This window comes from Epinephelus moara, chromosome 22, assembly GCF_006386435.1.
Source record: "Epinephelus moara isolate mb chromosome 22, YSFRI_EMoa_1.0, whole genome shotgun sequence".
Classification (NCBI taxonomy): Eukaryota; Metazoa; Chordata; class Actinopteri; order Perciformes; family Serranidae; genus Epinephelus; species Epinephelus moara.
This window is the reverse complement of record NC_065527.1, coordinates 29,037,238-29,109,326: the sequence shown is the minus strand read 5'-3', so window position 1 is coordinate 29,109,326 and position 72,089 is coordinate 29,037,238. Positions and strand designations below refer to the sequence as shown.

General features: G+C 41.1%; 2 protein-coding genes across 3 annotated transcripts; one reads left to right on the top strand and one right to left on the bottom strand.

The window, feature by feature from the left end:
- The first annotated feature begins 17,517 nt into the window (after nucleotides 1-17,517).
- Nucleotides 17,518-54,536, top strand: chd4a (chromodomain helicase DNA binding protein 4a). Of its 2 annotated transcripts, none has more exons than XM_050033939.1 (41): nucleotides 17,518-17,745; nucleotides 18,238-18,394; nucleotides 23,627-23,736; nucleotides 24,221-24,463; nucleotides 29,233-29,351; nucleotides 29,634-29,899; nucleotides 30,097-30,227; nucleotides 30,339-30,477; nucleotides 32,436-32,602; nucleotides 34,645-34,878; nucleotides 36,602-36,805; nucleotides 36,892-37,100; nucleotides 38,239-38,370; nucleotides 38,463-38,562; nucleotides 38,935-39,126; nucleotides 40,134-40,334; nucleotides 40,433-40,570; nucleotides 41,003-41,124; nucleotides 42,186-42,359; nucleotides 42,471-42,612; nucleotides 42,777-42,908; nucleotides 43,298-43,415; nucleotides 43,656-43,780; nucleotides 44,101-44,193; nucleotides 44,479-44,623; nucleotides 44,713-44,882; nucleotides 45,058-45,235; nucleotides 45,860-45,949; nucleotides 46,877-46,968; nucleotides 47,094-47,227; nucleotides 48,038-48,182; nucleotides 48,516-48,669; nucleotides 48,760-48,869; nucleotides 49,037-49,319; nucleotides 50,678-50,746; nucleotides 51,719-51,910; nucleotides 52,013-52,121; nucleotides 52,242-52,374; nucleotides 53,271-53,466; nucleotides 53,920-54,095; nucleotides 54,217-54,536. In XM_050033939.1, exons 2-41 carry the CDS (start codon nucleotides 18,334-18,336, stop codon nucleotides 54,229-54,231), a joined length of 5,943 nt encoding a protein of 1,980 aa, XP_049889896.1. In that variant the 5' UTR covers nucleotides 17,518-17,745; nucleotides 18,238-18,333; the 3' UTR covers nucleotides 54,232-54,536. The 2 variants fall into 2 exon arrangements, with proteins under 2 accessions (XP_049889896.1, XP_049889895.1); XM_050033938.1 differs by having other exon boundaries at nucleotides 32,433-32,602.
- A 2,733-nt stretch (nucleotides 54,537-57,269) lies between these two features.
- On the bottom strand, nucleotides 57,270-71,082 carry vamp1a (vesicle associated membrane protein 1a). The gene is made up of 5 exons (XM_050034455.1): nucleotides 70,899-71,082; nucleotides 67,465-67,582; nucleotides 67,161-67,319; nucleotides 61,848-61,899; nucleotides 57,270-59,356 (listed from the first exon to the last, which is right to left on the bottom strand). Coding segments are annotated over exons 1-5 (348 nt in total). The 5' UTR covers nucleotides 70,901-71,082; the 3' UTR covers nucleotides 57,270-59,339.
- Nucleotides 71,083-72,089: the final 1,007 nt, after the last annotated feature.

Genomic DNA, 72,089 nt, shown 5'->3' with positions numbered 1-72,089 from the left:
TAATCTGAGCCGAGAACCAGAAGGCAAAAACTGAAACTTGGAGAATAAGGGGTGGGAGCTGTCGGAAAGGATGGCTTTAGCCTTCCTTCTTATCTGTTTGTGAAACAGGACAGATAACGTACAGTGCTGAACTCCCAAGATCTTGCTACTCATTTTCATTACACTACTTAGTGCGTTTTTGGAGTTGATGTGGAGATTCTGAACCAGCAGAGAAGAGAGAAGGTCAAGACAGACTCAGTATAAGATTTGTAAAATAGCACCATAAGAGACTGGTAGACGTGAAACCAAGACAGTTACATGTCTTTGCGTTTTGTTCATATTTTTTACCTTGTGTAGGCCTATGTGTTTTTAAGTATGTACTTTTGTGTCTCCATAATTGTGTCTTTTTGTTTTATGTGTGTCCACCTTCTGTCTGCGTGTAATGTTTTGATATTTTTTCAAGTGTGCACTTTTCTGTCTACGTGGTGTCTTCATTCATATCTTTTGTGTCTGTGTTGATATGTTTAATCTTGTGCTGGTGCCCTTTTTTAACATTTTGTGTCTCTGTCACCATCTGTTTTGATTTTTTGTGTGTGTTCTGTACTTCTTCATGTGTGTCATTATTTATGTGGACGTCTTTTACATCTACATGTCCTCATTAAGTTCAGCGCTCAAGTTTGAAGTTTGTCATTCAAACTAAAAACAAATCTGATACTATTAAATATTATTTTTGGAGAACTAGAGTAGCCTATAAAACAAACAAAAATAGATTACAAATAAAACTTTATTTTTCAATAGTTTTTTTAATTAATTGTTTATAAATTGTGAGATACTACTGACAAATATCCAGTGGAGGACAAAGTATTCAGACCTTTTACTTCAGTAAAAGTAGAATTATCATTCTGTAAAAATATTCTGATACAAGTAAAGGTCCTGAACTCAAAACTCAAGTTATAGTAAAGCAGCATTAGCAACAAAAAATTCCTGTAAGTATGTATTTTGTTTCTGAAAAGTTTTACATCTACATGTCCTCATTCATATCTTTACGGTCTCTTTTTGGAAGTTAGAGCTTGTGTTTGTGCTTTTTTTTTAATGTTTTGTGTCTCTTTTTGTTTCCGTCTGTTTAGATTTCATGTATGTGAGTGTTCTGTTCTTGTTACATGGATGTGTACTTTTATGTGTACATGTTGTCTTTCGTTTGTACCTCAAATTTTGTGTTGTATTTGTGCTTTTTAATTTTTGTCTTTTGTTAGTTTCATCCTTTTATTTCTTTGTCTTGTGTACTTGTCTCTGCCTCAGTGAACTTTATGTATGTAATTATTTATATGGATGTGTACTTGTATGTCTACATGTTGTGTCTAAATCATATATTTGGTGTCTGTGTTCGTCCATTCAGTCTTGTGTTAGTGGTCTTCTGTGTTTGTGTCCGATTGATTTTTTTTGTGTGTGTTCTTGTTGATGTTTGTCATTATTAAATAGAAGTGTACTTTTGTTTGTACGTCAAATTGTGTTTTTGCTCCTTCTTAATTTCTCCGTCTTTTGTTAGCATCGGTCTGTGTATTTCTTTGTGTTGTGTACTTCCCTCTGCCGCAATGTTCATTATTTATATGGACATGTACTTTTATGTGTGTGTTTCTGGGTGTGTATACATGTGGCTGCATGCACTCTTGTGTTTTAGTGTGTGTGTCTGGATGTATACCCGTTAGCCTGTAATTTGGTGCGTCTGTGTATGTTCTCGTGTGTGTGGGAGGTGTGTATATATGTGGGTTTGTGCAATGTTTGTGTGTATCCTCGGTGTGTACGTGTGTGTGTGTGTGTGTGTGTGTTTATTTATGTATGAAGTGAGCATTATCTGCAGCTGTATGAATGTGTGTGAGTGTGCTCATATATACAGTGAACACACACACACACACACACACACACACACACACACACACACACACACACAGTGCCTTCATCTCTGACATAACTGGTTACCATGCATACTGTGCCTGACTATTATGGGGTGTTCTTTGTTTTGTCACGATGTGCCCTGGTATGGAATGGGAGGGGGGAGGGGGAGGGGAACAGGGCGTGTGTGTGCATGTGTGTGCATTAGCGTGCGCGAATGTGTGTGCGTGGAGTTAGGGGGGTGCCTACGTGTGTGAGGGGGAGGTATGTGTGTTTTGGTGTGTGTGTGTGTAGCAGGGAAAAGGGTGTGTGTGTGTTTGCATGGCGAGTTGAGGATTGGGTGGGGGTTGGGTGTGCGTGTCTGTGCGGACGTGCGAGCATATAATGTGTGCATGAGAGAGAGTGAGCGGGTGCATGCATGTGTTTTGGAGAAGGTAAGAGGGTAAGATAAAATGGCGGCTGGTGTGTGCGTACATGCAGGCCTCTCAGGTGGAATTTCAAAGTTGAAGAAAAAAACTGTCTCTTCTACTTATGCTCACATCGTCGTCTCTTCATAAACCATTTATACAGCATGTGTTTTTATTCGTCACACGTTCAAGAGATTGGATGTCGTATTTGCTCTTCACATTTAGCCTGACCACAGCCTGAGACGAGACATGAAGAGGAATTAGTCGATTAATTATGGCAAAAACTGCTAGAACATCTGAAGACATCACTTCCTGTAACTTTAGTCAGAGGTTAAAGTGATTCCTCGAATGTGCAATTCCTGTAAAGAACCATTCCTCTGAATTTGCATGTTTCAGACCATAACCAAATAAAATGAACACCATGCTACCAGTAATTTTGCAACCAGTGTTGTGGTGTTCAAGATTTTTTAAATGTAATGCCCTTTGTTTTTGTCATTGGTGTCTGTTCACTACTGTGTAGTATAAAAAGCCTTGTTACAGACTCTCGACACTTGGTCTAGTTGTATGAACCACCAAAATCTATCAAATCAGTCTGTATTAAAGTTACAGTTGGTAACTTTTATAAAAAATAATAATCATCTTTGCTGAAATTGTCACTATATTCACACAGCACTAAATGAGATAGATAATCTGTGAAAAAATAATCATACTACTCTGCTACTTTATTGCCTTGTAGCACTTCTAATAGCCTTACCGCACGAGAACGAAACCAGTCAGAGCCCAGTCTCTAATGCAGCTGTCAATCATGTTAATCACTACTTGTGAGCTGCTGTAAAACTAGGCAGCATGAATCAAGATTCTGTCACTGCATTGTCTATTTCTCACCTCAAAGATTTTCAGAAAAAAAGTATTGTTTAGCTGCAAGATTAGAAACTTCTTAACCTGACCACCATGTATAAGATAGTTGAACCGAAACAAAGCACTGCTGAATGGCTGGAGCAAACTTTCTCATTTTACAGCTGGTAGTAGTTGAAATTTTCCCCTATGAAATGAGACAACCCTTCAAAACCCTGACACTTCGTCAGTAGTCATAGATGGCATTTATAAAACATAAACAGATGCCACTTTGGCAATAATGGAATTTTAACAGTTACATTTGCCATTTTTCTGGTGGAGACAGAAAAGCATGGACGTTCACAATTTGTTCACAACTTAAAGTTTCATGCTAAAAGTTGATCATACAAGTCAACCAACAAAAAAGAACACTGCTTCATTACCAGACCACTGGTGGTGCTCTGTAGGCTAATGTTAGCAACCTGTGCTCCCACACTGCCAGTCGCAGTCTACAAGACTGAGAAAATATAATTTAATTCACTAGGCCAACTGCCGGTAACGTTTAAGATGGACATTTACTTGAAATGTACTCAATGCATAAGTGGATGACGTGCGACCCTGTTCTGCGGACAATAAACGAGGTGCAGCGTTCACTCTGCATCACAGATGAAGAGGAAATACAGCGAGTGCTGGATGGATCTGTGAGTGACAACAACCCCACCCAAATTTAAGAGTACTGTCTGCAGTGAAAACATTAACCTCATTTAGGGTCTGGGTGCATGTCCGTAAGGGTTACTTTTGGTTCTAAAGGTACTATATACTATACTATCCCCTGGCAGACTGGGCCTGTATCAGTCTAACTAGGGGCTGGTTCAAACCAGCCTGAGCCAGCCCCAACTATAAGCTTTATCAAAGAGGAAGTCTTAAGATTAGTCTTAAATGTGGGGACAGTGTCTGCTTCCCGCATCGAAACTGGAAGATGGAGCCACAAAAGAGGAGCCTGATAGCTGAAGGCTCTGGCTCCCATTCTACTTTTTCACACTCAAGGAACCACGAATAACCCTGCATTCTCGGAGTGCAGTGATCCGATGGGAACATATGCTACTATGAGCCCTCAAAGCTCTGTTGTAAAGAAAAAGAGCATCTTACATTGAAACAACATTAATATTAAACTAAGATAATGGTTATTGGAATTTTCAAATCTTTATTAATAAAGAAAATACATTAGTGTTTTTTTGTTGTTGTTTATGCAACCATAATGCTGAGAATTTCTCATAACACTCAGTTTGAAGTGTGCCTCTGGAAAACCTCCATTTGGAGGGCCAAGTAGCCCATAAGCCTGCTATACATTGTGCAATTTCGGGCTCTAAAATAGTGGCCCTACATCTAGAGGTTCAAGGATGGCCGTTGTCACAGTCTTGTGATCAATGACAGCCTGGGATAAAGTCTGACAGTGTCAGAAATTTGGGATGACCATCTAATTGTATGACTGCTGTTACGACCTACGTCTGCTAACCAACCAAAAGAAATGCAGCGTGAAATGACGCACAAAGCAGCAGAAGCCTTGCCTGTATGATGTGTTCTCCAGCTCTTCCCATGATCACAAAAAGAAGGATGAAGCATGTAAGGAAAGAGCAACCTAGCAGCTAGCAAACACACACACACACACACACACACACAGACACACTGCAGTATATAGTGCCCACAAAACTTAAGGTTATGTTGTGCGTCACAGTTGGAGACCCATGCAGCATCCTTGCGCACTAAGTATGGGAAGCTGTTGCATTGTATGCTGTAGCCTACAATTCAGTAAGTGTTGTCATTGTACAGTCTGCATACATCAAAGTCAATGTCATACCCAAGTTTATTAGATCCATGTCGCACGGTGTAGCTTACACTAAACTTATAAGATTGCTAAAGTCTCACAGTCTGTAGGAGGCTTAACACTTCGCCATACCCATCTATTCCAACAAGAATAAGGACACCCGTGTAAATGTGCAAAACGGAGGGGTAGTGTAAGTGTGTAAAACCTTCCTAGTTAAACCAAGACAAATCTGTCCATTAAATAAGACAGAAATCCATTGTTTAGTTTTTGAGTCAACCTGTTAACACAGACAAACATATGAGTCAAAATGTGACTTTCTTCTTTCTATAATGGAAAAGAAGGAAATAATAAGTTTAAGAGTCAGAGACAGAGTTTAAAAATGACAAACCATGCTTAATCAAATCAGTGTCCATCTTGTAAATTAATACATGCTATTTCCAAAACTACAATAGTTTAAGACTTCGCAATGAGATAACATTTGGGTTTAACATAGACGAAGCCCAGAGAGCCTAAAGAGGACGAAGAAAAGAAAACATGATCCCTGAATGACATTTTGTATGATACACAGCTCAGTACAATGTCTCATAGATGACAAGCTGTTGTATGTAAAACACTGCAGATTGGACGGGGACATACGGCTGTGACAAACCAATAAAACTAACACTCAGTCTGACTGAAAGTCTGTAAAAATATAACAAAATAACTTCTCCGTATGACAACACACTTGACTCAGGAGACCTCACAGATTGAGAGGCTTCATCAAACACTGGCCTCTCCCTCAGCTGCTGCACAGCGTCACTGCTCCATATCCAACAGACATCCCATCAGCCACTCTGCCATTGATTTCTTTAGTGATCAGTATGTACAGCTCCGTACGTCCTTGCACCATGACTTTGACTTTTTGATGCGGCTGTAAACACATGATTAAGTCACGGTGACTGCACCTGAAGGATATATGTAGTTCTAATTATGATTAAATATCAGGTGGAGTGACAGATGTCATAAATATTGCTCTGTTTCTAGAAAGATCTTCACTGATAGAGGAGTCTCTGAGGAGAGTTAAGAGTCACGGATTTGTTCGTCTCTATAGGTATACAAAGACTGTAAGGAAAAATACTCATTAATACCTCACTAAAAATGGAGATCATTTCTGTTTCTGTTAATACATGTTTGGAGCAGCTTATTGGAACTGTGGAGCTTTTACTCTTTTAATTTGGCCATATGACAATAATATAAAACAAAACCAAATCCAAAAATACATACCAGGGGCTTTCTCCAAAGCCAAGGTCCTGCTGTCTATACAAGCGTGCCAAAAATTGTGGACATATTGGTACCCGAACAGTAACCATGGCTGTGGCCAGGACTTTTAAAATATTCACAATACAGAATTTGACACAGTAAATGGCCTCAGGATTAGCTGTTCAAAAAAAAAAGTTGACAAACAAGTTGCACAGCATGCACACAGCACATTTACAAGTAAAAGGTTCACTTAGAAATATAATCACATAACATGTACTCAGACCAGAATATTATTCCATTATAATTTAGGTTACATGCAGTGCCACTTGTAACTTTTAAACCAAAAGGCATTAGAAAAAAACAGTGACTTCAGTTTTCTAAACCAGTGGTTCCCAACTGGTGGGTCATGGTCCAAAATGGGTTGGTTCATTCTGACCATAAGTGACTCACAAATGTGTCAAGTTTGTAAAAAAACTGTAGAGTGACTAACAGACAGCTACTTAACAGAGACAGCAAACTAGCTGGACAAGATGGCCAAATGCAAGTATGAAGCTAAGTATATTAAACTGTGTGGACTAATGACTAAGAACAAATCTGGACCCCATAGCTGACCCAGGTGGGAACCACTGTTCACTGTTCTAAAAAAAAAAAAAGTCAACGGCCAGGCGACTGCTGATGTGTGCCTGCACGACAATTGACATATCAGGGTATATTTGTGTCCAGTGTGAAAATGGCGTAAGGTACAGAGACACACACACACACACATATAGAGATGGATGCTTAAAAACACAGTCGTAAGTGCTAATATCGTAGGCAACTGGACTTGCTTGCGTTTCTTGAAGACGTTTCGCCTCTCATCCAAGAAGCTTCTTCAGTTCTAAATGAGAGGCAAAATGAGTTCTTGGATGAGAGGCGAAACATCTTCAAGAAACGCAAGCAAGTCCAGTTGCCTATGATATTAGCACTTACGATTACCATGACCTGGATGACTGAGAATCTTCATCGATGAGTTAAAAATGCAGAAAATCGAACCTGTTCTGAAAACTTTGATGGATGACATTTTTGTAGACTGTGTGAGGTCACAATGTGAGGTCCTATTTATTTTGTGACAAAAATGTGTGACAACATGTAGATGAAAATCATGCACTTGGTGCGCAAAGTGATTGTTATTGCCACGTTAATGCCATTGTCACTAAATGGTGCCTTCGCTGTCGGTATACACTGAGCGGCATGACAAAGCATCACTATATGACAACCTGTGAATGAGAACGGGCTGAATTAAACCAGACTATCGATCCACCAAAAGCTACAGTTGGTAACTTTTCTGAAAATAACTTTTTATCATATTTGCGGAAACTGTTACTACATGCACAAAATATTATATGAGACAGATAGTCTGTGAAAAAATTGTTTCCCTCCTCCTGTCGCATGTAATGGCATTTGTCAGAATCGAATGTGGCATGGTCAGCAACAACAAATCGGAGCTGAGGATTCTTTAACGCAGGTGTCAGCCTTAAGGATGCACAGAATAGTAACTTTTTGTTGTATTTGCTGAAACTGTCACTGCATCGACTCAGCAGTACATGAGACAGATAGTCTGTCAAAAATATTATGTTCCTCTGACTCTTCGAACTGCTTCTAATGGCATTATTACACATGAACGTAAACAACCAATCAGAGCCAAGGAGTCTGTAGTGCAGCTGTCAGTCATGTCAATCACTGCTCATGACCTGCAGTCACACTGTCAAACTAGGCAGCACTGATAAAATATGAATCAAGATTCTTTTATGCCTATGTCTTGCCTCCAGTGTTTTCAGAAGCATATTTAAGTGTACTGTTTAGCTGTAAAATGAGAAAGTTTGCTCTGGCTGGTGGGTGATGCTTCATTTGACTGTTTCCAACATGGTCACCAGGTCATAAGCTTTCTCATTTTACAGCTAAACAGTAAACTAAAATATATTTCTGAAAACATTTGAGGCGAGAAATAGGCAAAGCAGTAACAGATTCTTGATTCATATTTGATTATCACTGCCTAGTTTGACAGTTTGACAGGGTAAGGAGCTCCTGGACCTCATTGTTTTCCCAATTTGCGTACATTTTCGGAAGCTGTTCTTCTTCTTTGAGTTAGGTGCTAACTGCTACCACTTGCTTTTTTAATCTCCTGGGAATGGGTCCCACACATAACACATCATTATAACATCACACTGGTCTGGCCCATGGTCCCATTTCTGCCGACTGTCCCTTTTTACACAGACGTAGATTCAGTGCCATTACTACCTCCACTGCTGGTTTAAAGGTGAGACAACTCTGTCTCCCCATTCCGCGATCATACCTCTTATACAGAACAGTTAGGCGGAGTAATGGTGCACTTTTTCCACCTTGCACAAGCATAGTAAAAGGAGCTTCTGAGATGCACTGCGCTTTCAAATAACTCTAATGTCTGCTGAAATATCTGATCCTCTGAGCAACTGATGTAGCAAAAAGAGCAGAAACTCCACATTGGGTTGGTGGGTGGGTCAAACAAACACAGACTCTCACCCCAAGAGACCACTGTTCATGTCCTGTGTGAAAGCAGAAGTCAATGTTTGTTTTAACATTACATTACGTAACTTACCTACACCTAACTAAGTAGTTTTGTTGCCTAAACCTCACCACAACTGACAATATTAACCAGGTGTTAAAGTGTCTTTCGCCCAAGAGATGGCTGTGCGTCACACACAGACACTAAAGGATGACTTGTGCGTAAGTATAAGACACAGAGGGGACGCGACACAGCATTGGTATTTGATGACCTGGGAATGAGAATGTCTTGATTTTGTAATTACCAAGCCATAAAAAAACACAACATGATGAACTTTCCCCCTGTGGTTCAGACCGGATAAACAGCCTGTGTCTCATATCTATTAGTATCAGTGATGATCTGCACTACTGAGTAGCTGTGGGAGAGAGAGGAACCCCGGGTTGACGAAGTGCGATGAAGACGTCACAGATAGGAAGGCTGGGTATTTTGAGCCTCTTTAAGTGGCTGCTGTTTGGAGAGACATACTGTACTCTGCACTTCAGGAACCTATAAGACAGGAAATGATGATGGTGGCTGTGGTGGTGGAGGGGAGGGAGAGGGAGGAGGGGGGACTGAGAGAGGAGGCGAATTAGCAGTGTGATTATTATGGAGTGGCAGGCCAAGCAGTGAAGAAAGGAGGAGGAGGAGGTGGTGGGGAAGGGGGNTAAGTATTATGATCTGGCCTAGGCCTGTTTTTGTGTGCGGTGGCTCCCCCCCTTCCACCACCTCCTTCCCCCTCACTCCCCCAGTCTACACACGCTTTGTGTGTGTGCGCGTGCATCACCATCACAGCTCGACGTGCACAGACTATGATGTATGTCGGGGAAATAGTGTCTATCTTCAGGTGCGGAGTGACTCACATACAAGAAGGTAGCGAGACCCGAGAGAGAGGAGGCAGCACAAAGACACAGAGGCAGAGTGGCAGCTGGGTATTCATCAAAAAACTTGATTGGCAAACTATCTGAGCAGCACACTGAGCACAATACACTCCCTTTCCCCTGTAAATGTAAATTATTGAGGCAGAGACGGAGCCATGAACGTGTTTATGTGCAGTGGTTTGTCTTGTTTACTGCCCAAACTACAGTAGATCTTTTGCAGTGTCCTTTGTGCTGATAAAAATGTCAGCCTCTCTTGTAGTTCATCATATTCCCTGCAGTTAAACCAATTTTAGATATACATTTTGACATAGTGTGATGTTGAAACCGGATCAGTATGGATCAAAAACTGGGTGAAAAATCATTGTTACATGTTTTCACAACTGGATTTTGGATTTCGGCCGAGCTGTCTACACTGGGACCAGTCAGACTGTGACTAGAGGGGACAAGCGTGCTCTAGCCGTGACAGAAAAATATTACAAAAGACTGGTGAGCTGGAAAATTTCCATCTCTGTGCAATTAGGCAACAAATGCCTGGAGAGCTGATTTGTAGATATTCAGTTTGTAATGATATAAAACAGAGAAATGCATGATTAAAAGAGTAATGTTTGGCATTTTTAGTCACAAAACATTAAACCTATAACTTCAGTGATCCCTGGACTTTTGATCGAGTACCACCATCAGGTTTAAGTTTTCACTCAGAACATGTAAATGCTACAGTTATAGCTCAACTTGGCCATTTAATTAGGCTACTGTCCTTGTCTCACTATACAAGCAAGGGGGAAGACTCAACTTATTGACCGAAGTACGACGATAGATGCCGATATGCTTTTCCGGTTGATCTACTACGTCACAGACCAAACAATCAAGTGTCGTCCAGCTGCTCTGCCACTTATTTAAACAGGTCGCCATTCCTCCCATCAATATATTTTAAAATAATTAACTCTCTTAGCTGACACAGCTTGAACTGTGTCTCCACGTCCATCCCAAAAATGCACAGCTCTGGATGTCGATTTTGCCATGTTGTTTTTGGCTTCTTCTTCTGTTACTCATTTAATGCTGTTCAGCTACTGGGTCAAAGCCTAGGGCAGAAACTATGGAGCACGTGCAAAGGGCAACGGCCAGTTTGGGTCCGATTGACTGTACACATGCGGGAGTAATTTGACTTTTCATGACAACTGCAGTGAATTTTTATATTTCTCACCCATTTAACTGTTGTTAAGGCATAAATTTACGCATAATTTAGGGTTTGGCCACTGTGAGTGACAGGTGAGCGCCATCTGTTAACAAGTCACTACCTCGATGACAACGTTGGTTAGCTAACGTAACCATGGTGTAACCCAGATTCACAGAGATGTCACTATTTCAGTGTGTTTTAGTTCATTAAAGTTAACTGTAATGTTTTGGTCACCTGAGAAAGGTTTGTTCAGTGTTTAGTTGTACTGAATGACCCTCTAAGGAGTCGGATGATCAGTTTGTCCAGTAAGTACATTTTATTTTTCCTGTTTTTCACTAGCGAAAGTTAGCATTAGCATTTGCATAACATTATCACAGTATACCATAGCTGTAAATGAACTGTTCTAACCCCCCCCCCCCCCCCATGAGTAAACACAAGTCTTGCTGCTTGATAAATGATGTCAATAATAACTATTTGACTAATTATTTAAGCACCATTACAAACCAAGCCCCCCAGGAATAGTACTGGGTTTTAAAGCCATTACATATACCCCTTTTCCACCAAAATTTGCATGTGTACATGGGTTTTAACTGCTGTGTCATGCTCAACAGCAGGCCAGAAAACAGGTTAGTAAACGACAGAAATCAGAATGGAGGCCAGTGAAAGGGTTTCTGGGGTTACTTCTTTTTACATATCACATACTTATTCAGTCTCTCTTTCAAACTCAGGACAGAGTAGTATGGATCAACACTGCATCTCGCTGGTAAAGCTAATAAAATTAGTGAGTTCACCCAGGTGTTGTATTTCCATCATTGCCAATTGGAGACAGGCCCAATAAATGCCCATGATTACGGCAGAGTCATTGACTCGGGCCTTAATGCTGATCGTAACCTCTCTCGATACATACAAATGTCAGATGTTAGATGTTAGTGGGGGTTTTAATGCAGTGGGAAAGGGCTATAGTTGTCAAATTACAACTTCCAGGATGCCATTGAGCCTGAAAAGGCTTTTTCCCATAGAATTACATTATCAAAGAAACAGATGTAAATCTGTGGAATAACATTTTTTTTATGTCACAACCCCTATGAAATGATTTGTTTCACTTCACGATTTGATCCATGCACAGTGTTGTGGTGGTAGCTGATGAGGTGGGTGTACAACTAGGTAGATGGATGTGTTACAGAGAAGGAAGTGAGTATAATCTCCTAGATATTCCAACATCTTTTTGACTGATAGGTGAGTATACTGTTAACAGCCAGAAAAATAACAAAATACTTGGTCCAACAAAAATTCAAAAGTCTAGAAGAACAGCATTACTAAATTATTATATCCCCATTGAATTTAGCAGAGCGCTAAACCGAAAAGTTAGCTGTTCAGCTGGCGAAAGTCTCCATTGCGCTTGCTCTATGGGTCAAATGATGTGGAAGATCCGGGTAATTCTTTACCTGAAAAGTCAATATATGTATGAAATTTGGTATCCATTATTCTTTATATATTCATGGCCTGCAGTTGCAACAGTTCTATGGTCCAGTTTCCCAACATGGCTGCTGTCAACAGATTCATTTACATCGTTAATTTTGTCCATCATTGTTTAATTTAAGATTAAGTGTTTCATCTGCGCTCTACAAGGTGGTCTTAAGCTTGAGAATGACTGCCTCTGTCTACGCCAACATACTTGGATAAATCACAGTATTTATAAGTCCAAGGAGCAGCGCTGGGCTTTGAAGCCAATTTAACATAGTGGCCAACTGTGGATTTTCAAATTTTAGGTCTGTCACATAATACCATGGATCCCAAAAAGACTTTTACCATAGAGAAAGAGACATTTGGAAAACAGTGGATACAGTTTTTGATCAACACAACCTTCCTAGTCGTTGATCCATTCGATCTATTAACATTTCAAAAATTGGCCCACACCATTAAATAATTTCATCCCCATTCAAGTTAGCGGAGGGCTTAACTGGAAGTTAGCTGCTTGCTTGGCAAAAGTTTCTAGTGTGCTTGTTCTATGGGCCGAACGATGCAGAAGATCCAGGTAATTCTATACAAATAAGTCAAACTTTTTTGGCTTCATGTGCCCCTCAGCATCTTTCATAGGAATGAACGGGACCAGTCTCCAACGCTGTAGCCAGCTCCTTTTATACATCTATGTTCCTAACATACAAAGTGAGACAGGAACTAGGACACAGTTGGGAAAGATGACAGTGGATGAAAAGGTCACGGGACAGATTTGAACGCCGCAACATCACTAGAACCGTCTGGGACATCCGCACAACACCAATGTACCAATCTAATTTTTCACTTCTTCTTTTTGTTCTCTCCATCTGTCAGCCGCTGCTGTGTGTTATCTCATGTGGCAGACATGTTGGGGGTCTGATCAAATCCATTTGCACTTTGTTATCTGGCGCAGTTTCGGAGTGTGTTCTGTAGGGCACGATAGGTGGAGCGGAGATGGTGTCTGAGCAGGCAGCGGGAAGGAGGAGGGGGGACGAGGAGCAGTCAAGAAGTATTATGGTATGCATTTTGACTTACATGATAATCTGACCCCCGCCTTTAACCCTCCTCCACCACCGCCACCCCTCTGTTTATCTCCATGGCGACTTGCAGCACAGGAGCACTATTATGGTCTGTAGTCTCCCCCCACCACCACACACCTCCCGTCTATCCCCCTCCTCCTTTTTCCTTTTTCCCTCAGAAATGATATTATTATCATTATGTGATATGCAATTCTGTGAGTGTGGTGGTGGTTGGGGGGGTGGGAGGGGCGTCGAGAGCCGTGCACGAGGTTTCTATGACAACTGCCCCCAGTATCCTTCTGATTGGTGATTATAGGATGTTACCCCCCACCACCCCTCATCCTACACCCCCCCCCCCCCCCCCTCCTCCCCAAATGCACACATGAACACTGTGTCCATAGTCAAGGAAAAGGAGAAGTGTGGGGGAGGGGGGAAGATGCAAACCAAAAAGAGGGAGAAAAAAAGGAAGGAATGGAGAGAAAGGAAAGACAGAGAAGTTGTTTTTTTTAAGTCGGTCTTTGTGTCGGGATACAGAGAGGGAAGAGTGCTGCTGCTGTCGGCGATGGGACAAAGGAAAGGCCAGAAGAGAAAGAAAGAGATAGACTCAAAATGAGGGTGTGCTGAGTCAGAGCCGACTGTAGATCCAGAGGGAGGGAGAGGCCTTTAGCCAGAGCCAAGAGAGAGGAGAGAGGGACAGCTTGAAAAGGGTTAAAAGCCAAAGAGTCGGGGCACTGCAACAATATGCTGACATGAATAATTTGTCAGTAGATTCATGAAACAGTGCCATACTGTTGCTAATTTTCCAATTTTACAGGTAAAATGACGCAATTGCATTCATGTGCATTACATTATAATGATTAATCCCCCAGTGTGTAAGAAAGTGGGCTTTTTTCTGCACATTAAGTCATTCATAATATGTGACTAATGCAGACTCACTCTGGGAAAGTACCACCAGCTGTCATCTTTGCTTGTTTGCAAGTTTCTCTCCGAACCAGATATTCTCCTTTATGTTCTATAAATATACATTGGTTAAAAGTATGTAGACACCACTCCCCCTGCGTTTACATAGAGTGCTGCAGAGATGATGCTTATTTGAAGGCCAACACGGAAGTTAACATCTACCCGATTCGCTCAAAGAAAAAAAGCCCTGTGGCAAAAAATTTTATGATACTTAACGTTTTTGTTCAGCAAGATAATCGTCACAAATGAGTACCATTTTTATTATCTTTGAAGCATAAATGCAATTGCAAGAGGTAAAAAGCTAACATTAGGCTTTAAACGAACTACACTACAGTTGCATGACTTGAAGTTGCAGGTTGTAAAGCTGTGTTCAGTGAGATGATGCTCTGTATTCTCATTTAGCCACTTGGTAGCAACTGTATTTTTTAAGGCACACAAAAGCTTCAAAATTTACAAGTGGGTGTTTACTGACACACTTTATATCGTAGAGCAAAATGTGAAAATCTCTTAAGCTTGTACAGACCTTATTCAGGCATCTAACCAAAACCTGTTCAAAAAATAACGACTGACTTTGAGACAAGGGAAGCTGGAGTGCTAAAATGCTAACTCATTTCTGGGTTTTAGGACCCATTCCTGCAGCACTCTATCATGTCTGGGGTTGTTTTTGTGTGGTTTGGGTGAAGCCATGTGATTCTAATTAAGAAAAAGCTCAATGCCACGGCATAAAATGAGAGTTTTGTCCAGTGGTTTTCAACCAGGGGTCCTTGAGGGAGTTCCAGGGGGTCCCAAGAAAGAAAGTTTATTTCCACTACCTGATTCACTCAGAAGTGAACCCAATGTGGATAAGAAGCATAAGAATCACTATTCTGATCATAGGTTTCATTTGCACCACAGTTATTTCCTCAACTGTGGTTGACAACCATAGAATTCTTTTCAGGTGGATGTTCCTGAAGCAAAATCATCAAATGGAGGCCTATGACCTAATGCGTATCAATTTATGTTTGAAAAGACTTTTAATGGTTAAAGTCTGACACCCTCCTCACACTGAAAGACATGACGAGCTTCTGTCAACAGTTTTATGTCTCTTTTTGTCTTTTATGATGGTGGTCTATGGGGAAAAAGGTTTTTGGGCCACAGGGGATTTTTTTGTTCTGAAACCATGAGTGGCCACTGGGAAAAAATTGGCAGCAAGGCTGAGTGGCGTTCCTGGGGACCTGAATATATCACATTTGTTTTGATTTCACACTCTCTGGACTTTAGCCTTTTGTTTTACTCTCCTCACTTATGTTTTTCTTCTTGAGCACTGGCTGAACCGCCAATCAGAGTGATTTAATTCACCGACAGTCTCGGCCGTCGACAACGCCAATTCAATATGCTGAATCAGCGTCATCGATGGTGGAGCCTGTCGGTGCATTCCGTATGATGGTGATTTCATTTACCAACGTGCTCCGCTGTCTGTGATGCCAATCCAACATGCTGAATCAACACCATAGACAGTATAGCCTGTCTGTCAATGGCGCATGATGGTGATTTCATTTACAGACGGACTCCACGGGTCAGGACAGTGGAGCCCATCAGTGAATTTAATCACTCTGATTGGTGGATCAGCTCAGTGCACGAGAAGAGAAACGGAAGTGGGGAAAGGAAACAAACAGCTAAAGTCAAGAGGGCATGACGAAAACAAACATGTTACGTTCAGGCCCCCAGGAATGCTGCTCAGACGGGCTCCGCTGTCTACTGAATCAGCGTCGTAGACAGCAGAGCTCGTCTGTTAATGACATTAAAAATGAGCAGCTGACAATGGTTGATTAGACCCAATGATGCGGGACACACCGCCAAGACTGAGGCAATGACTGCTCACCGACAGCCTGACCAATGGCCGACCGTTGGCCTTGTGTGTCAGGGCCTTTATTGTGCAGGTGTTGCTCCTGACTATTGTTTAAGCCTTGCTCCTACTTGTGTGTGTACAATTACGCTCCCCTTAATGTCCACATACTTTTGGCTATATACTGTGTTCTGGGTCATGAAACAGCTGTTGATTTTGGCCCTTTTTTGCACACTTGTGAGTGACTCGATCAGCATCAGCAGCACAGACTCGTCCTGCAGTGCTACAATAACAATGCATAACTCACTCTGATGCTTCGCAGGCCCCGAATACCGAGTTCCCCATTAGCTGACATGCACGCTGTTGATTTCCCATGTGGTGAAACGTCATTCAGAAGCCTCTCTGCCACACTAAGCACAAACAGTTCTGCCTTTTCGCTCCACAGTCTAAATGTACTGCAGACAGTTAATGGTGGGAAAAAACTGTCTAGGACCCAGACGTTTTTCCCACCATTGACTGCAATGCATTTCCAAGCAGCCTGTGGAGCAAGCCTGTCTGTGTGTGTGTGTGTGTGTGTGAGAGAGAGAGTGTGTGTGCAGACAGCTTAACTCAGCTGTTGGCTTGGCTCTGGTACTTCTGGGCTCCCTGTTTCTTGTTTTGAGGGGGGCTTAAAGCAGCACACTTGAAGGTTTTGACTACAGTTTGACCTTTGTGACCTCCTCCCTGGAGGGCCATGCATGGAACCTGACTTTTTAACCTCACACTGACCTGCTCGCAAGACTTTTTTTTTTTGTACCAGCTAGCCTTGCTTGTTGGCCCTCATATGCGCTGATGATCTTTATGGTGAGTCATGTATATGAAGAATCCATATATTTAAGCTGATAAAGCCTCATATGAAGTTGGGGGTTGCACCTGGGTCACCGGTTGTCACCCCACCTCTGGTGACCCTAAAGTGCTTTCAGAGGTGGTCACCAACCTTTGCCTTGCATCTACATCCTGTGCAGCCGGGCTCATATACAGTACAGTGCCTGCGCATACATGCAAACATGCACACTCAAGTTAAGCAGTCATGTGGCACACACAGTTGCCATGTGACGGCTTTTCCTTTTTTTTCTCTCTCTCGCCTCCTTTCTCCTATCTCTCTCTTTTTGGAGTTATGCTTATTGAGGGATGTCAGTGACTGCGCTCATTACTATTATGGGATGCCGCACGGGGGTGGGAGGGGGGGTGAGCGTCTCCATGGCAACCCCGGTTGCTAAGGGTGTGTGGGGGGGGTGTGCATGGAGGAATGGGGAAGAGACTGTAGAGGAGGGAGGGGGTGAGTTGACTATTATGGTCTGTACGTTGCAAGGTAACTATGCAGAGTGGGGGAGGGGTGAGTGAAGAGTGTGTATGTGTGAAGGGGGGGGATATTATGGGATGCCTGCCCCCTGATCTCTTTGTGTGTGTGTGTGCGCGCGCGGGGTGTGTGTAGTGTGCGAGGCAGAGAAAGAGGAGACGGCGTCGTGCGCACACACTGCCTACAAAAAAAAAAGAAAACACGGAAATATATTTAAATTATATGTATACCGTTACTTTAACATAAAGAGCTTCCAAGTATTGATTGATAGACAAAGTGAGCCCGGAGTTACTGTTTTTGGAAGCAGTGTGATCAAGTTGTGAGTATCCCAGTTTTTGGTTTTATTGTTTGTATAAAAGAGTCAGGGTTAAGATGGTCGAGGTGAGGTAACCTCAGACGCCGGGCAGTTCTTTTAAGATAAGGCATGAAAGTGTGAGAGCGGCTCGTTTCTTTTAGTTTGTCTCAAATCTTAGGCTGGCCGCCGGTCAAGCTCGGCTAGCACGCATGCTAATGGCACGGAAACTAACGATTGTGGCAAGATGGCATGTCAGCTGAACGCAGAGATGGAGTGAGTGAGGTTGCTAATCTTTGTGAGCTGTCCAACTTGATAGCCAGATAAAGTTAGATTTATTGTCCGAGAAGTCCATGCGGTGAGTGTTTATGTCGCTTTCACCGGGTGCTGTGTTTTGAATGCTCTTTGCTGCTAAATATTCACTTCCGTTTTCTTTTTTTTTTGTTCTTATTTCCCTTGTCGAAACCTGGCCGGGTGCCCGCACCTAACCAACACACCACGACTTGGGACGGACTCAAGACTGGGTCAGAACTCTGGATTATCCGACAAACAAATAACTTTATTTAGTTAGCTAAACTGTTAGCTAACTAAATAGAAAGTTTTCTGTTGTCCGCTATGTCTGGAAGCGAGGATGACAGAGATGATTATGGAGCCCCCGAGGACCGGTTAATGCACGGTAAGACAAGGCTCATTTGTTAGCCGACACTGCTAATGTTCACACTGGTTGTAGGCTAGCATCACGAGCAGATGTGTGTGTTTTTTGACATTCGTATCAATCATGTTTCGTTAGCAATGCGCTCGCTAGTCAAAGCTGCTAACTACCGGGTAGCTAATGTTCGCGGCAAAACTAGCAAACTCGCATTTCTTTCTTAGCGGCGTCGCTGCTGTTTAAAAAACCCTTATTTAAAAATCACGCTTTTACCCAAACCACAGCCAGGGGCGATGTGGCTGATAGCTGCATTGTCGTGAAGTCACGCCGACTCACCGGCATGTTCCCGGGGCCTAACGTTAGCCTGCTACCGGTATTATTTACGTGTCGATGACAAGATGGAGGCAGCCAGTTAGCTTGGAAGCTGGCGGATGACGTTCTGAAGCGCTCCCCTCCTCATGGCCGGCGCCTTCGGTTTGAGTGTGAGGAAAAAGTACAAATAATACAATATTATCCAACCACATCTAAAACATGTCTTAACCGTTGTATGTTCTCAAACATCCGCTATTTATATGGACTGGTCAGGTCGAAGATCACACTGTTTACAGTTTGTATAATATCGACGAGCACGCGCTTTGTACACGGCGGAACCATTGAGAACAAGAAGTCCTGCAAGTTAGCTTCAAGTGCTAAAAACGACTAAACAACCCGCATTTCATTCATCAAATAGCCCCAACTTTTATCAATCCGTCCAGTGATGCTGCATAAACAAAATATGGTGCAAACAGGAACACACCCCTAACAAAAGATGTGCAAATCGGGTTACATTTTCGGATCCTAATGCACGTGATTGTTCTGATTGTTCCTCAGAACAGGCACATTAATTGTTGCTCGACCATGCTTGTTCTGTGTCATCTCATATCAGACACTGCAACTGGAAATACATCAGTGCTGGGAGAAGTATTCAGATATTAAACCTGAGTCTAACTACCACAGTTACAAGTCAAAGTGCTGCATTCAAGGTGTTGCTTTATTAAGGCCCAGGGTTGGATGAGCTACCTTAAAGCCACACTTGAGTAGAAGTACAGATATCTTTGCAGAAAATGACTTTGGTAGAAGTTGAAGTCACCTCTTAGCAGTGGTGTAAGGCACCAAAGTGATAATACTTTGTTACAGTACTCAGGTGTTTTTGGGAGCATCTGTACTTTACTTGAGTTGTTATATTCTGTCAGCGTTAACTTATACTCCAATACATTTCCCAGGAGCATCTTAGTTATTGCAATATAGAGAAGAAAGGATGGATGGGAAAATGAAGCAATGGTAGGGAAGGAAAAACTGGATTTTATTCTTAAATCCTGTAAGTTGTGCAAAAGACCTTGTTTTTCTTCCATGGTAATGTACACTCCATTTTAAAGGTGGTTTTAAAAAGAAATAAACTATGTAATTCTCAAAATTCAGAGCACTTGCTTTTTCATCAACAGCCCTACTTGTATTTTACTTTCAATACTTAAATATATTTGATATCATAGATTTCTTGTGATACTCAAGTCCAGTGAAGATACTTTAAGACTTTTGCTCAAGTAATATAGTGATAGGTGACTTTAACTTCCACCAAAGTTATTTCCTGGTAAGATAATTGTACTTTTACTTAAGTGCAGCTTTCAGATACTTCATCTACCTCTGTCTATTAGAATATTACTAGAGTAAAAGTCTGTTAGTGTCTGATACCACCTTTACCTAGGAATTAAAGTAATTTTAGGATATTAAATGTACTTAAGTATTGAAAGTTAAAGCAAAAGTAAAGGCTACTGATGATAAAGCAAGCGGTCAGAATTTTGAGAATTACATAGTTTATTTCTATGTAACCAGTACACCACCTTAAAAAATGGGCCGTGCATTACATATGGAATTTTTTTCATAATTTGAAGGATTTAAGATCAACATCCAATTTTTCCTTCCCTCTTATTCCTTCCCATCCTCCCTTCCTTCCTTGTTTTGTAGGAAGTGACAAAGATGTTTAGGGGAAATGTATAGGAGTAAAGTATACATTTATTTAAAGAATGTTGTGGAGTATATGTGAAAGTTGGCAGAAATATACAAACTCAAGTAAAGATACTCCCAAAACATACTTGAAACAAAGTACTTTTATTATGTTACAATAAACCACTGTAGAGGACACATGTATTAGCATAGAAACATACTTAAAAGTACCAAAATTTAAAGTATTTATTATGCTGTTGGCCGCAAATCCAAATATATTTTTGGATTATTAATATTATTGTTGCATTAATGTGTTCATCGCTTCAATGTTGCAGCTGGAAAATGTGAAGTTGATTTTAATTACTTAGTACACTGCTGGGTAGTTTAATCTGTAATGATGCATCAGAATGCATTGGCTTATTATATGTCGTTTTAATCATCTAGATCTTTATAGTAACTAAAGCTGTCAAAGAAATGTAGTAAAATGTACAATATTTCCCACTTGAGATGTCGAGGAGTAGAAGTATAAAGCTGCATAAAATGGAAATACTCAAGTAAAGTAGAAGTACCTCAAAATTGTACTTAATTGTTGTGCTTGAGTAAATGCAAGTTCAAGTCACAATTGGAGCTGCAACAAACTTTCATCATTGATTAAACATTTAGTCCATACATTTTCACAAAAAAATGTCCACAGTTTCCCAGAGTCCAGGTTCATATAATCTGATGTTTGTTTTGTGCAGCCAGCAACACGTAAAGCTAAATATAGAACAATCATAACAAATTTTTTTTTTTTTCAAAAACAGTGTCACAAAGTGCCTCACAAGGCAGCAAGATAAATCATACAAGTCATTAAATCTAGTTTTTAAAAGAAAAACAGATAAAGACATACCAATTTGGTGTATAAAACTAAGTTAATAGAAGACAGTTAAAATGAAATTAGAACTCAAGTACAATTAGGAAAGGCTCTTTGATAAAAAGTATGTTTTAAGAAGGGACTTCAAAGAGATAACTGAACCGACCAACCTGATTCCCCCGGGCAGACAGTTCCAGAGCCTTGGGGCCCTGACTGCAAATGCTGGGATATTTTACAATGATGTAAAGCAGAGAAAAGTGGCAAAACTTCACTTTAGAGAAGCTGGAACCAGAAATGATAAATGTCAGTGCACAAAAAACGGCTTGCAAAAATAGTTACTAATAATCTTCTGTTGATTGGAATAACAGCTTCGTCGATTTAATTGTTTCAGCACAAGCTTTTATGAGCAAATTGCAAATCAGTTGTAAGTCTTTCAGGTGTCTGTGCTTACCATTACATTTACACATTAATGCAGCATTTTCCTTTCATAGCTTTGTCAACAGTGCTTTTCATGCAGCTTAGAATAAAGGCCTTTCTGATGCCCGTTTTTGTTGTCGTTCTAAGATTCTACCTGGTCAAAGTGAAATAGAGTTGCGAAATCTCAATGTTTATGACTGCCTCGAGTCCAAGTCTCAGATGGACTCAGATAATTTTAGATGCTTTTAGAAAATGGGGCCCCAGTTTTTAAACAAAACACTATTCTCAGAATATTATGTAGATCACAGTGAGTGATCAAATATTATTATTTTCCCCACCTGAATTTCCAGTTATGCACACACACGCATACACACACACACAGCTTGGTCTCCTTTATATGACCTAAAAAGCTCATCACATTAATGCTTCTTCCTCACCAGGTGCATCTTAATGGCTTCTTGCCATTTACTTTTTACCATAGTCAATTACATTAATAGGCTCTGAGTGCCACACCACTTCACTCTGGAGCCACTGAGGCAGTGCCAAACAGTGGACTGGGATCCTCTCTGTCATAAGGCCTGCAGGAGGGTGTGGTAATTATAATGACTAATCAGTTGTAAATTACAAGTTTAACCACTAGAGCAAAACTGATTTGAATCACCCCCTCCCCCCGAGGCTAAGTTGTAAAATGGGGTAGTAACCCAAACCGCTATCCTAGTCTCTACTAGTCATGGTTCTCGGGGTGCCTGTTCGTTTTTATTCTAGCCATCTAATCATGGACCACTTAAATGTCATTTGACACCAAGTGAATGTGCTTGCAGCCTGGCAGGGGTGGAGAGAGGGCTAAATTATCCTGCTCAAGTCAAGACTTTGTTCCCTGGCTTGAGTTGAAAAGCAAAGAGTAAGTTAGTTGTTCACAGCAAAAGAGAAATTGTGCTGTCCTGAGTAGGAATGCACTGATCTGACTTGCTATGCTCCTGATACAGTACCTGGGCTCTGAGTATAGGCCAATACAGAGAGCTGATGCTGCCGGTGTTTAATTATAGGGGCTCTAAGCAAATTCAGAGCATGAGTTGTCTGCATACAATTCTCAACATGGAGGTGGCTGAGCTGGCAACTAGCAGCAAACAGTGCTAACTCTATAAACAGCGCTAAACAACGGCAACAGTGCTGACAGAGCTAACAGTGTTAACCAGGGGCGAGCTGGAGGGTGAGTGCTGCACTTGGCGACGATGCCGTCCGGATAGTAGTGGTAGGAGCGCAGTGCAAAGCGGCAGCTATGAGCCAGCCAGTGTGATACCCACATTCACTAACATGTACACTGGACCGGATCGGCTTACCATGACAAACCGCAGAGAACTTCCAAATACTGCACACATGGCGTGACAAAGCATGACTTTATTCTCTCCTTAGCACATCATCACTCCGCTTTATGTTTACACTGTACGGTCACTGGGCATTACTAGAATAATTACATAAAATAATAGACACTCAATGGGCTAATTTTATATATTACATTTCATTCCATTCTTTGTAAACAATACATTGTCACCATTACAACATATTGTCATGCATGTTTTGTTTTACCGTCCTGCCATTCCGTCAAACTGTTTTTTCCCTGTGAAGTCCATAAGGCGTTGTCTGTCTGCCATCGGCCTGACTCCATGTGAACGCAGCATAAGTAACCTTAATCAATATTTCACCTCCTCATTCAGCCACAACAGAAACAATACTGCAGACTAAAAAAAAAATCAAAATACAAGCACACATGAGAGAAGCTGCTCGATGACAGGAAGTTGTTAACCTGCCAGTAAACAAACTGATCCAGCCAAAGTTTACCAGCTTGTCTTTTGTTTACGGCAGGATATGCAAGTGTCTGCTGATACACATGCTACCCTCACACGTCTCTGTTAAGTAACGTTATCATGCGGCCCATAAACACCGACGCACACGGCTGCTCTTATCTTTGTCTTTAACCATGAAATGTCTCTGCTGGCCTGATTCTGCAGACGATGAGGAAGAGGAGATCTCAGAGAACGAGACTCCGAAGGTGAAGAAGAAGAAGAAGGCTAAGAAGAGCAAAGAGAGCAAGGGCAGCAAGAGGAGGTCGCGCCGAGAGGTAAGGATGCAGATTATGTTTGTTTGTTTGTTTGTTTGTTTGTGTGGTCTCTTACTGTAGCTACAGCATAAAAGAAAAAATGTGACAACTTTTTAATCACATGTCCCAGATGATGTGTTCAATAGAAACTAAAACCCGGACACTGTTACTTAAGCTTCACACACAATGAAAGCATAACTGCCCGCAGACTTAGATAATCTTCTCATGTAGGCAAAACAGCCAACAAAGTCAAATATGCTTGAAGTAGTTGGGAGCGTAATATGCTCAAGACTTTGTTCCTGTCCTCATTTGGTAGAATTCAATGGATGACACTGAATCATATTTCATCTTTCCCTTATGAAATACATTTTATCTTGCAGTATTTTATAGTCTTATTAGAAAATTTTGTCAAATTTCAGCAAGAGATCTATTTCCCTTTATCTGATCATTCTTGAACATGAATGTCTCAGCTTGATAAGTTCTGTCTTTGCCATCCGTGTCCCAGGAGCTTCCCATGAGCTCCCCGGAGCCCATGGACGTGGGCGGGGTGGACGAGGGTGAAGATGGCGGCCCTGCCCAGCGCTCTGACAGTGAGGGCAGTGACTACACTCCAGGACGCAAAAAGAAGAAGAGAGCCAGCAGCGGCAAAGAAAAGAAGAGGAGCAGTACCGGCGCAGAGAGGAGCAGCTCCAAGAAGAAAGAGCCGGAGCCTGAGGAGGATGAGGACGATGATGACGACGACAGCTCGGTGAGGAAAACCAGGCAGGGTGTTTGAGGGGTAAAAGCAATGTGTTGTGGTGAAGTTGCTCTTCATCTGCTCTGATGATGGCTTAATTCTTACACAAGAATTAAGATAGGAAGAATTTATCTTTATTTCACTACTGTAAAGATGGTCTTTTCATAAAGCTACAATGTCTATGCAGTACAAAGACGCATATACGTTATAAATTGGTGCTATATGACGGGAGGAAACACAGAAAAGGGCTGTGGCATTTGCGTTTGCTCAAGAGGTAGAAAACCTACAACTACCAGAATGCACTGCTCTGCACGAGACCAATAAATGCTCCCGCTGGTGGGTGACGTAACGTGAGTTGCCCGTCCGATAACAATATTCTGGCTGACTGGTAACATACAGTCTCGTATTACAGTTGAACATACTATACTCTTTGCATCCATGTTGACTACCACTGTACAAAAATGATGGAGTACAATCTGTAGTTTGTGCAACAGCCCAAGAACGAGCAAAAAACACCACATGACCGGAATGCGATAGATTTTTGTAATCTACAGGAACAATGTACCTATATTTTTCTTGGACTTGTTAAAAACAGTGAGAGTATGCGTGTATAATACAAGGTTGACTCCGCAACAGAAGAGACTTGATGATCACTAAAATTAGGTGGGGCAAAAAGGATATATCAGTATCGTTTATTGGCCGAATAAGTTGTTATGTATCGGCATATCGGATATCGGCAAAGAAATCCCACATCGTGCATCCCTCGTGGGAACTACAGAGTACCAATTCACGTGAAAACAATAATGCCAAATTTGAGTAACCGAATACTGGGAGCATGTCTGCGTTAGAGAGTAAGTTAAAGAGTAAAGATAGGGAGGGCACAAGACCTCTGTACAGCTGCAGCTTATTCTAGTCACAGTGATGCTGGGCCATGGTGAGCAGAAAGCAGTGTCAAGTGTAGATAAACTTTTCAAATTTGACACAGACAATATTTATGATGCAGAGCTGTACAGGGCAACATGTCTAACCTGGGAACACACCAGGTCAAACACAAAATATATCTAAATAATTAACTAAATAAATACAAACAAATAAATATCGATGTTGAAATTGCGAAGTTTGGACTAAGAATTTTTAAAGCTAAAATTACATTTTTGTTATTGCAGAGAGAGTGATAAACTGAAAAAAGGTACCATTGGGTGCTGAATTCCAGGTACTGGTATCAGTTAAAATGTGAACAGTACCAACTGTCTGTAAAGTATGCGAGTTGTAGTAAATGGGCCAAAACATTCCAAACCGCAGGTATGGTCCTTTTCTATAGTGTGATGTGTGACAGCCAAACCAAACGCTGCACTTACAGAAAAAACGTGAAATCGCTTTGTTCACCTTTTTGGGGTTAAATTGTTAAAATCTATGGCTTACTCAAAATTTCTACCAACCAGATTTCTTTCTTTTTTTGCATTATAACTTTTGTCTCAGCCCCATCTTTGCCCCATGATGAGCACCTATTGACTGTGCACCTGTAATGGAGTCCTGCTTTGACAAACAGAGGCATGATATAAGAGACGCTTTAACAAAGAGCTGCGTCTGGTCGACTCAAAGCCCGGCGGCCAATAGGGGGCCTTGTAGTTAATGACACTTATGCAAGGGGTGGCGTGGGGTGTGTGAAGTGTGTGTGTGTGTGTGTGTCTGGGGCGGGTGTTGTAAGGCATATATGCTGTTACCATGGCAACCCCACCTAGCGCCGACTGCACTGCGCTCTTGACCCTTTTTCTGTTTTGGTTAGATAAACACATTTTGATTCATTGTCAGAGCCACCCTCGATCCGTGCTCCTGCTGGTTCTGTAAAAACTAAAGAATGGGAAGATGGTTTTGGTGAAAGGCTGGTGGTGGTGGTGGAGGAGGACGAGGAGGAAGGTGGAAGGTGGTGCAGTTGACATCAGGCTGGTAGTTGATGAAATTACTGCTTACCTGCTCCGGGCCTCTAAACTGTACAAATAAAGCTCCGCTATGTTAAAAAGTGGTTTTATTGGCCAACAATATTTACAGGTTGAATAAAATTTAGAGAGAAAAACAGCAGTTTAGACAATACAGAGTGATGTATCAAAACATTTTGTGGCTCCAGTTACCAGATTGTGTTTGATTTGCTTCTTCTTTTAGTTCTTTGTAACAATAAACTGAACATGTTTGTGCTTTTGGACTGTAAGTTAAACAAAGGAAACAATTTGAAGATGTCAACTTCAGCTTTTTCCTCCATGATCTGACACTTCACAGACCAAACAATGTCAAAAGTAACAAATAATTTCCTTCAAATTTCTCAGTCTCAAGTAACGTTTACATGTTTTGATTGAGCAAAAGTGAGATTAGAGCGTTCAGGTGGCAGTAGGTGCGTTTCTATCCACCTGTTTTCAGTTCACGCATTGAAGTGGAAACGCCACAAATTTGAAAAAGTCTTATAATATAGCCAAAATGCTTTTAGTGTTGGTGTATCGATAAAGGGTAAATGTGACTAACTGCAGCAAAAAACACTGCAGATAAATTACGTTCTGTCATTGCATCGGCCAATGAAGCTTTCTTCGTCGTCTCTCGTCATTTCTGCTCGCTGCTACTATTCGTTGTTTTATTTTTTTTGTTTGAGGTTTGAATTGCGCCCTTTTGATTAAACCATCTCGTTACACCTTCTTCTTTTGCAGTGGTATAACGACTGGATAATTAATGCCACCTATGCCAACTCCCTATATTCACATAACAGTAGTGGAAATGTACAGAAATTTGCGTTTTTTTTCCGATTTTCTGAAAATTTGTTTGAAATTTGGCAGAACTGTTGACATGAAACAGTAAAAATCTGCAAATCATCAAACTTGAAAAGCTTGAAACACCAATTGTTAAAGGGGGGGGGGTGACATGCAGCAAAGGGCCACAGGCTGGATTCGAACTCGGGCCGCTGCGGCAACAGCCTTGTACATGGGGTGCCTGCTCTACCACTAAGCCACCGACGCCCCTACTTCACTACCTTTAATTAAGTTCTGATCTTACCAGTGCGCTGTGCCCGGGGAACGTCCTGAAAACAGAAAAATAAGAGGAAAATAAGAAAATCCAGGCTCACACTTCTAGTGGGTCATCAGTGATGATAGAGAGGGACTACTTTTGTATCAGTCAGTACATTGTTTTAAGGAAAATTGTAGTGAGTAAATCATAGTACATCTTCAGGGTTTCAGGAATCCTTATGGATTCATACAAATTTTTGAGACATTTGTTTGCATGCTAGTTGTTCATTTCTGACCTCAAACCTCACAACCATGCAAATGTGCTCCAGTAATTAATATGAATTACAATAAAATGAACAAAAGAAAAAAATCACCATTATTTTCAACAGAAATTCACTTGCTGTGGAAAAAACTATTACACCAGCGACGATGTCAACATCTGTGTCTTAATAATTTTGTATGATGTGAAGCAAAATAATGGCTGTTGCTGACACGGGGGGAGAACAAAGGTGTTTTTGTACGAGGCAGAAGGTTCGGCTTTTGTCATGCACAAGGACACAGCAGCGCTTTTTAAAAGCTTTACATGGAAATGGTGCAGTTCAGTTTGTGTGCCCCAGATCTGCACTGAAAAGCCACAGCTGGTCCCACGTGTGAGTCAGCCATTCGGTGCGTGATCTGTCAATGCTGTAATCGTCCTCAACAGGAGCTTCTCACGTAAAGTTTGTTCATTGTGATAAAACAAAATGTTCAGAGATGCACTCGGCCCCAGTCATGTTGTGTCCTAAACATATTGAATTATGGGCAAAACAGCTTTGCACATTGTAAGGTCTGCTAAACCAGGTTCTCCACGCTCTGATCATCTAATCAATTGATCAGATTAGTATTGATAATTCCTCACTAACTCGGTAAAAGTGGTTGTGAGAAAACAGGCTATACAGTGTATGTATGTACTTTTGCTGTCTTAATTTACTGTAGACTGTTGTGCTCTCTGTAATGTTATGTAAAAGTTTTACGTGACTCTTCGGTAGCCATGCATTTCAATAAGCTTCAGATATATGGGACAGATAGCCGTTGACCCAGGGTCTAATTTCCTTGGTTGTTTACCCTCGGGTTTCTTTTTATTTTAGGTCTGCATCATGTCACAATTATGCAGTCCCTCTTTTAATGACCTCTTTCATTTTCCAATGTTTTTAGACGGTTGTTGTTTTGGAATGAAATTACAGAACCAAGTAAATGTATTTATTTCAGTTTATTTTTGTGTACTTAAAGTCAAAGGCAACCTGTTCCAGTGAGAATAAGGTTCCCACAGATCCTTAACAAGGCCTTTAAAAGGTATTGAAATGTCTGAACTCATTCTTTGACATAAATGTTTAAAAAATGTAAAGCCATTGGAAGATGGATTTTATAAAATGATTTTATCTGACGCTGGATTGTAAAATCTCAAAATAATTGGTAATATCTACTTTTTGTGTATTTAATTTATCAAATGCCTCTCGAACTGCACCCAAAAAGGCATGTTTTGTGTCATAATAAATATTTGGGCAAAATTGTCCTCAGCCCTAAATAACTGATGCTGATCAATGTTTTTTGTTTTTTCTGGTTACCGTAACATTGTTCTTAAATGTTATGCCTAGTGACATTTAAAAAGTCTTGAAAAGTCTTACATGTTCTATCCTTCAGTCTTTTTTAAACCTGTGTCCTGCAGTTTAGTAATGTTTTTATAGCTTTTAATATTCATTTTCTCTTATCCCTCTGATATTAATGAAGCTTCTTCTGGTTGGTTGTTACCTGTAGGAGCCGAAGTCGTCGTCCCAGCTGCTCGATGACTGGGGAATGGAGGACATCGACCACGTTTTCACAGAGGAAGACTACCGCTCTCTGACCAATTACAAGGCCTTTAGCCAATACGTCAGGTAGATACTTACACAAAATCACTAGCTGACTGAGTACCAGACAACTGTTCACATATCATAAGAAATATGACTTATTTGTGTGATGCTCTTGAATATTGTTTTTCCAGGAGAGGGGTTTTGCATGTTGCACTGGTTATCTTTATATTTCATACTCCTATGACAAGTTGTGGTTGAAAAATTGAGCTATAATTACACTTGCATCTGCCGAATGTGTCAAATATTCACAGTCATCATGTTTGAAGATGAATCAGACCACATATTGAATTTGTATTTCTCTCGAAGGCCCCTCATTGCAGCCAAGAACCCCAAGATCGCCGTGTCCAAGATGATGATGGTTCTGGGCGCCAAGTGGCGCGAGTTCAGCACCAACAACCCCCTTAGAGGCGCTGCTGCTGCCAACGCAGCGCTGGCAACTGCCAACGTTCCGGCTGCGGTCGACACCATGGTGGCGGAGGTTGCCCCGGCTGCTGCAGCACCGCCAGCCCCAGCAGAGACTCAGCAGCCACCTGCAGTGCCGCTACGCAAGGCCAAGACAAAGGAAGGCAAAGGTACAGTGGGGAGGAGGGACCAAATTAAAGAACAAGATCTGAAATATCAGAGCTAAGTTGGATACCACAACCAAAACATCACTTATTTTTCAGCTAGAGGAGCAATTGGTACAAATTTCTATCAGGGGAAGTTGCAGTTCAGACAGTTTGTGGTTCTCTGAGTGACTTACCTTTGTCTTTCTGTTGTGTTCTGGCAGGTCCCAACGCCCGCAAGAAGTCAAAACCTACACCTAAACCACAAGAGAAGAAGAATAATGCCAAGACCAAGAAAGTGGCTCCTCTTAAAATCAAACTGGGAGGCTTCAACAGCAAGCGGAAACGCTCATCAGTACGATTCCTCCCTCTCTACAAACACTTATGCACCTACATACATACATACAGTTGAGATGCATAAAGCAAACTGTTCTGATACAAGAAATATGTCTCTCACCTTGTACAGAGCGAGGAGGATGAGCCCGATGTGGACAGTGACTTCGAGGACGGCAGCTTGAACAGTGTCTCCGTCTCAGAGGGATCCAACAGCCGCAGCAGCCGCAGCAAAAAGAAGCCGTCCAAGAGCAAACCCAAGAAGAAGAGAGGTACGTCTGCAAGCTCTGGGTGAATGAGACAGTCAGTCAGGTGTTTTTCCATCTATTTTCCTATGTTTTTGTCTCTACGTGACCTGTGGGAGCAACAATTTTTTAAAATTTGTCCAGTATTGAGAGAGAGCGCTGCGGCTGGCAGCGATGAAACAGGCCGCAGTGTAACCACTCGGGGCAGGTGCACTATGTCTGTTTATGTACACTAAAAGTGCTTGTCTTTGCCATTGACAGGATCAGATTGTTATTATCAGTGGGGTTTTGTTTTCAACTTTATGAACAGGACCCCATCGAGAAATGAAATGTTACTTTTTCACATTGTCAAAAACTGTTGTTTCCACGAGTCACTCAGACACAAAAAAATGGGAAAATTGGGTCCAGGTTGTCGTTCCCCTTCAAAATCCTTGTGAAACTTAATATGGAGCGTCTTCAGCTTTTGTACTGTGACATATTTCCCAGTGAAACTGAATATTTGAGTGGTATACAGTTGCAAGAGGAATTTAAACCAACTCCTTTGCTATTGATTGGACTGCTAAAAAGTGTGAAGGCTTAAAGTTTAGCATGATATGGAGCTACAGCGGACTGTTAGCTCCACTTGCACCACACCTCCCTCCCACCTGTTAGATCGGGAGGATAAGGGAGAGATGAATGAATTAGACCTCCGCCACATTGTTTTGGAAATGAAAAGAAAGGTTTTGCCCATGGATTTCCATATGCACATCTTTTCCTATTCTTGCAATGTTGCTCTGTTAGCTACTACAACACACAAACGGTGAAGCATTATGTGACTGTTGTGGCTAGCTAGTCAAAGTCTCATTTGATTGGATGACCTTCTGTAAACTCCCCTGAGTGCAGGATGAGTCATCAAACATTTTAAACCATTTGCCTGGTTTTACAGAAAGAGAAAAGACAGGAATTTTGATGTAAAAATACTCTGATACTGATTTTTTTTTTTGGACATATATTTGGCATATAACGAGATAAATGAGCAGTTAACCCAGGGACTCAGGATTTAACTGGGAAAATGCATTTAGCATTTCATGGGGACTTAAAATTCAGTCGTTTTCTTTGTCCGTCATCATCATCCTCTTTCGTTTCTCATCTTTCCATCAGGGACAGTGTAACCTGTGGGAGTTGAACTTTTGACTTTTGTAGTTTCATGCTTTACCTGATGAGTCAGAGCTCTACCTGATGAGGTGTGAGCAACTGCAGATTTCAGGTTAAACACACAGCGGTGAGCATTAATGACTGCATGTAGGGTAAAGCATTAACAGTCTGTGGAATGCACAACAACATGAGGAGGTGTATGTACACACACGCACGCACACACACACATTAGTCACTGTGACTGAGTCAGCTGAGTTATGAGTATATTTAGAAGGACAACATCTTGGTCTGGGTTGTCGCCTACTGACACATCCTCAGAAGCCGCTGTGATGACATCGCAGATGTATTCAGATCGGCAACTGAAAGAGGTCAAGGCGTCCTCATGGAGACGCCGCTGCCTCTCTGTGGAAATCCTTTTAACAGATATGGTGTTTCGTTTAGTCGTTGCGGATTGAGGTGAAAGGTTACACGAACATTTAGCTCTTAAAATCTGATTTCTCTGACAAAATAAAAAACTCTTCGGTGTGAGTTTTAGCTGAGCATTAGAAATATTAACCAAATATTAGGCAATGAGCATTAAAGATCAGTTTACTCAGCCAAAACAAATGTTTATATTTTCGTTGTGAATCCCTTCAATTTCAGTCTGTCGGTGTTACTGTGGAAATGTGTTGGGGGAAAAAATGACTCACTGTGTGGGTTTTCCTCTCACAAACAACATAAACAACACACAGCAGAATGTCACAAACACTGCGCCTGGATCACAGCACATATATCACATCCTGCGCTTTGGTTAAATGTGAGATGTTTGGAGGTGTTTTGGTTTTAAAAGTGTGCTCTCTTCAAATCAGAAGCTGAGGACGGTGACGGTTATGAGACCGACCACCAGGACTACTGTGAGGTCTGCCAGCAGGGTGGAGAGATCATCCTGTGTGACACGTGTCCCAGAGCGTACCACATGGTCTGCCTGGACCCCGACATGGAGAAAGCCCCTGAGGGCACCTGGAGCTGCCCGCACTGCGTAAGAAACAAGCTCATACCCTCAGGTTTTAACCTCATAACTGACAGCTACTTAAAGAAATACATAACACATACATTTTTGAGTTTCAGACAATGGCACCTCGAGGCAGAAAAGACACTTTTTAAACATCGACTGCAGTATAATCCACCTTTTTGGCATTTTATGTACGTTACAGAAATACTCCACCCACAAAATATAATTTGTGTATGAATTACTCACCCTGTTTTACCTTGAATTCCTGAAGAAAACTTTGCTTTTCTTGCATGCCTCCAGGGTTAATGATGAATCCAAAAAACAGACATTTTTGGATGTAGTGAAGTCATAGGGATCAGTGTTCAACAACAGCAAAAAAATTTCAAAATATTCATTTACAAACTCACACAACTCATACAGTATAATTTAAGGTTACATTTACACTGATATGTTTCCTTTTTAAAATGCATAACTATTGCCACATTTACACCTAGCGTCCACTCTACTCTAGTGTCTTGGAACCCCTAAAATGGAGACCTGTGAAGAGCTGCTAAGCCCGTTTCAGTTTGAAAACTCTGGGGTTGTGATTTAGTCTAGACAGGCAAAAACAGACTTTTTAAAACAGTGACACAGACACCTCTATTCACTTCCTGGTTGGGTTTTATCCCTCACAATGTGTCAGGCTAAAACATTATAGCTGTGCCTACATACCTTTTGTAATGTCATCCATCTTGTGTGGGTACTCCTTTCTCACTGCCATGGCTACCTCCACACTAGATGATACTCCTGGTACCACTATTATGTCACCGTTTTTGCTTTGCAATGACTCCCAATCTGTTTTCCACCACCATGACTGGCTTATACTTTTGTGTTACTTTCAGTAATAGTTCCACCTCGTCGTCAGTCCAAGCACTGAAATCTCTGGCCTAGCTTTTCGCCTTCTTTTTAGTTTTATCTGTAACTAAGCAACCATCCGTAGACAATCTGCTTCGTGATAAAACCAGCACACGCATGCCCAGTGTTCATATATGGTCATGTGATATGCATTTTCAGGAGTGTTAGTGTGGACGGAGACTATTTCTGAAACAGTGCTAAAATGCTTGTGTACAGAGCTCGTTTTTTTTTTAATTTTCAAACGCCATTTTGAAAAGAAAAAACATTAGAGTGTATGTGGCCTAAGTGTCATTTATCCAGTTGTTTGCTCAGTATTTGTCAACAGATGGCCCCTTCTGATGGGGAGCTGAAGTAAAAGTGAGACTTTTCTTTGCTCCCTTCAAAGCCACACTCCACTGACAAAAACAGAAATTTTACCTCGCTGAACACAGGAGCTGCTGGTCTACCACTGCCTCCATCATTTGGTTTGTTTGATGAATCTGAACCAACCCTTTAAAACACCAAAGTTGCACAATAATACAAACAATTTACCACCCTTTCTTACAGCAAAATTAGCATGTATATACAGGTTTTTTTTTAAAAGACTCCTTTCCCACTGCCAGTAGACCAGAGGGGTGCACAGCAAGTACTGAGCATACAACTGGATAAATGATACTTGGATTATACTGTATGAGTTGTGTGAGAGTTTAACGGATGTTTTGATATAGTTTTACTGTTGTTAAACGTGGTCCCAATTTATTTAATTTGACTTTCCTCCATTATTGGATTTTTCATTCACCATGGAGGCATGTGAGAAAAATATAGTTTTCCCCATATATTCAACATAACATGAGGTGAGAAATTCATATACAAATGGTCATTTGGGAGGTGAAGTATTGTTTAAAAAGGCTCAAAAACACTCATACTTTCTCCACAAGTCCTGAAACTAGAACAAAATCAATCTCTGTGTCAGCTGAAAACAGAATTAATTCATGAAGAGGGATTAGGAGACTTTTTTTTTTTAAATAAATCTCTCAATGTGATGATATTAAAACATCTTCACAGCAGTTATTAACTTATTTATTTCATCTCATTAAAACCAGATCAAAACCCTCAAAACATGATGTTTTTCTAGAACTGGAGCGTTGTGTTTAAAGTAAAAAAAAAAAACACCTGAATTTTTCTTTTGATTCCAGGAGAAGGAGGGCATCCAGTGGGAGGCCAGGGAGGAGGCCTCAGAAGGCGAGGAGGACAACGGCGACACTGGAGAGATGGAGGAGGACGACCACCACATGGAGTTCTGCAGGGTGTGTAAAGACGGAGGAGAGCTCCTCTGCTGTGACTCGTGCCCCTCGTCGTACCACATCCACTGCCTCAACCCTCCACTCCCAGAGATCCCCAACGGAGAGTGGATCTGCCCCCGCTGCACGGTGAGTCGCCAACAGTCAGTCAGGGTCAGCCGGGCTGATTGATGTGATGTTTGACCTGTCAGAGCAATGACAGCTGACTCGCAGGAAAGTTTGTTCATCAATCCAGTGGTTATTTGTGCTCTCTCTGCCCAGCGCTGCTTGATTGGAAAAAGTATTTTATGGATCCGGGAGGTATTTCTGTGCTTGTTTATGTCAGCACGGCTCAATCAGTGGTTTACAAAAACAACCCTGGTTTTATTCCACAAAAAACTCAAGAAACCAAAGCAGAGCTACATTTAGGGAATCTCTGCGTAACCAGGGAAACATGAAGCAGATTTTAATGCATCCATCACATCTGTAACCACAGCAGCCAAATGACTCCAATGAATTGTGTATGGAAATCCTGTGATTCTGCGTTTTGTGACATGTTTAGAGAAATTTAGTGCATTAAAAAAGAGCTTCAAAAATTATTTAGAAAGCTGAATATGTCGATCAACAGAAAATAATATATGAACGATGAACAATGTAAGAAGATGTGCATAAAGTGTTTTAATACATAGGAGAAAATAAGCAAATTAATAAGTAATCTGCCAGTTGTTTTCTTGATTTATCACTTTGTTTATAAAATGTCACTACATAATAAAAAAAAAAATTCCATCACAGTTCCCTAGAGCTCAAGATGATGATGTCATTTCTATGCATTGTTTCTACCTTACCAACAGTTCTACCTCAAAAAATTCAGTTTACAACTGAAAGGGACAAAAATGAATTGGATGTCAACAGTTCACAGTTGGTCAGTTAACTTCCAAGAATATTTTTGACAGGCTACATGTGTTGGCCTATAGATCAGTTTAGCTGCTCTTCATTTAAGTGTATTGCGCACCACTGGGGCCTGCTGGGTGCTAGCTCAGCTCATTTGGTGATTAAAGCTGGTATCGATGTCACTGTAGAAACATACTTCTTACCCTCTCATCACTCCCCAGGTTGCACCAGTCAGTAAGTCGCTCAGTTTTGAGCCGAAAACCCTGCTAGCTGTGTTAGCAACGTTAGCAGTGTCAGCACAACTAGTGGTGGTAATATAGTTAACAGTGCTAGAGGGGGTTTTACAGCTCAGAATGAAGCCTCTTACTCACCTGGGCTGCCTGGGGGGAGACCGGATATCAGTGGTAATTGCTGAATGAGGCGCTGATAGCTAGCTCCCACCAGACCCAGGTGGTACACAGGGGTCCATGTCATTGGTCCGACAACCCATTAGTCCGACGGCTCCCGGCGGGCGTATTTCTGCCTTGATGGTGCGCCGCGACCGGCTCTGGGTCAGCTGGGAAAGGCTTGAGGCGAAGCAGGCTCACAGCTTATGTGTTTGTCACTTTCTTTTTCATTTTAACCCACACCATGATCTTTTCCTGACCCTAACCAAGTGGTTTTTGTGCCTAAACCTAACCAGACCTTAACCACAGGGCATCATGATGATTTCGGAACGGACTGCGGAACAATGGGTTTAATATGGTCGGAACAATGGGATGTCGGAACAATGGGATGTCGGAACAATGGGATGTCGGAACAATGGGATGAAAATAAATAAACACACTTGTCTCACACACTTTACCCCATAACACACCTTTCTTGTTATCTCTGAACAGATAAACTGAAGGGTAAATTTGAGGAGTGTTTTTTTTAAATAAACCTGAGATAGAAAGAAAAGGGTAATATTAATAATAATTTTTCTCTGTTTCCCCCCCCTCAGTGTCCGGCCATGAAGGGGAAGGTCCAGAAGATCCTGACATGGAGGTGGGGCGAGGCTCCTGCACCCACACCAGTCCCCCGTCCGCCAGATCTTGCAGCCGACGCACCCGATCCCGCCCCGCTGGCAGGGCGTCCAGAGAGGGAGTTCTTCGCCAAGTGGTCCAACATGTCATACTGGCACTGTTCCTGGGTCACAGAGCTCCAGGTGGGTGGGATACACTGACACAAGAAAAAAAAAAACATTTTCTAAATTTCTTCTCTAACCTCCTTCCTCCCTTCTCTCCCCTCCAGCTTGAGCTCCATTGTCAGGTGATGTTCAGAAACTACCAGAGAAAGAACGACATGGACGATCCACCGCCCATCGACTTCGGCGAGGGAGAGGAGGACAAGATCGTTAAGAGGAAGAGCAAGGACCCTATGTACGTACAGCTGGAAGAGAAATACCTCCGCTTTGGAATCAAGATGGAGTGGCTGATGATCCACCGCATCCTCAACCACAGGTTAGCATGGGCGCGCACACACATATACACACACACACACACAAAAGTTTCACAGACGTGCTTTGATGATACAACTAGAAGTTTTTTTATTTACAGTACTTTATTTTAAAACAGTTGCAAGATGTAGCGTTTTTATGAAGCCTTTATCTTCCTAACATTGAAGTAACAGCTAGTGATGGAGTGATTATGAAAGCAGACTTTAAGACCCGCGCCATGAACGGTTAAGTTTCACTTTCACTGTGTTCTGACGTTCTGCTGCTCCATCTGTGTCCTGAGTCGTTCTGCTCTCTGAGTGTGGTGCAATGAATAACTAAACTGTAAATAAATTCTGACAGAGTTCCTAATGAATGGGCCAGCTCCAAAAATAGACAAGTGACAGATGGGTTTTTTTTGGTGGCAGGTCCCAACAAATAAACGTGTGGAAGACCCTGCCCTAAGAAAACAGAATTTAAGAGCAGAGGCTACACTTTAGCTCTGTCTCATTCACACAGAGCGTGCAGACGTACCTACATGCTCTGTACCAATGTTGAGCAGATAAATCGGGTGCATCCCTGGTAGCAGCCATGTAAAAATAAAACTGCTTCAGGATCTTTTATCAGAATAAAGAATATCCAATTTCTGATAATTGTGTTAAAACCTTTCCATAAAAGTGTGTTCCTGTTACTTTCTACTGATATATACGTAGACGTTCCCCTGAGAAGATGCTCCACCCAGTCTATTTTTTGTCCTTTCCCAAATTTGATTACTCATTTAACCTTTCATTTTGCAAGGACAGTCTCTGGAGTTTGGCCATTTCCCCTTTTTAAGAGCCAGAATTTACAAGCAGCCTTTACCACAAGAGGCCTGCTTATGAATATTGTTTCTTTCCCACAACACCCATCCACTAAAAAAACATTTTTACCACATTTTTAAGGAACATGGTGTTCTACATTCACACACCTTCGCTGTATGAGTAACTGTATCTGAGGAATGGTGCATTTATTAAAAATAACCTTAGAAATTCAGCGCTGGCGTTAATCCAAACTCTTCCCTTCTTAGATGTTTTGCATTTTAGATATTGGTGTTAGGAATCATCTTCCAAACATGAGAAAAACTGAATCAAAATGAAATTTTTTCCTCTCTTTGTTGTGTGTTCCAGTGTGGACAGGAAGAACAATGTCCACTACCTGATCAAATGGAGAGAGCTGCCGTACGACCAGGCAACCTGGGAGGCCGACGACATGGACGTACCAGAGTTTGACACCTACAAGGTGCAGTACTGGAACCACAGGTGAGATACAGGCACAGGGCAACACCTTTTACTGCTAATACACACTCTCAAACAACACTTACTGTGTTACTAAATGTGCATGTTTGTTTCAGAGAGCTGATGATGGGAGACGAGGGAAAACCTGGGAAGAAGATCAAGGTGAAGGGACGAGTGAAGCGGCCTGACAGACCTCCTGAGAACCCTGTGGTAGATGTAAGTCCACAGTATTTTACATTTCAGCTTTCCTTTTTAGATTTAGACAATTCGGCTCGTATGTTTTCTGTAAAGTGTTCTATAAAGTATTGTGTCTGATCAGGGCACTTTTGTGCAGATGTGGCCAGGGAGGAAGCATCAGTAGATAAAGAACTGAACATATAACCAAACCATATCCAGTGTTGATTTAACCCTAATATTGACGGTATAATTCCTCTGACTCTTGCTTATTTTGATCTTTTAACTCCTCTCAGATGTGCCATTAAATCTTCTTTTCAGAAATGACCTTGATCATTTTTACCTGCCTTGTCTTCATGTAACTGTTGTGTCTGATCTGTGCTCATAAATCTGTTCTTTCTCTCTTCTCTCCAGCCGACTATAAAGTTTGACCGTCAGCCAGAGTACCTGGACAGCACAGGGGGAACGCTGCACCCCTACCAGCTGGAGGGACTCAACTGGCTGCGGTTCTCCTGGGCTCAGGGCACTGACACCATCCTGGCTGACGAGATGGGTTTGGGAAAGACAGTCCAGACTGCCGTCTTCCTCTACTCGCTCTATAAGGAGGTGCGTGGTTGTGAGACTCTGGGTGATGTTGTAAAGGTGTACTCTCATTTTGTGGCGAAATACTTTGGAGATGCTTCTTCTTAATCATTTTGGAAACATGAACTGCTACACTATACTGCATGTAAAGTTAAAGTGAGTTTTGACTTTTAAGTCAGTCCTCTTCATTATCTTTATTTAATTTTTTAAAATATTTAATTTAAAATAACAAATTTGACCTTTCTAAATGCGGTTTTGGCTCCTCCATTGCGTGTGTAGCCGTCTGTAGGGAGCTGTCGTCCTATTGGCCAGGAGCCATCCAGCCATTTTGTATAAGCCAGGTGAAATCTGACGACATTAAATTCAATCTCAAACAGTAAACATTCACAGATGCTCATCATGTGAGCAGCTGCTGCCACCTACAGACAGGAGGCCAGAATACACTTCCTGCCAGAGCAGCAGGAGACCTGACGACATTTTTAAACAAAATTTGATGATTTCATTTTAAGTGTTTTTATGTTTTTACACTAAAGTTATCTCTCTATGACATACGCTTCAGATTATCTGCTTTGGAAAAAAAAAAAAAAAAAAAAAATGCAATCAAGTTCAGAACAAGGGAAGAAATCAAATGACTGAGTTCCTATTACAATACTTTACACTGTAGGGTGTTTGTCATCATTAGGATGCAATGTGTAAAAACATTTGTTCCCTCATAAGGACATACATTAATAACTTTAAGTCCTGAGATCATAAAGGTAATTTTAAGCTATGGGTGCTTTCAAATGTAGATGTTACTTTGGTCTAGTTGTTATTTCACATTAGTTAAAAACAGACCATTGGTTGCTCTGTTTCTGAAATCATGGTGTTGTATTTTGCATAACTTCATAGTCTTTTGGGATCTTTGATGCCTTATCGGTCTGATATCTGCAGATCTTCTTGTTAAGTGCACAACTTCCTCTTGTTTGGAAAACAACAACACATGACTGCTGGTCTGTAGGACATTTGAACTGACTTCCACTCTCCACCTCCAGGGCCACTCTAAGGGGCCCTTCCTGGTCAGCGCTCCGCTCTCCACCATCATTAACTGGGAGAGAGAGTTTGAGATGTGGGCCCCGGACATGTACGTGGTGACCTACGTCGGAGACAAAGACAGCAGAGCCGTCATCCGAGAGAACGAGTTCTCCTTCGAGGACAACGCCATCCGAGGAGGGAAGAAGGCCTCCAGGATGAAGGTGAGAGGGGACATCAGTGAAGAGAAAACTCACGAAACAAATAACTTTAATAGACGTAGATAAGTTTTAACATCTCTGTTGTTTATTTCCTCCAACAGAAAGACTCATCGATCAAGTTCCACGTCCTGCTGACCTCCTACGAGCTGATCACCATTGACATGGCGATCCTGGGCTCCATAGACTGGGCCTGCCTGGTGGTGGACGAGGCCCACAGACTGAAAAACAACCAGTCCAAGGTACAGACACACACTCTGTTTTCTCTGGTAGTGTAGCACCAATTCCAAAAGTCTTTGCGTCTCTTTACTGCATAGGCTGCCTAGTTTTGTGAGGACCCTCTTTATATCAGGGAAATACTTGGTATGAAATAATCAGTCCTTTTAAAGCATTCAGATGCTGTCGTTAATGCCCCATGGATACAGGTTGTCTTTTGCACAAACATGCAATAAATATATTCTTTTAACCATATCAACAGTAAAACTACATCCTGCTTGGAATTATGTTTGATTCAGAAGTTCTACTGTCAGAATATTTTCTACAGTTATTTCTTCTGAGCTGCTGGAATAAAACCGTTAAAAACACGTGTGAATGTGAAACATGTGCCGCTGTGACTGGACTTTAACTGAAGCTGAAACTGTTAACATGTTGTTCTGTGTTTTTTCCTGCTGTAGTTTTTCCGGGTTTTGAACAACTACCCTCTGCAGCACAAACTGCTGCTGACTGGAACTCCTCTGCAGAACAACCTGGAGGAGCTTTTCCACCTGCTCAACTTCCTCACACCTGAGAGGTTCAGGTAAGCATTTTTAGACTCCTCACCACACCAACAAGGCGTGCCTCCAGGTGTTAGATGATGATCTGTTGATCAGTAGTGAAGTTGAAGGTGAAGGTTTTATTCTTAATATTTTGTTTAGCGAGCCTGGAACTTATTATTCTTAAGGTATGAAGTCTTTAAATAACAATAAATGCTAATGAACTCTTATGCCTCGCCCTTAAAGATCCAGTTTGTAGGATTTAGGGGGGATATATTGGCAAAAATGGAAAATGGTACTCCTGTCAATGTTTTCGTTAGTGTCCTCCGGGTCCTCCTCTAACAGAGAGCACCATGTTGTTTTTAAACTAGCTCAGAACGGACAAGCCATACACTGGCTCTAGATAGGGCCAATTATGTTATTGCGCTTTGGGGGTTTGGGGTTTTGCGTTTTTGTGTCGGCCATTTTGGCTGTTAAGCAATTGATTTGAAAATGTATTTACAGTGTTAGAGAAACACTGGTAACTGTATGGGCAGGTTACATTATTCATTTTATGTCTGTACAGTTTTTACAGTTTTTTTTACTTACTATATGTTGCTCATGATGCCTCTTGTTTTTGCTTTATCTCCTTTGCTGCTGTAACACAGCAAACTTCCTCACTTTGAAAATATCAAATGATTATCAGTGGTTTACAACCTTATTTTGACACGTGACATTTTAAAAACAAAGCTATGTCTATTTGTGACCCCTCCTCACAGTTTGCACCTCAGTTCTTTCTGACAGTGTTCTATTTGAATACTTGAAGTTGAAGGTTAAAAATATCCAGTAATTCAAAGAAAACCAGCAAAGATTTTGTGTCAGAGAAAAGAAATGTATTTTGTTTTTCTGTCATCTCGCACCTTCTCTGATTTGTACATTATCGGCTGTTTTCTAAATCAACAAGCATTAATTTAAAGCAGCTTTGAGGGTTTTAAGAACATGTTAAAATTGAATAAATGAGTTTGCCAAGGTTTGGTAAATTGTTGAAAACAAAAACATTCACAGCAGCTGGAGTCTGTAGGGTGACCACACAGCTGAGTGGTAACTTGTCCTCCTCTCTCCGCAGTAAACTGGAGGTTTTCCTGGAGGAGTTCGCCGACATTGCAAAGGAAGACCAGATCAAGAAGCTGCACGACATGCTGGGTCCGCACATGCTCAGGAGGCTGAAGGCTGACGTCTTCAAACACATGCCCTCCAAGACAGAGCTCATCGTCAGAGTGGAGCTCAGCCCCATGCAGAAGTGAGAACAATGATACTGTTGTTCCTTTAAAAAGATCAGAGTTTTATACAAGTGGAGAAGTACATTTTTTTTTAGAAGAAAAGAGTAAATGTGTCTGTCGTCTGTTAACAGGAAGTACTACAAATTCATCCTGACGAAAAACTTTGAGGCTCTGAACACCAAAGGAGGAGGAAACCAGGTGTCTCTGCTCAACGTTGTCATGGACCTCAAGAAATGCTGCAACCATCCCTACCTCTTCCCCGCAGCCGCTATTGTACGACCCAAACACTGTTTGTTTTAGAGCTGAAATGTGTCAAAGATTTAATTTTCATATCAGGAAGCATACTTTTAAAATATAACTTCACTTTGGATCAAACTTTCCCTGCAGTCGTTTCAAAGTTTACAGAACCTAAACATTTGATTGGTCGCTCTAAACAGGAAGCTCCAAAGATGCCCAATGGGATGTACGATGGAAACGCTCTCACAAAGGCTGCTGGGAAACTGCTGTTACTGCAAAAGATGATGAGGAAGTTAAAGGACGGAGGACACAGAGTGCTCATCTTCTCTCAGGTAACAGAGACCTTCTTATTCATAAAACCTCAACACGTCTTCCACTTGGCACTCGTATTGTGACGTTAACCAAAGTTTTGATGATAAATATTCATTGATGTCCTTTTATTAATGGACTAAATTTAAATTTTAGGCATAAATAAAAAAAAAATATTGACATTGGGGCAGAATTTAGCAAGAGCTAAAAATACTGCTTCTAAAAATAAAATTTGTGATTTCTTACGACACATTAAAGATGCTAACTCAAACTAAACTACAATTGACATAATTCAGTAAAAATATATCTATATATATAATTGAAACAAGATGGACTGAACTGAAACAGTGAGTTTTAAAGAGTCAGAAATCACCTTTAACTAACAAGTCGCGCCCTCTGTGTTTTGCTGCAGATGACCAAGATGTTGGACTTGCTTGAAGACTTCCTGGAGAACGAGGGCTACAAGTACGAGAGGATTGATGGAGGGATCACTGGAGGGATGAGACAGGAAGCCATTGATCGCTTCAACGGTGAGACTGAGAGCACAAACTCCTCCTTTTTTATTCTTTTTCTTTTGTTTCTTCAGCCTTCCTTATTTTTTTACTTTGATTTTCTTTATGGATTCTCTAACCCTTCACATGAATTTAAACTATGGGTAACTAATAACTTCAGTTTTAACTCACTTTTTACCTGCTATGTTGTTATTAAAGCTGCAGGTATGGAATCTGATCATTAAAGCATACTTGTTTCTCCATGGTTCTTTCCCTCAGCTCCTGGTGCTCAGCAGTTTGCCTTCCTGCTGTCAACGAGGGCTGGTGGTCTGGGTATCAACCTGGCCACCGCCGACACCGTCATCATCTACGACTCTGACTGGAACCCCCACAACGACATCCAGGTACAGCAGGATCACTGCTACTCCAACTAATTCTACCAGTTTCCATTCACAACAAAGTGAAGCTTTAGGCAGAGGTTGTATCTGAACTTGGTTTGAACTTTTGGGGAAACATAGAAGACATTCTTTCTGATTTTTTTTTTTTCTTTTTTTATGTCCAGATATCTTGAACATGATAGTCGGACATTGCTTACTCCTTTTCACGTTTATGTGACTATTCAACGTTTATTTTAACTGAAAAGTTCCCAGAGACGCCTCTTTATCTAGCTCTGGTGTTAAGATGTTATTTTGACAGCTCATTACTCCTCTTCCTGTGTGTGCAGGCCTTCAGCAGAGCTCATCGTATCGGTCAGAACAAGAAGGTGATGATCTACCGTTTCGTCACCAAGGCCTCCGTGGAGGAGAGGATTACTCAGGTGCAGTACACAGAAAATCGACTACTTATTAATGTCAACTACAGCCAAGAAAGTGTCGCTAAATGGATGCGTTGATGTGGCTGCTGCTTTGTCTAAGTGACTGCAGAAAAGGAGGAGAAAAGTCTTATATTTTACTGCAAGACTAGGACGATCCTTTAAACGTCTGCCCTTAGCTGCATCCAGAAAAGAGGCTGCTTTGTGATAAACCTTTGAGACAAAGAACCCGTCATGTTTTTTTTAATCTAACATGTTACCAAATTGCTCCATCTTTCCTCCTCTGTCCAGGTTGCCAAGAAAAAGATGATGCTGACTCACCTGGTCGTCCGACCCGGTCTCGGATCTAAGACAGGCTCCATGTCCAAACAGGAGCTGGACGACATCCTCAAGTTCGGAACAGAACAGCTCTTCAAAGACGAGGGAGAAGGCAAAAGTAAGATAAGCCAGAGAGCCTCGATGGACAGTTGAAGACACTTAGAAGTGAGATGCTTTAAACTGATGCGTGTGTGTGTGTGTATTCAGGTGAGAACAAGGAGGAGGACAGCAGCATCATTCACTACGACGACAAGGCCATCGACCGTCTGCTGGACAGGAACCAGGACGCCACAGACGACACGGAGCTGCAGAGCATGAACGAGTACCTGAGCTCCTTCAAGGTGGCTCAGTATGTGGTCAAAGACGAGGAGGAGGAGGTGAGCGAAGATGTGAATCCTGATTTTCCAGAGCATTAATCTGACATTGTTGAATGTAGGAATACGCCAGTTTCGCCTTGTTTTGATTGGCAGGTGGAAATTTTGTTTAATTTGTAAAAATTGCCCTCTACAACCCTTTCCATGTTTTTCCTTTATTTATCTGCTCTCTGCTCAGGAGGAGGAGGTGCAGCGGGAGATCATCAAGCAGGAGGAGAGCGTGGATCCAGACTACTGGGAGAAGCTACTGCGTCACCATTACGAGCAGCAGCAGGAGGATCTGGCCCGCAACCTGGGCAAAGGCAAACGTATCCGCAAACAGGTCAACTACAACGATGGCTCACAAGAAGACAGAGGTAAGGACGGAGTGTTTTAATCACTCAGAGCAATCAGAAGTTTTAAAGAAAAGGTTTTGTCACAAGAAAAGACGGCATTCAGGACTCTTTCTCCACCTTCCTTACCCTGAGTGAGTCGTGAACGCACAAACGAAAACACAACAGATGGATGTTTGTGTGTCACATGGGTGTTACCTCTTGAATCGTGAGACTGCATTACCCATAATGCACAGCATAGAACTGCCATGATCTAAGCCTGTTCGGCAGCAGGAGGAAAATGCCGGAGCCGCCCACACACACTTAAAAACACTGTGAGAAAGAACAGTTGTGATACAACAGGAGAGTGTTGTTCATGCAGTGTTCATGAGCTTAAACAGGAACATCAGTTCATAACAACAGCAGTCAGTAGCCATATATTCAATGTGGGGTGTGTCTTTATCTCACCCTCTGACAGATTTAAGAGTTCATTCATGAAACCTGGAGCCCTGCTCATGTTGAGGGTTGTATAATGATGTTCAGTTCATAAGAAGCTGTGAAGGATTTCTGACGCATTCTGGCCCCCTGAAAGAGCTTCTTAATATAGTTGAGTGGTCAGAAGTCTTACTGGACTTTGTTTTAAAAATCTGTTTTGTTTTTGTCTCACAGCTGATTGGCAGGACGACCAGTCTGACGGCCAATCAGATTACTCAGTGGCATCTGAGGAGGGAGACGAAGACTTTGATGAGCGAACAGAAGGTAAGAACCATTGTTTGTGTTTCTCTGTAGCAGAGGTGGCGTTAGACTCTGTCATTGATCGTCATTTTGACGGACAGGGTTGTAAAAATTCTATCAATCTATTACTATACGCCATTTTCATTTAAAAAAAAAATTATAAGACATTTGATAGAATGTCACTTTCATTTATTCATTCATTTTGGTAATAATTGATATGCAGAACAAGCTTATAGATTCTACATTTATAAGGGCATGGAGAGAAAAGATGAACAAAGAAGGCAACCATGCAGTCATGTTTTCTGTCAGCACCACACAGAGCAGATGAATCTTTTATTTCCACCCCATCAATCCCTCTTTTTCACTTTGTTATCAATGGCACCGCAATTATTGGGCTTTAAGAAACTGTGGACATTCGGCTATCATGACATTTCGTAATGGTATCCAGTGATATAGCCTACCAATGCGATTGCTAAAGCCAGCTAAACAACGAGGTCATGCACGTTAGGTCAAGATGAGATTAGACAATAGGTAATTAATAAGCACACACACGAAATGATTTAACTTGAAACTGGTACTCCGTTGCACCGACGTAAATCTGTTGGTACCCTTAAAGGTACCAAGTTCGACACCAAGCCCTACACATCTTTTTTTAAACCCTGAATGTATCACAGTGACAGTTTAACATATCTGTGTATGTTACAGGAGGTAACTGGGAAACTGAATAGTCCCTCAGTTGGGCAAAAAAATGTCTTGATGCTTCTAAACCATAAAAAGATAGAAGAAACATCCAATATAATAGACAATCAGATTGGTAGTAAAAGACAGAGGATGAGATGTATCACATGTTTATGCTCAGAAAATAAAAACATAATTGATGCAGCACACCAGCCTCCCTGCACAGCGTCTGTCATTACCTCTATAATCACAACATCTGTCTCCTCTCTGCAGCCAACTCACGCAGGCCAAACAGGAAGGGCCTGAGGAATGACAAAGACAAACCGCTGCCCCCCCTGCTGGCCAGGGTGGGAGGCAATATCGAGGTGAGCAGCAGCTCCTCCACTATTTCTTGTCCATCTCTTACAGCAACTTCACTAGATTCCCACAGTTCAAAAGTAGCACTACTTTTTGTTTGTGTAAGTAAAACCTGACACTTTCTGTTCTTCAGGTGTTGGGTTTCAACTCTCGGCAGAGGAAGGCCTTCCTGAATGCAGTGATGCGTTATGGGATGCCTCCCCAAGATGCCTTCACCACCCAGTGGCTGGTCCGAGACCTGCGAGGGAAATCTGAGAAGGAGTTCAAGTAAGAAACGCTGCAGTGTTGCCTCTCCAAAAAGAAGATAGATAGATGGATAGATGGATAGATGGATAGATGGATAGATGGATAGATAGATGGATAGATGGATAGATGGATGGATGGACCTCTTTGCCATCTTTTTGGTTGCGTTTTTGTTTATTATTTGATAACTTAAAGCTGAAATTTATTTGCAGAGTTGGAATATTTAGTAAAATAAGTTTGTAGTGCATTAAGAGGAACAGAATGATAAATTAGGTTATGATATGTTAGAAAAATGTTTAAGAGGCCAAGGACAGTCATGCTTGCAATTATTTTCTACTGCCATATGAGATCAGAGCACCATTGGGGAGTAAACTCCAGTAAATAGTCTGCACCAGGATGTTACACTTGCCTGCAAACACTCATACCAGGGCAGCATCAGCCGTCAGTGCGAGTTCTCAGCTGTAATTTGGCAGTAAATAAGCAGCCGTGTGTCTGACTGTGGGGCTGTTGAATGGATTTGTGCAGTTAATTTATAATAAGTTATTTTTAGGCCCTGGTTACGTGTTTGCTCCAGTTCTGAATTTTCACAGCTCTCTTGCAGTAAGTGGTTTTGGATGAAACAACTTTAGCCTTGAAAATGAGAATGCTTGAAATCTCACAAGTCCTTGAATTTGACATGCCCACCTGTACGTACTCTGCGTAAATTAATGAAACAAACCTTTTTTGTTTTCTGCATAGTTTAACTTCATCAGCATTTTTTTTTTACCTAGTCATAAATGTTTTCCTCTCTTTTCAAATATTCTTAAATAACCCTTTCTTCTCTCTTTCTCTCAGGGCGTACGTCTCTCTGTTTATGCGTCACCTCTGCGAGCCCGGAGCCGATGGTGCCGAGACCTTTGCAGATGGTGTCCCCAGAGAAGGGTTGTCACGGCAACACGTCCTCACCCGTATCGGCGTCATGTCACTCATTCGCAAGAAGGTAACAAACACAGCTTCGGCTTTTTACTTTGTTTTCCTTTAGTTGTTACAAAAATGGAGAGAACGAAGGCAGTGAAAGAGCAAAGCAGCTGGAGATTGTCTTTTTCCATTAACTTAAATCGAAGACGTTAAAAAAAACACGTCACTACTTTCTAGAGGATTGGCTGAGATGGTTTTTACCAAGTCCAGTTTAATAGGAATAATAGATTCATTTAGAAACTATCTGAAAAATCAGCTGTCCAAACTGACATCTTAAGAGGTTTTATTATTAGTGATGTTTCGAGCCCTTTTTTCGTCGGCCTCCTGCAGACTTTGTGCTCTTCATGTGTTCCAGGTTCAGGAGTTCGAGCATGTGAACGGTCAGTGGTCAATGCCCTGGATGGCCGAGCTGGAGGAGAACAAGAAGGCAGCGGCTCAGCCCGACTCCCCCGGGAAAACTCCGTCCACTGGCACCCCTGCCGACACGCAGCCCAACACACCTGCTCCAGGTAACACACGCATGTCCTCTTTCTGTAACGGTTAAACAACAAACACACACTCAGAGTACATTAATGAATAAATGTGTTTGTCTTTTGTAGTTGATGACTCCTCGAAGAATGAGGAGGCAGTGAAGGATTCAGAGAAGGAGGTGAAGAAAGAGGGCGAGGCGGAGAAGAACGGCAAAGAGCCTGCAAAGGCCAGCGATGAGGTAATGACATGGGTTTTTTTGTTGTTGCAACTTTGCATCACTTTTGCATTTTCATGTCATTTAATTGTACGTCCCCGTTGTGTAAAGGCTTTAAATGTAGGATCTCTTGGATTCTCTTGAAAGTATTTATCTAAGATGTCACAAAACTCCATCCGCATCTCCTCCAGGTGATCGCCATCCCAGACGATGACGAGAAGAGTCCGCCAGCAGAGCAGGAGAGTAAGAGTAACGGGGAGGAGCCGATGGAGACAGACAAACCGAGCAATGGAGAGGCAGAGAGCGTTAAAGAGACTGAGGGCGAGAAGGAAAAGGAGAAGGAGAAAGAGAAAGAAAAGGAGAAGGAGGCGGAGAGCGAGAAGAAGAGTCCGGAGGAAGGAGAGGACACCAAGTCTCCTTCAGAGGCCAAAACAGACGGGTCAGAGGTCAAACCTGACGACTCTGAGGTCACAGGTGAGTTGAGTTGAGGAATTCTTACCTGTATTCAGTTTTTATTTGTCACAAGAATCAAGTAAAGCAACTTTCTGTGAGCGTTACTTGTTTTTATTCTGCAATAAAAGAATAAAAATACTTACATTAATATAAACCAATACACTGTAGAAAATACAAAGAACACACACGCTCTCTGTCCACACTGGATTCGCTAAATATGGAACTCCATCAAGTCATGTAAACAAACCACTTACCCAGCAGCTGTGCACTCACTTACCACTGAAAAGATAGGTACACACTTATTACACACCTTATTTATACTTACAGCAATACTTTTGCGGGTAACTTAAAGATATCATTGTTGTAGCTCCCATACTATATCATACCACCATGTCCACTTTGTTTAACAAGCTAGTTGCCAAATTCCCAAACGATTCTCACCAGAAATGTCCATCCAACAGTCTGACCAGGTGTAACAATGATTGGAAAAGTGTGAGCTTAAACCATTGATTTTAACTTATCGAACTAATATTTAAGATTAATCTTATGAATCATCTTTGAACATTTTGTCAAATCTCTGAATTTCACATTTCCGTTTCATAAGTCCTCCTTAACAGGGCTACAAGATATCGATACACATCAGTATTGCAACATTAAGAATTGTATAAATTCTCTAAAACACTGTATTGGTTTTCATTTGACTAATGATGTTATTATCCTAATTTGTTTACCTTAGGAATATTCCATTGTATTATTTTAGTGATATCTGCAAATGTTCATTTCTTTGCCCAGATTGCTCAAAAAGTAGTGCTGTGATGTGTGAGAGGGGCTGTGATAAATACAAATACAGATCCCTGCAAACTTTTTTAATGCACATGGGGGTGTGTTCTTAACACTATGACAGTATATCACCTTGCTTACAGTATTGCAGTATCTTGATGCATATCATATCTAGGGTTGCAGTGATATAACGACTTTAAGATATACTGTAATATAAAAGTTGATGGTTATCATACCGTGTACATTTGCTTATCTACAATATTGAAAAAAATCCAACTGGACATTAAATCTTCCCTTTGATTTAGTTATTTTCTAAGGGGAGACATTTTACACATACTTCCATTATCATTTCTTTAAGGGTCATTTTGATGATAATATAAATTCAGTAATACCATGATACCGTGAAACCACGATATTATTGAAACAGTTATCGTACCATGAAAATCTCATACCGTTGCAACCCTAATCATATCGCCAGATTCTTGCCAATTGTTGCATTGGATTTGGATCCACATCCTCTGATTAAGTCACAGCTGTGGTTGGATTTTGTAGTTTGGTCTGTGAAAAATGTGTAAATATGTTTTTTTCCCCCTGTTTAGCATCAGAAGAAAAGAAAGAAGAAAAGACAGAAAAGATGGACACCACTCCTCCTGCAGATGAAAAGAAAGGTACCAAACCCTTTTTCTGTAAGAATTCCCACAGGACACTTCAACAAACAGAAAAATAGCTTTAGTACGTAAAAAGTTTTGCAGGAAATAAGATTTATCTCAGAGTAGCAGTGTTTATTTTGGTGAATTTTGCATTCATTTGCCCAGTAACTAACCAGGTAAATAACAAATACGCAAAATGACATGTAATGCAACAGCCGCTTTCCTTTTAGTCCAGTGCTCAATCAACTCAGTGAGCTTTAGCATCTGTTCATTTAGAGGTGGTGAAACTGAATGTTTTGTGTCATAAGTTTTTTTGCTTTTCATTTAATTTTCTGTTGGCTTTGCTGATATACAGCCAACAAGCACACAGTGCACACTGCCACTGTAAGGTAGCCTTGGCTCCTCTGCACAGTGCACTAGCTGGTAGTTGACACAGCTCATTTGATGAATAGCACTCGTAATGCCATTCCACCCAATGGTGGCAGGATGGCGTTGCTGCAGAAACATTGTGCCCTCCTTAGGTGTCCCCCCCATGTCGCCCTGGTGAGTAAGCAACTTAAATTTGATCCGCAAACCCCCTTAGCATTGTTAACTATGGTAGCACCACTGGCTGTGCTGACCACTAACCATGCTAACAGAGCTAACAGTGTTTTTTGCGGCTCAATATTAAGCCACTTACTCACCGGGGCGACCTGAGGGGAGACTTGAGGGTCAACACCATGTTTTCATAGAACGCTACTTTACTAGCTAGTGTTACCAGTGCTAATCGCAGACTGGGCGGGGACACTAGCTAGCAAGCGTAAGCTTTGCTGCGGTAAAGCGTAGTGCTAGTACTTCTAAAGTGAAGAGCTGCAAAATGAACATATGCTTGCTTAACATGCAAAAGTGGTCAGAAATATTCTTGGCAGTTACCTAAATGATGGTTAACTGTTGACATCTCTGTATCTCAGCCTTGGCCCATTTGTTGACTGTGTCATCTTCACTTTCCAGCTGTAGATCTGAAGGAGGAGAAAGAGCCTCAGAAACCAGAGGAGGCGACCAAACTGCAGAACGGAGACAGCAGCAAGGAGAGCGGAGCCTCAGCCGCCACTGCTGCCACTGCCGCAGCTGCAGCCATTAGTGAGGAAAAGAAGAAGGCCAAGACCAGATTTATGTTCAACATTGCTGATGGAGGATTCACAGGTACACACACACACACACACACACACACACACACACACACACACACACACACAGTTTTAAGAATGTTTTCATTTTCAAATTAATGTCTTTCTCCCCTCTCAGAACTTCACTCTTTGTGGCAAAACGAGGAGCGCGCCGCCACCGTTACCAAGAAAACCAATGAGATCTGGCACCGTCGTCATGACTACTGGCTGCTGGCTGGCATCATACAGTATCCTTTTCTTGCCTGTGATTGGCTCTCAGATCTCGCTGAGGGGGGAATGTAATGGGGACTTGTTGATGTGAGAGAGAAAGAGAAGTAGTTGTTGCCCTTGACCGCCGCTTCCTCTAGACACGGTTACGCCCGCTGGCAGGACATCCAGAACGATGTGAAGTTCGCCATCCTCAACGAGCCTTTCAAGGGAGAGATGAACCGAGGGAACTTCCTGGAAATCAAGAACAAGTTCCTCGCCAGGAGGTTTAAGGTAGGTTTGTCTTTATATAGATGGACAGAAAAAAGTAATGTTGAAATGGGAAGGTGTTATATCAAATATTAGGGGTGTGACATCACACAGAAGTTACAGTTCGGGTCATACCTCGGTTTAGGAGTCATGGTTTTGTACAGGTGACTGAGGCAACATTTTAACTACCTTATAACTTTTATTATAAAATAAGTAACATTTCAAACACCTCTGTATGAAACTATGCAGTGCTGAACAAACCCTTTTCCAAAAGGAAACAAATCACAACAGGTTTGAAGTAGTTCCACTTCATTTACAACATCCAATCATCCCAGTGATCGGCACATCTGGGTGATGCCGTCGGATGTGCGGTAGTATATTGGATGTGTTACCATTCAGACACCTTACAGCAGAGTGTCCTCGTCTTCTGCATAACTCTATCTTCGCTGCTGTCGTAGATGACCGGGAACCTGCGGCTAAGTCTTCCACTGACAGTGTACGGCTAAAATTTTAGGGTAGCACCCACACTTGTAAACTTTGGTTCAGCATTACGTAATTCAGCCTACATTCTTCAAGAATTATTTTTCTTTGAGTTGATCATTTATGCATTTACTTTGTATCTTAATACATCAAAGAAAGTAAATCTCTATGAAATTAAAATAATTGTTAAAATTGTGATTTAAAATTGCCATCTAAAGCACAAAGTGCAGAGTTTTGTACTTTCCAACCTTAACACAACACATTTCTTTTGCTGGAAATACAGCTGTCAGTTTCCTTCAGGACATTATCAATGATATTATCAATGAAAAATAACAATCAACCCATGACAACCAGAAAGTCAGTGAAATTACAAAACAAGTTCTCTTTAAGTTATCTCTACGGTAATGCTGACACTCCCTCTCCTCTCCTCTCTCCTCCAGCTGTTGGAGCAGGCGCTGGTAATCGAGGAGCAGCTGCGTCGCGCCGCCTACCTCAACATGTCTGAGGACCCCTCCCACCCCTCCATGGCCCTCAACACTCGCTTCAGTGAGGTGGAGTGTCTGGCCGAGTCCCACCAGCACCTCAGCAAGGAGTCCATGTCTGGGAACAAACCAGCCAACGCCGTCCTGCACAAAGGTGAGAGATCGAGCAGGAAGTGGGAGAATCTCTTTTCTAATGTTGTTAACAGCGACTCTCTGCAGTTTTGTTTGGTTTTATTTGGGCATGAAAATACTGACAGGTGAATATACAACTATTAACTTCTTACTTGTGTTTACTAGTGCTGCTAATTATTTAATACAACTTTTTAGTCATTCAAACATTTTTTTCTCATCTAGTGTTTTGTTACATAAATCATAAACATGTTCAGAAAAACTTTCAGAAGTTATTCATTTATTACTTCTGCAAATAAAATAATTGAAACTGATAAAAATGCATCTTTACAATTAAGTCAGAACATTAATGCATGGAGCAGAGGGAAAGTCAAAAGTAAAGGAAGGAAGTAAATCATCTAGGAAATAAAATAAACTGCCCTTAAATCAACAACCATCAATGTATCCTTATAATTCCTTATCTCTCTTTCTCTCTCAGTGCTGAAGCAGTTGGAGGAGCTGCTGAGCGACATGAAGGCGGATGTCACCCGCCTGCCAGCAACCATCGCCCGGATACCCCCGGTTGCCGTGCGACTCCAGATGTCCGAGAGGAACATCCTGAGCCGGCTGGCTAGTCGAGGGCCAGAGACACAGACACAGTCACAGACACAACAGGTACACAGTTCATCAGTTTCTGGCAGGATATGAAGCCTCTTCCTTTAAGGTCTCATTATTGAGGATGTGCAGAGTCAAAACAAATAAAACTAACTTTGTCGTTTCCATTTTCCTCCTCCAGATGTCGCAGCAGTAGACTGAAACTCTGCGCTTTACCTCGAAAACCAACCCCCTGCCTCACCTCGACATTCCTGATTGGTGCACAGCAGAGTCATGGACAGCGCGTTCAAGCTTGAAGCCACGCCCAGTTCACTTCCCCCCCTTAAACAGACTTTAAACAGAGTTTTTCTGGAGGATCGAATCCCTTCCCCAAGTCTGAGGCTGTGGACAGAAAAGCTATTTTATTTTTTTCCTCCTTTTTTCAATTTCTGTATTAATATTATTGATATAATGTTATTATGATGGTTTTTTGGGACCTAAATAAAAAAATGAAATAAAAAATGTGTCTGTGGTCAGTTACAGTTGCATTAAAACTACAGGCTAATATAATTAATTTGATTAGTTTATTTTATTAAAGAAAAGGGAAAGTAAAAACGCATATCTGCAACAGTAGGTAGGTGGAGAAAACTCCTATAATCTCATTCAATCTACTAACTATTGTTTTATATTCAGGTGTATTTAAAAGTCTAAGTCCAAATGTTAAGAAAGACACTTGCAGTTGTGCTTTTGTACCTAGAAATGAAGAATTACTTGCTTTAAACCGATGACTTCAGAAACTTCGATAATGAAAACAAAATGTCTTTCTAAAGATTGAAAAGCCTTTTGGTATTCCTTGGTTTTAATTCTATGCAGCTTACAGCAGCTCCTGTATTTCCTTTCTGCGTGGCAACTGTGTACAGTTAGTGTTTATAGCACGTGTATGGTCAAGAGTTTTGTTGTTAATCTCACTTTTGCAGGGTGAACACATTACAAACTAAGAATCTGCTTAGACTTCAGCAACACTTTTCACTCCCAGCTTGTCAAACGCAGCAGCTTGGTCAGTGGCCTTATGTTTCAAACTATGATGCTTGAGATCCCCCTCTAGCAGCAGTTATGGACCTAAGTTTCCACTCCTGTGCATACAGTGCTGTTCAAAATAAACTGTGATCACAGGAAACAGGTTTCAGCACCAAAAGTACTTTGTTAGATTTAAGTAAATTGTTGGTTTGGGTTAAAGTGACATTGGCCTTTGGTTTAATGTGAGACACACAGTCTCCTGGGTGAAACCATTGTGTTTGTCTCATACAAATGCTTAACGTTGCCTTGTGCGTTGGTATCAGACCAGGCTCCAGGAAGTGCATCGAGCTTTGTAGCCAATTTTTGTGGTGGCCACTGTCTGGTGGCATCCTGTTGTCAGAAAAGACCTTTTCCCATTGACTTACATAGAGAGAAAGACGGCTGTAAATCAGTGGATACTTTTTTTTTGAGCCTCAACCCCAATGAAATGACTCATTTTACAATCAGGGTTTTATCCATTTGGTGTGATAACAATAGGATAGTCTAGAAGTGAAACAAAACTGAATCATTTTATCTCCATTTAAGTAAACAGAGCGCTAAACCAGAAGTAGCTGGCTCAGTCAGCAGAAGCCTCTGCATTGGAGCTAATCATCTGGGTAATATTGGCTTCACATGTCACTCAGTATGTCTACATGACATTAAAGAAGACTTTTTAAACACTTTTAAACATGCTAGCCCGACTGAAATCGTACTAACTCAAATTTCTCAAAGGCGGACCAACACACCGAGGTAATGTGATTGGAGTCAAATTCCTCCTGCACATATACAGTCAATCAGACCCAAACTGGTATAGGTGCTTTGCACATGCTCCAGTTTCTACCCAGAGCTTTGACCTGGATGTTGAAAGCATTAAATGTGTAAAAGAAGAAGAAGCAGGTAACAAGATGGCAAAATCTACATCCAGAGCCCTGCATTTTTTGGAAGGACGAAAAGTACAGAGCTGTAAAGTTGTCCACCATGATGCCTGTTTGCCGCTAGCTAACTGCAGCTATGTTGTTTGTCCATTTTGTTTTGTCTGTGACATAAAAGGTCAAAGGGAAAAAGGTCCAAGCCACCTATTGTAGCGAAGTCAGACAAACTTTGGTCAATAAATTGCTTGTATACTGGGACAAGGACAGTAATCCATTTAAATGGCCGAGTCGGGCTATAACCATAGCCCCACTTAACTGTGCATGTAAACATACTGATTGAGCAACTGAACGAGGCCTCGCCATCAATGCTGTATCCAGTTCTCTTTATTCATCCATGTATCAGACACCTAAGAGTGTGATAAAGTGTCAGTACATAACGACCTGAGAATGAGAACTGGTTGAATTTAGACATACTGACATACTTCTTGTGTTCTGACAGCTGAGGACTTGTACCGGTAATGCTGATGTGGACGCTCAATGGCTGTTGTCGGTCTGGCGTTCCATGCATGCACATTTCCTGATCCTGATCCATTTCCAGTTGGTGGCTGTAGAGATGGCCAAATGAAGCCTCATGAAGCATTTTCTTTATTTCATGAGCCCACTAGATGGTGCTTTTTGTTCAACAAAAGGTTGAAAGCACACTGAATTGCCATTCTTTGAGCCTCTCTCGTTAAACCAAGAGCACCATCTAGTGGGCTCACAAAATAAAGAAAATGCTTCATGAGGCTTCATTTGGCCATCACTAGGTGGTGGTAATGCACCATACCATTGTTTGCCAACAACCATAAAAACCAAGAAGGAGAATCATGCATTCATTTTGCACAAGGAGAAAACTGTGACCTCATGACAGCAAGAGGAGCTCCAGTGTTTGTTGTTTTTGGCCAAACACGAAAACACAAAAAGAGAAAATCTCTGAACAAGAATAGGACCGGGGACGGGGAATACAGTAGATAAGTCAAGAGAAGAGAAGCATCGACAAGGAGAAGCATCACCAGCAGGAGCATGCACACTCTGCATGCTTGCTATGTGTACAGGGGTCTGCGCAGACCCTGACAGACGTGGGCAGATAATGACATTTACGTCACAGACAAAAACAGACACCAAAAGTATGAACTGACCCTAAATATGTAGACAAGGCAGCTTTTTCGTTTTGTTTTTGATCAATGCAGCAATTCCTATTTGTGACTACTAGAGGCAGATAAAGACGATACCATGTTTGGTTACATTAAAACAACTTTCAGAGTAAATCAGGGCACAAATAAGACACTTCCACTGCAAACATTAATTTATTAGAATCCCAGGCAATAATCAGAATAATGCGCCTGTAATGTTTTAGTGTCAAATGTTTGTCACTTCTCTTTACCTGTGATATCCAGCAGTACTGAGGGAGCACTAAACACAGTGGGATTAATGCTCAGTACCTGCTCACAGTTTTAAATCTCACAGTTTCTCTCTACATTTTAATGATCATATCTGTAATATCTTCAGTCTCACCAGTTTCATTCAGAAAATGCCTCAAAAACACACAGAGGAGTCACATTCAAGCAGAGCACACAAACATTCAAACCACAGCTGAAGTGCACAAACACAAGTCAGGTCGGTTCACGAGACAATAAAAATAAAATCAGGACTGTTTCTGCATCACAACTGTTACAACAACTCAAACTGAGGCTGGACAGACAAACTGAGAAAAAAAATCAACTTTGTTCTTGTCGTGGTTCTGCAAGAAGTGAAATTTCTGCTCAAACATCAGCAGCAGTACCAACACTGACAGCAGGGGGGCAGCTTTCCTGAAAAATACTGTACAACACAGCAAAGAGGACAGAGAGGAAAAGAAAGCAGGAATCCTCAAACTCAGGATTAAAATACTGTTCAGTGATGTTTTAGTTACTCAATTTCATAAAAAAAAATCAAAACAAAAGAAACACAGTGTTCACTATCATTCAGTTAGAACCAGATAAATATTAAAGTCTAATTATTACATGCAAAAAAAGAGTTAATTTATATCACATGGATTATGTATGGAAATTATGTTATAAACCATTTCTTAAACTGTCACTCTAATTTACTGCAATCTGTTTTTTTAACGGACTCTCAGTCCAGATCCTCCACGTATCAGTGCACAAGTTGTCATTTCAATTTCTGGCAATTATGGCAAAACTATCATTTATATTTCTGCATCTTTAATATCTTAATTTCTGATGGAAAATATCTCCTGGCCTGTCTGCTGCTCATGCTGATGTATAAATAAAGAAAATTTAACAAGAAGAAAGAAAGAAAGAAAGAAAGAAAGAAAGAAAGCAAGGAAGAAATTAAAAAGAGAAAGAAAAAGAAATTATGAAAGAAATTTAAAAAGATTAGACAAATTAGAAAGAAAGAAAAAAAAATAAAAGAAAAGAGAGAAATCTATAAAGAAAAAGAGAAAAATTAAAAAGAGAATGTATAAAAGACAAGAAAATAAAAAGAAATTCAAAAAACTGAAGAAATAAATAAAATAAAAAGACAAAGAAAGAAAGAAAGAAAGAAAGAAAGAAAGAAAGAAAGAAAGAAAGAAAGAAAAAGAAAGCGAAAATAAAATCAAAAAGAAAGAAACGAAAGAGAAATTAAAAAAGAAGGACAGATTGGGAGATGACAGAGCAGCTGACTCAACATTAGTTTTGTGTCTCTAAAACTTTTTCTGTAAGAAAAACTTGTTTTAAAGCCAAGGAATGACTGAATGAATAAATAAATAAAATGTTATTTGACATAACAACTCCCCTGTAAACCCTTCTGTTGGATGATTTTGATTCTTTCTGGTTATTATGGCTCTTTGTCAGATACTGGAGACCAGCAGTTCATACTGGTGGTCAGTGGAAACCAATAAAAAGGTCACAGATCACTTCCTGTTCCTTTAACTTGGCCCGGAAAGTCTTTTTTTCTTTTAAATCTCACTTTCTGTGGCCCAATTTCCAATTTTCTAAATATTATTTTTTTTAAAAAGAGTTTTGACTTTCATTTTTCACACAGGATAATACAGCAATAAAAAGGGGGAAAAGTCTGCTTGACTTTTCTTTAATTCATTTATAATTTAAACCGTCCCATCTGGTACCCAAAAAAAAAGCAAGACTATGACATTCACTCAGGATTCCTGCCCGAGAGAAGTTTTCCACGAGGAGCGGAGAAGAAAAGGAGGCACTGGAGCACATTACAGATCAAGCATGGAGGTTTCTGAGGAAGGCATCCGTGAGGAAGAGGAGGGTGAAGAGCTGGAGGAGTGCTGAGGAGAGGCTCAATTTTGGCTCGGTAGCGTTGGTGCAGACTCGTCCTGCGACTCGTGTGTCCATCCCTGAAGAGCAGCTCAGTAGAAGAAATACACTGAGGAGGGAGAGCAGAGATGAGACATTTAAAAATATTAACAATGACAATTTAATGACAGCTGGACAAACTCCATCTCCTGATGAAGAGCATGTGATACGATTGAAATGTACTTAAAGGTTCTGTATGTAACTTTCAGATAATCTTTGTTAATGATGACACCAGTGGCCGTTAAGTGAACTGCAGTCAGCATCTTGTTGCAGTAGGCGCCAGTCAGTAGTGATGGCCAAATGAAGCCTCATGAAGCATTTTATTTATTTTATAAGCCCATTGGCACTTTTTGTTCAGCGAAAGGTTGAAAGCACACTGAATTGTCATTCTTTGAGCCTCTCTCTTTAAACCAACAGCGCGATCTAGTGGACTCATAAAATAAAGAAAATGCCTCATGAGGCTTCATATGACCATCACTACCAGTCAGCAACTGGGTATTGGCCAAAATAGTGACATGACATAGGCTACATGAGACTGAATGTGATTGATCAGCATCATGTTGATAGAATGCTGTAAAATTTACTGAAATCATATTTAGAATACCGTTACTATCTTTAATGTCCCTACATTTCATTTGGACCATTAGCTTAATGAAACTAGCTAGCTTGCCATTTGTAAACTACGTTTTTAAGCCCCAATCACACAGAAAGCGCTTTAGCAGCTGGAGGCGGCTTTTTGTAATTGTTTTTATGTGAATGAAGCTTTTTGCTTGCTGTTTTTGCGTTGCTACGCGCTTCACATTTCTGACCGAGGCATGTGGTGTTTTTGCCAGAGCGCTCTGAACTCCTTCAGTTGAAAAAACTTCAAGTCAGAGTGGAAAAGCGCCCTACATCGTCTCCAATTTTTTCCCATCGTCCAATTAGATGAGCTGAGAGGCGGGCCTTCGATGGTTGTCAGGACAACAAGTTTGGAGTTGGTAAACAATGGAGGAGAAACTGATGGTGGTGGTTGCTGGATACCAAGAGCTATACGACTTTACGAACTGCAGTTACCATGATTAAAATATAAAACAGCAGGCATGACAGCATATAAGTGCAGTACTTGAAATGGCCATCATCGAGGTGAAACTCCTGGACCAACTGGTGGTACTCCCTATGATCCACCTTCTTTTTTAGGGTCTGATGTACCCACACAGATCTCTGTTTCCCTGTGCCCAGCAAACTATTTGCTGACAGCCTCTCACTCCAACCAGAGCCACAGCAAGTACCCTCTGCCTGTCCATTTTAGTAACCAGCTACTAATTACATGGGAAGGTTAGGGTACGGAGGTGATGGGGTGGTTGCCTGACAATAATAAAAAGGTGCAGTAAGCGTTTTTTTTTAATAGTGGCATTCAATTTTTTTTTTTAAAAAAAGGCAGTGCAGTGCGCCTTGCATTTTTCAACCTGCAAAACATGTTCTGTGTGATTGGGGCCTTAGCTAACATTAAGAAGCAACTGAAGGCAGGTCCATGCAGATTAGCTTTAAAGCTAACTAGCTAACCTTAGTTCAGGTGCAGTTAGCTAGTTGAGCATCTCTGCCTTGCATCACTCTTGGCTACTAGAGAGCCATTGTTCATTGCACACCTTATCTGGTGAAGTAATTTGGCAAGCTAGCTGTCTACCATAAAACTTCAATTAAAAGCCTAGTCCTAATTAAAACACCCAGTCCCTTTTACTAGCCCGGTGTAGCTACACATTTTGAAAAAATAAAGGCCTGTCTAAATTAGATGCCTCGTCTGGCTGCCAAGCAGTTCTTTTTTTTAAAAAAAATTAATAGAAGGTCTTTTGATGTATGAGAGTGGGTTGTTGACTACGTCAAATTGTGTCCATACCTCGATTTCCCTGTAAATTATTTATATTCTTTTAGTCCGTAAGGGTCATCAAATCAAAACAATCAAAAGGGTTTCTTTTTAATAAAAAATAATCCAAGTCGTGAGTATTGTTTTAACAGGATGAAGTGGTGTTGTGTCGGTATGCCCAGTGCTGTAATCCTCGAGTGCTGTGACTCACTCTCTCTCTGATGTGCTGTCTGTCAGAGCTAGATCAAATGAATGATTCATAATTGATATGTTATCTGAAGCCTAATTTTTAAACAAGTAATATTCATACTGGTTTCAATAAACAATTTGAATGTATTTTCCTATCTTTGCTTTGCTTTTGTGTGAAATAAATTAAAGGCCTGTCCCATAGAGACGCCTGTCCCTAATATAGGCCTGTTGATTTTAGGTTTAAGTAAAGCAAAAACAAAATGAGTATGAAAAATAGGAAATATTTTGACAAAATCAGACCTGGAAAAAAAACCTGCAAAAAAAGAAACTAAAAAAAAGAAACACTTTGAAAATATACTGTTTTCTGTGAAAAGCTACAAACTACAAATATCTAACAGCAGTTTTTCCAAATCTACAGGAGTATTGTTTGATAGTTTTTGACAATTTTTTTGGTGAAGAATCTCTCTGATAAAAGTGAAGCCTGACTGCTGTATGTGACAGAAGTGTGTTTGTGTGATGTTAGTTTACTTACAGAAGATGACTCCAAAACATATAACACCTACAACTGCCATGATGATCATCATCTGGAAGAAAAAGAAATGTTGATGAATAAACTGAGTGTGTTAAATAATCCTTAAATCTCTTTTATTTCTGATATCAGAGGGAAAAAACATGTGGTTGACTAATTTAGACTCCATGTGTTGCTTATTTTATTTTAGACCGTGTGATAGTGTTTTTTATCACCAAAGAAAGAGAGTCTTATTCTTTGTTAGTTATGGAGGATTTTCTGGGTACAATATACAAAGTTACACAACACAAACACAGTCAGGTGGTGTGTGTGTGTGTGTGTGTGTGTGTGTGTGTGTGTGTGTGTGTGTGTGTGGACCTAAATACTCCATAAATAAATCCACATGATGACATGAGAGTCAGAGCTGCTGACAGACAGGCAGGAAATCACATCACCTCTGATGGGGGGAGGGTGAGAGAGATTAATAAGAACAAGAGGATAGAGAGAGAGAGAGAGAGAGAGAGAGAGAGAGAGAGAGATTGGATGAGCTTGATGAGTCTGCGGGTTGGTAGAATTGCAAGAGAGAAATAAGAGAAACCAGATGTTGATTGTGAGCTTGTTTGAGTGTGAAAATGAAGCAATGAGGAATTTAAGGAAAAAGCTGGAACTATCACCTCACAGTTGTATGCGTATGCCAACCAGTCAGGTTGCAGTTTCATCCATGTCTGTCCAGACACACTGTCAAGACTTTGAAGGACTTTAATAAAAGGTATTATGTGTATAAACATGGATGCTTCACACACATCTTCCCCTGGCAGCACAGAAGAACTATACAAACAGCACAGTTTCAAGGTGGACACCCAAGATTAGTGTCACCAATTCAGAATCTGACCCAGTGTCTCCCCTTCTGCTTCTGAGATATGACACTGAATAATGACCAGGAAAGTGTTTCGCAGAACATTATGATGTCACAGTGAAGCTGACCTTTGATTTTTTTTTTTATCTAAAAAGTCAGCATTTTACACTATTAGACATTTGTGTGAATTTTTGTTGTAATTAGCATGTGAATTCTTGAGTTATGGGCAAATTCATGTTTTGTGAGGTCACAGTGACCTTGACCTTTGAACACCAGATTTTAACCAGTTCATCCTTGAGTCCAAGCAAATCTTAAAAAAATCCCTCATGGCCTTCCTGAGATACTGTGTTCACAAGAATGAGCAGACGGAGGGACAGATGAAACCTCACACACCTTACTCTATTCAACAACAAGCACACCACGAATGGTGTCATCACATTACAAACTTAACATAAAGTTATGTTTGTAACATAAACATACGTAGATAAGATTTAGGAAAGTTTTTTATTTTTATTTAACCTTTATTTTACCAGGAAATAATCCCATTGAGATTCAGAATCTCTTTTCCAAGGGAGTCCTGGCCAAGACAGCAGCATAATAGTTCCACTAAAAACACAACAGGTTAAAACAGACAACATGAAACAAACAGTTATGTTGCGCAAGTTAGTTTTAGGAAAAGACACATGGTTGCACAACCTATTCTCAGACAGTCTTTATGATATCCTAAGAATTTGTGCCCTACGGATGACATTACGTCCTTAACGTACAGTTATGTAATTAGGTTAGGTTTAGGCAATAAAAGTAGCTGTGGTTATATTTAGGAAAAGTAACACAGTGAGGAAGAACATTCAAATGACTCAAAGTTCACAAGGATCTGAACATGGGACTCCAGAAGAAAGTCCCAGGCAAAAGTATTTTTTTGTGACCCATCCACCACCCCAACCTGCCTCCTTTCAAGCGCTCGGGTCTGCCTCTCACATGATCGCAGCCTTTCAAAATACTTGGGATATTTACAAATTTGGGTGCATTGCTTTCATCTAAACAATGTTTGAGCACAGTCTGGATGGCGACATCCCTTAAAATAACTCAGTTCACTTGGTTTCACACAGGACATAAACACTGGTCTCCTGGGGGACAGTCCTGTGTTTGTTTGATGTATGTCTGACACTTGATGCAGACTTTCACTCTTTATACTACTTCCTTTTTTACTCCCATCAGTGCATTGATCACATGATTGCAGCCTTCCTAATTAAATGGGTTAAACACAAATTTTGGTGCATTACTATTCTTACGTATACATATGTATTGTGCATGACAACAGTGTGATGGACGGATGGACTGAAACAACACTAAAAGATAACGCTTCTGGCCACAGCTGGCGCTGGTGTGGAGGCATGAAAAGTTTAATTTCCTAAAAAAGCTGGTCACTGTAGTTTTTAACAAATGGGAGGAAATAGTGCATTTGTTGGGGACTATTTTCAGCAGCGGATTAATCCACATTTAGTGAGTATTTGTGGCAGCAGGATAGTGTATGTGGGACTGAGTCAAAATGAACTACAGTGTTTGTGTTTATAGTAATGAAGGAACATGTCACCCAGTGACACAGAGTGGCTTTTAACACTGATGTAGCTCTATGGCACAGAGGTAGAGAGAGATATCAGGCTTCAATACACACACAGTGATTGTTTCATTGTTGGTCTCTTACTGTGATTTATTTGCATTAAGAAAAATATCACCAGCCTAATATGTGACATAACTCTTCACAAAGTCATTAGAAGCCACCGTGTTCTCAAAAACAACAAAGAACAGGACCTTGGTGTTGTTAGGGTTAATATTAGAGACTAAGGGAGTGCATTATGTCAATGAGGGTCCTCACAAGTGTAGGAATATTAACGTGTGTGTGTGTGTGTGTGTGTGTGTGTGTGTGTGTGTGTGTGTGTGTGTACTGGGGGTGGGTGGAGTTACATCATAAATCACAGCTGGCTCTTTAATCCCAGACTGTCACTGTAATCCAGATTGGGATTTCTCTCTGTGACTTCCTGGTCGCTGTCAGTCAAACTCTCCTCTCATGTAATCCTCCTCTGACTGTCTGAACGGAAGCTTCTGATTGGACGCTCTGGAATCTGCACTATCTGTCCGTCAGAGGCGGAGCGCTGGATGAACTGATGCTGCTGAGATAAAAATGGTTTGGCAGCCGTGGCCAGGATGAATGGATGAACAGGGACAGTGTGTTGTGGTGATGGAGGTGAATGAGGGATAAGGGTGGTGGCTGAGCTGAGTCAAACTGGAAATTGTTTCAGCCTCATTCAGCTGATGAATTTATCCAGAACAAGCTCAACCATAACTGCAGCCTGTTGTTAAGATACAAGTTATCTCATCAGTGTTATCATTTATCAGTTCTGCAGCACAATATGTCAACAAGTACATTTGTCTCCCTCAGGATGTCATTACTGTCTCACATTAGCTAAAGTTGTGATGATGATGATGATGATGATACCTAAATGAGAAGAAAGTAAAATAAGAAAATAGGCTATATTTTTATTTGCCTCCCAAAATGACCCGTATAACCGTTTAAAAATGACTTATGAGTGTTTTCTGCTCTGCCACCTCTACAGCTGTGGTAAAAGTTGATTGCACGATGTAATGGCTATAGAATAATGACACCATAGGCTTTTAAGCCGCATATCCAACAAACATGTTCGATATAGAGCCTTAGAATCGTACGTAACCAGTATGGTTATGTACCTAAACTCTTAATCTGTTTGCAGACAGTACTTCTAATTGTAGGTAGGGTTGTTACAAGATGGTATTAACTGTGTCAGTGGTCCTTGCAGCTCTCGCCATATTTCCTTTTCCCCGACAACACAGGTTAATGTCTGAACCTTGTTGATCATCCATAGGACAGGGTAGTTTTTGTCTCAGTCAAATGGGATATTGAAATGTAGGGGCTTTGTGGTCTGTGCATTGAGTCCTTGTCAAGTGATGAGTGATGGTTTCCTCTTGTCTAATCAACGGACTGCAGTGTTTATAGCTCCACTTTTTAGAATTGGATCAATGTGCTAGGTACATCAACAGAGGGGTGACGAAAAAACGGGACAGGATAGAATGATTGCTTTGTTACTGTGCACAACTTTTGACAATGGAAATGCAAAAATAATCGTTCCAATGTGTAATAAACTGAACTGAACCGGACTGCTTTGTGGTATAAGCCTTGCTTTCACTATGCAGTTTTCTCTCCCACTGGGTACGATTTCCCGACAAAAAAATGAAGACTTAATTTACAGCCCAAAGGAAGTGCGTCAAACACTGAGCAAGAATATCAGGAAGAGAGTAGCACTTACAAAAGTTATCTTATGGCACTTTTTATATAGTACAGGTATAAACCATACTATTTAATTTACAAAGACCTAACATTTCCCTGAGGAGCAAGCACTTTGGCGGCGAGAAAAAATGTCCTTTCAACAAGCAGAAGCCTTGAACAGAACCAGACACGAGGTGGGCAGCCATCTGCCTCAACTGGTTGGGTTGAGAAATTACAGGAAAACAAAAAGTGATGCGGTTGTCGCACAACAGCTATGCTGAGCAGGTCCACTTCCACAAAGTGCACTATACTGACAAACCAAACCAACACGGTCTCACTCCAAAGTCATTGAAATCGGGCGCTTGGGCAGTGACTTCCAGCACTGGACACCAATGAAAAAGCACAGATAGGACAAAGAATGCATCACTGTCTCCAGTGACTAAGATGAATGCCTGTCCATCCAACTGGTTCCCTCAGAGTTTTTCCATTGCTTACAGCATGCCGTACTCCTTTCACCTTTCCGTCAGAAAAATAGTCATAATTCGAATGACCACAACAGTTTGATTGTAAGGAAAATGTAAATATGTGTTGTTTTAGGCAAATAATCCATGCTGCCATCTTGCTGGTGAGAACAATCTTGCTGCAGAGTCCTCCTTACTTGTCTGTTGAAAGTCAGTCTAAGCAGTGAGGTTACTTCCTATAAAAACTATATTTTGCATGACACTCCATCACTGGTATCCACACAATTCATATCTACATCATCTAGAACAGATTCTGATTGTCCAGTTTTCAGCTAACAGACTCAAGCAAATGATTTTCAAACTAGAATCTTGTGAAATCAGTTTTACGGCAAGGTAAAGAGATTTAAAAATATCCCTGATTCATTTGTGGGACACCTTGTTTCAATAGAAACTTAATGAACTTAAACTAAAATGTGTTGAAAGAAGCAGAAAACATCTGACACCTTTTGCAACCATTACTTGGCACACACATCCTGGCAGCTCATGTTGCCATAGTATACATGTTACATCCTACAACAGTAATGAATAAAACATCAGATGTCAGTTTCAGTTCAGAGGGATGAAGTCACACTGAGGGATGGGTGCTACAGATGGAAAGTCTTCATGTAGCATTGACAAGGGCCGATGCATGATGGGAAACAAACACCAAACATGCCTACCTTGCAGTTTTTCCACCAGTACTTGTTCTTGAGTTTGGCGGCGCTGCTCTCAAACTGCGAGGCTCCGGCCTGTAGGGCGTCGGCTCGGTCGTCCAGCTCCGACAGCTTCTGATCTCTCTCCAGGACTTTGTCCACATTCACACGCATGATGTCCACCACCTGTCAGACAACAAAACCTTTCAAAACACCTTTCAATAATCTTAATTCATTGGTCATTTTAGTGTCTCATTTTTCCTTTTTTCATTCATTGTAGCCTGATTTTATTTTAAAAGTGCATTCCTTTGTCTCCGAGCAGTTTCCTCACCTCGTCCACCTGTGCTTGTGTCTGCTGCAGTCGTCTGTTGCTGGTGAGGTTCGGGGCTGGAGCCGGAGGGCCCCCCTCCCCCTCTGGGGCCCCGGGAGTACCTGCTTCTGGAGTGGACCTGCAGACAGACAGGGCATGTGAGACAGAGGAATAACCATAAACTATCATTAAAACAACATTTCAAGTTCAGTTCAGTCTTTAAATTTAGAGTTGATTTATTTTGTTTTTTGCTCTTTGGCCATACGTGGCAGTTACATGGATGCTGAAGCATAGCTCAGTAATGTCTTAGTGTTATCACAAGTATCAATTTATCAATAAATATTGATTCTGAATATCTGAAACAGTTTCAATACTCATTTTCCTCAGTATTAATACACCAGTACCAGCTGCGCTGTCTTATTGTTAATGTTTGGTGTTAATTGGGGGTCAGCGTTTCGATCCCCGGCTCCTCCAGTCCACATGTTGAAGTATCCTTGGGCAAGATATTGAACCCCAAATTGCTCCCGATGGCCGTTCCCTTAAGTTTGAGTGTTTAAAATTTGTCACCAAAGGCATCAAAGATCAAATCCAATATCACAATAGATATGTACTTTTATTTGTCCCTGCGGGGAAACTGGTTTGTCACACAATTACAAAGTCAACATAATGAAAGTCACACATCCCCAAAAATCATCAATAGACATACATAGAGATAACACACATTCATATGCCCATACAAATACAGGAGGGGGGACAGACCAGACTAGCTGGACATGTTTTGGGACAGGGACAAAGTGGCAACAGTGCATGGGATTAGCTGCTAGTGCATTACCTGTTTAAAAACTTAGTGGTGTGTGGAACAAATGAAAACTTGGTTTTTAGTGTATATATCATCGCCCAGATGGCAATAGATTAAAAAAAGGAGGCAAGGGAGTTACTCTGGTCACCCGTAATGTTGTTTGTCTTTGTCTCTGTACATGCATTCCATACTCAGGAAAGTAATTCCTAATACTGTTGTTTTTCTGTGCCTCTGTAGCATTACTAACCCAGCTGATGATGCAGAAGGATAAAACGCTTTCAGTAAAAGCACAGTAAAACATTCTGAACATTCTGTTGTGGACATTAAAAGATTGCAGCTTCTTTAGAAAGTACATTCTTTGTCGTGTCTTAGTGCTTCTGACGTCAGTGCACAGGTCCCATTTAAGCTTGTGGGCAGGCACGATGCCAAGGTACTTGTAGTCTGTCACAGTTGTTATTGGCTTCCCATTGATAAAAGTCGGGACAGAGGATTGCAGCCTCCTGAAATCTTTTTTATAATTTCCTTTGTTTTAGAGGTGTTCAGATCGTGTCTTTATGGTAGCTGCCCCAAGGTTTTGGAGTAGCCTTCCACTCTCCATCAAATGACACTTTTAAGAAAAATCTTTTAATACTAATGTAATTTTAATATTTTGGTGTTTTATAATCTTTTTACATAATTGTTCTTATCGTTTTATTCTGTTTTACATTTGTGTACATGTTATACTACTATATATTTGTGTGTCACTCTTTTAATTTGTACAGCACTTTGGTCAACTGCAGTTGTTTTTAAATGTGCTATATAAATAAACTTGATTTGATTTGATTTGATTCAGGAGTAGATTTGGCTTCTCACTACAGTAAAGAAGTAGTCAAGAATTGCCCCATGCTCCTCCTCAAATTGGGATGGGACATAATGGATGGAAGATCTGAGTACTCTTAACTGGAATAAGAAATCCAAGGGCGTAGGTTTCATTTCAACATTAGGAAGGTGGATTTGGGGGTCAAACACTTAATTTGCTGTATTCTGGTGAATTTATTTGTACCTTTGTACCTCAGTTTGTACCTCTGCTGCATCAATTCATGATTTAAACTAGGACTGTAGGACTGTCAAAATAACACGTTAATTTCGATTTATTAATCACAGTAAAAAATAATGCAGAAAAAAATTAACGCTGATGATTCACATTTCGTGGTGCCCTTTGACATGGTTACTGAAGGCCTCAGTGGCTTTGTCACATGATGGAGGCAGACGAGACGACGCTGCTTGGCCCCGTGAATGGAACATTTACAACACCCAGATGGAACTGTTGATAGGAGCACCATTCTCTGCAATTTCTGCAGTAAAGAATTTTTGTACCATTGGAGAACTAAAAGCCTGAAATATCACCTCAACATAAAGCTTTTAGCAGCAAACCTGGAGGCCCGAGCTAGTACAGCTTATGATGCTATGATGGTGTTAAGATGCAAACTGAATACTAAGCCTACCTGTGACTAAGTAACAAACTCTCTTGCAAAATGGACTGCAATGGACTGCAGACCAGTTTCGGTGGTAGAGGACAGGGGCACGATTGCGTCCAAAATCCAGCAGCTTTACCACAACACATTCGCCAAAATTCATTTGAATTTAAATTTTTTAAATACTTTAACAGCAAAAAAATGATGTATAAGATTAATTTAGATTTATACATCACAAAGGGGGTAATTAATCAGATTTTTTTAATCCCTTGACAGCCCAATTTAAACATTTAAATTCTGTCAGAATGAATGTCCTCTGCTACTTTCATGTTCTAAGTTATAAGGGGTACGTGTCCCCTGCATTACCCCATAATCTACGCCCATGATGATATCTGTCATTTGTCTGCGACTTTATAAATCAGAATCTGTCAATACAGAGGGAATTTTTAAAACCCCAATTCAGTAACAGAGACATGACTCATCAAACTTTGGCCTCCATCCATCTAATCAAAGTATCAGAGACTGAAACAGCTCAGCAGCAAACACACAGCAGGTGGTTTGATGCATGGTCACACCAAAAAACAGCTCACTTGTTTGACAGCCTCAGGCTTGTTTTCCAGAGGCAAAATGGAGAAAGATTAGTGCAGCAGCAGCAGCCAGAGGCTCCGGACAGATAAACATGCACGCAATAATTCCTCCCCCTCCTCCTCCTCCTCCTCCTCCTCCTCCTCCTCCACCACAAGAAACATATAATAAAATAAAACATTATAAGCCACATTTTATCCAGCTCTTTGTGATGCTGTGAGCTGAATAAAGTGTGTGTTTGTTTGATGGTGTGACGATTAATAGTATAAACGCACTTTAGCCGATCACAGTGTTATTGATGGATAGTTTTGTAGGTGAGTCAGCCGGTGAGTCATTGTACCAATATTTCTGCTGCAGCCCAGAAATGTCCAGAAACACAGACAAGTTTCGTTTCAGCAACATAAACGTGAATAAAAGCAGAGCTCACTGTTATGTAAATAAAATGAGGGAAATGTGAATTAAATGAAGAATGTGTAGTTTTCAAACACTGGAAACTACACTGAGCAGGATGTTTCTATATGCATGTAAATTAAACTTAAAGTTAAGACAGTGAGGAGATATTCCACACAGTCAGAGTTTATATATGATTAAAAATGAAAGAAATATGGAGTACTCACATCTGAGCGGCAGGATGATGGAGATAATCTGAGTCCGAGAGAGAGGGAGGGTGAGACAGAGAGAGAGAGAGAGAGAGAGACAGACAGACAGACAGATCCAAGCTGAATATAAATGAAGGATGACTTCAGGCTTCTCTCCTTCAGTGATTCAGTTTTTCTATAAGACCAAAAAACTACAACTCAAGCAGCTGCGCATATTAAAAAAAAAGAAAAAAAAAATCTCTGCGTCACAATAGCCCCGCCCACACACACACCCACACACACACACACACACACACACACACACAGTCCCACTCGCAATAATTCTTTTCCAAGGATGACGAAAGCATGGCCCGCCCTACTCTCCCTCTGATTGGCTGCTACTCCTTGCCTACTCTAATTAAGTTGTGAAGGTCAAAGTTAAAGGAACACTTCACCCCTCAGATTATCATTTGTATATTAGTTACTCAACATGAGTTACCTTGAATTCACAAAGGAAAGTTTGATTTTCTTGCATGCCTCAATGGTAAACGAAGAATCCAAAACCATAGAAAATTCTTGATGAATTGAAGTCATAGGGGGCCATGTTTAACAACAGCAAAACCATGTCAAATCATCCGTTAACAAAATGTCCCACAACTCGTGCAGCGTTGAATTAAAGCAACCCTTACCTTTCTTGCATTTCACACAGCACTTTGAAAAAATTTGAACATCCACAACTCCCACCTCCCTCCAAAGTCCCGTCACCCTTCTCCTGCAACTCCACCCCCTCCATCGTCCTACTCCTCCCTCCTCCATTACGTCCTTGTGACGTCTATGATAGATGCCTGCACCGGCAAGGTAACGTTACAACCAAGACAGTCAAACGCAACCCCAGAGTTTTAAAACTCAACCGGAGTCAGTGATGACTGATGAGTTTTAGAATAAGGTTACAGTGCTAACGTTAGATAGTAGCGCTAACGTTACTAGTAAGTGGAAATGCACAAGAAAGATAACGTTAATGTTTCAGAGGCTACGCTACAGTAGGCTAACGTTAGCCATTAGCAACTGGATGCTGTGTTGTCATATAAAGTTAGATGTTATATTAGGAGCAAACTAAACATAACGTTACCTGTCCTGCACAGTCAAATGCAACTCCGGAGTGAGTGGTTACATCAGTCGGAGACCTCCACGTGGGGAAGACAGACAGGATGCTCGGCCAATCATTGCATT

What these genes read in the sequence shown, in the direction of transcription:
- chd4a (XM_050033938.1), top strand. Translation starts at nt 18,334, where the DNA reads ATGTCTGGAAGCGAGGATGACAGAGATGATTATGGAGCCCCCGAGGAC. An exon ending in GTGCAGTACTGGAACCACAG is followed by an intron (nt 38,371 to 38,462) that starts GTGAGATACAGG and finishes TGTTTGTTTCAG; the next exon opens with AGAGCTGATGATGGGAGACG. An exon ending in CTGAGAACCCTGTGGTAGAT is followed by an intron (nt 38,563 to 38,934) that starts GTAAGTCCACAG and finishes TCTTCTCTCCAG; the next exon opens with CCGACTATAAAGTTTGACCG.
- vamp1a (XM_050034455.1), bottom strand. An exon ending in CACAAGCACAGGTGGACGAG is followed by an intron (nt 67,320 to 67,464) that starts GTGAGGAAACTG and finishes GTTGTCTGACAG; the next exon opens with GTGGTGGACATCATGCGTGT. An exon ending in ACTGGTGGAAAAACTGCAAG is followed by an intron (nt 61,900 to 67,160) that starts GTAGGCATGTTT and finishes TTTTTCTTCCAG; the next exon opens with ATGATGATCATCATGGCAGT.